We start from the raw sequence: 57,488 nt of genomic DNA on the forward strand, positions 1-57,488 counted from the left end.
ATCAAATGACGAGTCAGTCAGAATTCGCATTATATTCTGTATCTGTTAGATTCATTGGTCTGATCCATTATCAATATTAAGGCGCACACACAGAATCAGACATTTGATCAAATTTAAACAATTTATTGAAAATAAAATTTATTATTTGAATATATTTACTACGATATATAGAAGAGATATTTTAAAAAATAACTAGTTACTTTTCAAAAATGTATGCGATAGTATTATTTTTAACCTGTTGAATAATTGTTAAATTTGAATAATAAAGCATTCTCAAAATTTTTATCATTAAGGCACCCCGTTTATCTACAGACATTTTCAGCCATAATAAACTCTACTTGGCCCTTGGCAGATATTAAATTTAATGAATAACAACTTTATATTGGTGTAATAATTAAACCTGACACCTATTTTAAAAAAAATGTATTCAAAATTTGATGCACATCAAAGCAAATATTAACATTTATATTGTCTGGGGTGCCTAAAATATCGAATATTAAATTATTTGATTTCTTTTCAGATTGGTTAGGAATATTAAATATATAACTAAAAATTATGATATATATTTTTTAATTATATAAATAAATTATAATATCAAATTTACTGTAGGAAAAACTCGATTTTCTTCGCATTATATTTTTAATTTATCCATGATATATCTTATTTTTTCTAAAGTTTAAATTGTAATATATGTATATACACTATTGCCACCTTTTAGGAAAAACTTTTGTGCTTTATATTAATTATTCTCATTTCTTTTTTTAAAATTATAAATAATTTGACTTTTTGATTTCTAATCACATAGTAAATATCTCAGCTATTAAATATTATGAATAATTAGGAAATTTGATTTGATAAATCTTACGATGAATTAACAGATATTATTTAAAATTATACGCAATTTTCCACAAGTATGAATATTGCATTTACCGTTTCGTATAACGGTTTCAACTGTATAATTTTTTTCTTATATTTATACAATTTTTTGTGAAAAATTATAAATTGAAATAATTCAATTTTTTTTAAATATAATTTGGTGTTAATGAGTGATTTGGAATCCTTTCATTTTTACCTTGCACTGACGAAATCTTTTAGGTAGATGACTATTATAAATCTTGGGTAGTTTGAAATGAAAAGTAACAGCTTTCTTTACTCCACGAGGCATGAGAGATAATTTTTTTAGAAAAACATGGATTTGATGGCTAAAAAGATTTTTTTATCTATTTTAAACTACTCCAGAGGAAAACCAAGTCCTTTGGAAAAAATTATACTTATTTCCTGGAGTAAAGAAAATTGGCAATATTAATTTTCATACATCAAAAGGTTTTATAATTCTGGTATCTACTAACTTCTAAGGAGATGATGATCATGAGGAAAAAGGCAAGAACGAGAACATGATATCCGGCCTTAACCCATCTTTTTTTCAATGTTTTACAAATCCTGCGTTAAAATTTTTATAGCCAATTATTATCAATCTGTTTAAAATACAATTTAATTATTTAGAATCTTATATCAACACGATTATCTTAATTATTCATAAAAGCCAAATTATCGCACGTGTATAACAAAAAGAAGCTGCTTCATATCTTAAATGAAGAGAAATTTCAATATTTCCTACATGTAATTTTATGTAATCGAATTTTATTAATGTAAATCATAAAGTAATTCACCCATAGTAACTTTTAAAATAACCCTACTATTAAAATGGAATATGAGCGTCCTAATAAACTATTAAGGAAGTGGATATAAATATAGAAAATAACCCAGTTTATTATGAAAACAAACGGATCATTGATATCATTAGTACATGGGGTTCATGAAATTCGGTGATCATTAACAAATCAAACATGCATTGTAAACGTTAGAGCTTTAACAATATTATAACGTGTGTCTTGATTGACAAAAAAATTAATTTGAATTGAAACCCGATGTTCGAATTTCATAGAATTAAAAACAGCCGAATAGTCAATAACATGCATGTTTAACAAGATATTTAAAATATTTAAAAAATTCAAGGAATGATTACAACAAAATAAAAATTGATAATTAAGATTGCCAAATTATGGATAACGCCAATTAGTTCGCGAGATAAATTTTACAAAAAAAACGATTTAATAAATATAAATTTTTAACATTCATAATGCATAAATATTGTTAATTTTTCAAAAATGTGATAGACCCAACCCCCCTTCCCCTCCAAAGACCCGAAGCGAAGAAGTTCGCTTATGAGAGCCAATTTTGGAAATTAGAAATAATATTTTAATCATTTAAAGTTCCGGCATTTTCCCCCGTTCATTAATTAATGGAAATATGGGTAACACCGGCAGCGGAATTTGAATGTTTATGGTTGATTTTGATCAAAAAAAAATGAGTGCAGTGATTCAAAAGAATCCAAAACGTTTAGCGGAGGAATATTCGTTATTGAACAAAGAATCACTAGGAAGGTTGAATAATATGTTATTTTCGGACACTCTATTCAATATTAATTTTTGATCGGTGCGCAGTTGAAGAATGGTCGAAAGAACAGACACGAGCGTTTTGCGTTGTTGACCATCCGTTTCTGGGCTTAAAAACTTTATTGCATATTTTATTTTAAAATATGTATGACATAAATACATACGAAACAATACAAAATTTTTAATTTTTATTAATATTAGATAATTAAAAAATAATGAAAAAAAACTGCATTTGATATTGAATATAATAAAATATTAAAAGCGCACTTTAACGAGAACGTTCTTCAGGTATTCCAAATTTTGCAGAGGCTCTTTAAAAGTAGTATTTACATTCTCTACACTTTTTCCCTCTAGGAAATCTTCCAACAGATCAGCTTCTCGGCGAAATGGGAGGTGCCTACCCACGCATGCGTTGTCCAACCTCCTTATTTCACGCTTCAAAAGTTCAATTTGTTCTGTCAATCGGCTGGAATGCCATTCGTTTTCGGCTAGGAGTCGGGTCAGGTGGGTTTCACGCGATTCACTACCCGTTTTTGGAATTTTAGTGGCGGATTTGGAGAGGGTGGAGGAGAGGTGGGTCGGAAGTAATAATCGCTCTAGGGTGGACACAGATTGGGGAATGACATTATTGTATTGGTCACCGCGAGAAGAAGTAATGTGAGTTACCTTTGATAAAGTATCATGGTATGATGGGTGAGGAGAGTGAGGCGTGACTTTTTTAAAAAAAGAAGAAAAAATGTTACGGCAGTGATCATATAAAAATGCTAACACCAAAATTGTCGATAGCAAAAAATTAGTGGCAGAAAGAACGGAATTGAAAATGCAATTTAGTGGGCTCAGATAAAATGTGTATATAAAATAAAATGAGCTCTAACATATCAATATAAGAATTCAGTTAAATTTCGCCTAATTGTTCCAAGAAAGAAAGAAAGAAAGAAAGAGAAGAAAGAAAGAAAGAAAGAAAGAAAGAAAGAAAGAAAGAAAGAAAGAAAGAAAGAAAGAAAGAAAGAAAGAAAGAAAGAAAGAAAGAAAGAAAGAAAGAAAGAAAGAAAGAAAGAAAGAAAGAAAGAAAGAAAGAAAGAAAGAAAGAAAGAAAGAAAGAAAGAAAGAAAGAAAGAAAGAAAGAAAGAAAGAAAGAAAGAAAGAAAGAAAGAAAGAAAGAAAGAAAGAAAGAAAGAAAGAAAGAAAGAAAGAAAGAAAGAAAGAAAGAAAGAAAGAAAGAAAGAAAGAAAGAAAGAAAGAAAGAAAGAAAGAAAGAAAGAAAGAAAGAAAGAAAGAAAGAAAGAAAGAAAGAAAGAAAGAAAGAAAGAAAGAAAGAAAGAAAGAAAGAAAGAAAGAAAGAAAGAAAGAAAGAAAGAAAGAAAGAAAGAAAGAAAGAAAGAAAGAAAGAAAGTGTTAATGCGATCAAGTTTTAAGCGAAATTAAATGCGTATTTGCCAAAAGCCAATTTTTAAGGCAAATATGTTTTCTTATTTGTTTACTCTATCTGAAGTGATCTGTTTTTTTAAAATATTTTTTGCTTAAAATTTTGGGCGTACAAATAAAATAATGAATTAATGAGAGGGAGAAGGGGGAATTGCTTCGAGTAATTCCGAAATAACACTGCCTACCTTATATCGTCTTATATTCATTAGCATAGTAGAATCCTAGAAACTAAGAATATCTATCAAGTTATTGTGCTTTGCGGATGAAGCTTAGCCTTTGACACTAGACTATAAATCATCTATCTGGAACCCAACAAATTAATCGAAATAAATGATCAGAAAATTATTTTAACATTTTATCGAAATTTTTAAAAAATTTTCTTCCTTTTTTATGTACTTGAAAATATGGCATCGTCATTTCTAACAAATTCGTTCAACCCATTGAACGGCTTTTAATAATATTTTTGATAGAAAAATTTCATAAAGCAAATAGTTTTGAGAGAATATAACAGCATTTTTAAGAATAATGAACAAATAAAAACAGCATAAAATGGGGGGTGGGGGGGGGGAAGAGCAAAAAAATCAAGCTTAAAATATTATATTAACAAAAATGTTAAGGGATTCAAATTTATAACTTTTTTATTTTTGTATTTTCTTATTCTTATATTTTATTTTGATATAACCTTCGTGTTATTTTATATTTAACTTAGCCATTCAAATTTTATAACATATATAGATCGAAAGATTTTATTTTAATTTTTTTTAGATATTTGTTCTTATTTTGCAAATAAATTTGCCTTATGAAATGAATAAAGTTTAATGACTGCACAAGTATTACAAAAATTATGAGCAGATTAAAAAATAATTGTGATATTTTAAAATTTGGACTGGTAGATTATATTTTACATAGGGATTGTGATAGTAATATAAAAAACAGCTTCCCGAAAAGGGGTTTTTTCCATCCCTTACAAGTATTATTAATTTGGACATTATAATAATTAAATTTCTATTTACAATATACTTATATTTTGGTCACTGTAAAGTAGGTGCTAAAAATAAAAGCAGTATAGTAGAAACAGCTTCTTTAGCCTTTATATTTAACTTAGTATAATTTACAAAACGGGTATTTCAGTTACAAAGATGGGCACATTATAAAGATCATGGCCCTCGAGATTCCCGTTGTCCCTCCTCAAAGACATTTATTACAATTACAAAAGTATCATTTTTTTTCTCTTCAACTTCAATTTTACAGGGCTTAATTGTCCAGGACCAGAATTACCCATAACATCTTATTCTAAATTACCGAAAAAACAATATAATCATGGTCATAAATTTGGTTATAGTTTTAAATGAATCTTAAAGGAGCCAGAGACCCGCCCAGTGCATCTATAAACAACATCTTCCGCTTTATAATATACAGTTTTTACCATCTCGTTTCATGGCCCATCCATATTTAACACGTGTTTTCCTCCCTCCCTCAAAACTATAGGATTTAAAATAATCAATAAACTTGACATAACTTCATTTTTAAGATGACCGCCAAAAAACAACAACTTCTAACTCTTTCTCTCTATGTAGCCTGAGTACTAGTACCGAATCAGAAATTATTAATACAACAAACACTTTTAAAAAAGACGATGCGGGGACTGGGTGGCATTAGCTACATTTTTCTTTAGGCTATTAAATCAAATATTAGGCAGTCAGTCGTTTCTGAACCAACATCCCACTATTCTCTAACAATATCAGGAGAGGGCAGCTTCCTTATGAAATAATTCTTATACTATTCGGCGGGAAACTTATCGCACTTAATAACCCAGATTGGCGCATTGCTAATAGTTATGGGTTCAATTTTGCGAATCTTAAGGCTCCGAGTAAGCTATCACCGATGTAGCCATATATATTTAAATAAATAAACGTTTTTAAACTAGATTTTAAGAATATATATTCAACAGTTGAAATCGTCAACGTTTTATCAAACTTTTCATTGTACTAGACAGTAGGCACTGGATACTATTATTTACAATAATCAACAGTTATCCCTCTTTTCTACAATATGGCTAGCATACATTAAAATCCTCTCAGGGAATTCAAAAAGGAGACCTTCCCCAGGACCCGTTCTTTTGTCTAGGTATATAGGATATTATAAAAAGTATTAATTTTATCGAAACATTTTTTGGGTCTATTATTTAGATTATAGATTCCTGGTAAGTCCTCCTACTGAAATATCCAGACTTCCAAAAATAATCAAAACTCTCTATTTTTCTTGACCCTATGCGAAATGCCGTTGGTCCATGAATTAATCCTGTTCTTTCTCCATTACCGATGAGGTGTAGCCAATACAACTTTCTTTGGCCGATACCAAGGCGAAGTATTAGCAGGAAAGTAAACTTATTTTTAATCAAGCCTCAAATTATTTAGCACCACCTGGTAACGGTTTAAAAAATAAAATCCAACCCAGCGGAAAATTTTCGTATATTGTAAACTTATTTCTTCAAAATGATAATTATGTAATTTCAAGGAGGATAATATGATCAACAAAGTGGTTTAATCATGTATTATAGAGAATAAATTATTTTGAAACTTTCAATTTCCCACACAAAACTTAGTATCGCACAGCTAGTTCTATTTTATTTTTATGTTATTTATATGCTCCAATATCAAAAAAGATCCAAAGTAAAATGTAAAATATTTTGTAATAAATTTTTTTTAAAGAAGCAGATCATTCTTGAAATTTATATTAACAAACTATTCCTGAACTAATTGTCATCTAATTACATTATAAATAGGGCTGTGCCGATATGTAATATCGGATCGGCACCCATATTTAGCGTTTTAAAAAATATCAAATCGGGCCAATCTTTTTAAAAAACTGATCCGATCCGATATTTTTTATTATTTTGGTTATTATATAATCATATAATTTTTTTTATTTTATAAATAATTTCATAATAATAAATTAATGAAAGCAACATATACAATATTTGTTGTAATGTTTAAAAAAAAAGTTTTATAAAAAGAAAAGAATTTTAAAACATCTAACGAGTCAAGTGTTGCTAAACAGCTCGATTTCGCCAATTTTAAAAACAATTAACTCAAAATTTTAGCCAAGAGTAAATTACTTATGCTTATTGATTTCTCCCACAGGTATCAAAAAGGTCTGGATTTCTATTGGCGAAATTTCAAGGCACAGGCAATAATAACCTGGTAAATTTTGATTTAGCCCTTTAAAAATCGACTAAATGGAGTTGTTTAACAACACTACATTCACCCATAAACTTTGCAAATATTTTAAATGAGAATAATAACTTAGGTAAAATAAAAAAAATAAAATACACTTAATCGTTAATGAAAATTAGTTGGTTTTTCAACGAACTTCTTTGGTTGGCCATGTTTCCGAACTATATAGAATGTTGTACTATGGAACTGTAAATTCTTCCCTTTAATTTGTGTGGGATTCTTTTGTCAAATAGCACTCCAGATAAAGATCTCCACTTTAACCACCCTTGATTAATTTTACTCTTTATCTCTTTTTCTATTGTGCCGTTTGTTTGTATAGTGGAGCACAAATATTTGCAACTTTAAATTGCCGATATCTGCCATTCATTTATATCAATACTCTTTGTTTCATCTCCTCCTATCACCATATACTCCGTCTTTTCTCTATTTACTTTTAGTCCGTGCTTTTCTAGGATATTTATCCAACTCACTAATCTTTCTTTCATTTCATCCTTGGATTCGGCAAGTATCACAATATCATCTGCAAATATCATATTCTACGGGACTGTTTGAGGTATAGACTGTGCTAATACATCTATTACTGTAATGAAAAGAAGTGGGCTGAGAGCCGACCCTTGATGAACTCTTTCGGCAATTGTGAAGCCTGCTGAAGTACCTGTTGTGCTACGGACCATTGTTGTATGGCCCATATACATATTCTGTATTTGTTATATATTTTTCGGGAACTTTTTTGTGGCGTAGCGCCCACCAGATAAGTTTTTTTGGGATTCTATAGAAGGCCTTTTCTAGATCGAGAAAGATCATGTGTAGCTTTTTGTTCTTTTCCCGGTATTTTCCACTCATTTGCCTAATTGCGTGGATAGCATCAGTTCTTGATCTTCCAGGCAAAAAGCCAAACTGAGTCTCTCCTATTTCGATTATGTCTCTTAATCTTTTTTCTATTATTTTTTTGTATAGTTTTAGACAGTGTGATATTAGTTTTATGTCCCTGCAATTTTGACAATTGTGTGGATCCCCTTTATTTTTGAAGATAGGGACTAGATAGCTCTGCCTCCATTTTTAGGGAACCTCTTCATTTCCAAGTATTTTATTGTACAGAATTGTGAGGAAATGTATTCCATCATCTAGTGCTTTAAGGCTTTCTATTGGAATATCGTCTGGACCCCTAGATTTGTTGTTTTTCATATGCTTGAGGCATGTGATTATTTCTTGTTGTTATAGGTTGTACAAGGTTTTGACATGGGGAGTGTTCGTCTAGATGTAGTATGTGGGGATTAAAGTTGAGAAGCTCCTGAAAATATTCTTTCCATCTATTCATTATTTCTTTTTCCTTTATTATCAATTTCCTATCTTTATTTTTTCGAAGCTCCATTTATATCCCTAGAGTTCTTTTCTCGCTGTTTGGCTAATCTGTATATTTTATTTTGCTCTTCTTTGGTATGTAGTTCTTCATACAGGTCATTGTATGCCATAGATTTGGCTCTTTCCACCGCCTTTGTAGCTATTCTCTTAGATTTTTTGTAATTTGTCTTGTCATCTGAGTTTTTGGATTTGAACCATATTTTATATAGGCCTTTTTTCTCCTTTATAGTGGTTTGTACCTCTTCATTCCACCACCATAGTTCTTTGTATGATTTGTTGCCTCCCATTGTCAATCCTAGTGTCGATTTGGCAGTGTCTGTTAATCTGGATGATAGGTCTGTCCATATTTTTTCACTGACTTGTGAGGAATCTATAATTTCAATGTTTGCATTGATTGCAAAGGCATCTGTCATTGTTTTTAATTTGCCCCATTTGATGCATGGTTCCAGCTTTATCTTGTTTTAAGTGGATTTATTTGAGATGTGTAAATCCATGACTAGTAGCTTGTGTTGTGCGGCGATATCTTCTCCTAGGATGACTTTGCAGTCTATTACATCTTTTAATCTTCTGCGAGAGATTAGCATGTAATCTATCTGTGTTTTCCTTGTACCACTTTCTTATGTTATTAAATGACTGTCTTTTTTCCTATAGTAGGTGTTGGTTAAGGCAAGGTCGAAGGCTTGCGCAAATTTCAGTACATGCTCTCCTTCATCATTTCTTTCTCCATATCCAAAACCACCATGATGCCTTTTGTAGCTATCTCTTGTTTTCCCATATGCGCATTTAAGTCACCACCTTTATGACTAGGTCATCCTTAGGGATTTCCATTATAGCTTCATCAAGGATAGCTCTAAATTCATCTTTCTCTTCTTCCTTGCAACCCGTTTGAGGAGTATATACTGATAGGATGTGTAGTATTGATTGACCAATACAGAGTTTTATCTTCATTGGTCTATCAGAGATCCTGTTGACTTCCATTACTGAGGAGGTTAGATCTTGACTGAGGATAATACCGACACCGTTCCTATTGCTAACAATTCCATTATAGTACAATTTATACCCATCTCCAATCATTAAAGTCTTCTTACCTTTCCATTTCGTCTCTTGTATGCACGCTATATCAACTTTTCTCTTGTTCAACATTGATGCCAATTCTCTCGAACTTTTCTCTTGTTCAACATTGAAGCCAATTCTCTCGTCTTACCTTTAAGCGTCCCAATATTCAAACTGGCTAATCTTGTCTTCTTTGCTTTGACCTTTACTTTACTTTTCACTGGATGGAGGTCTACACCCTGCGCGTCGTTTGGACGGAACGCCCTAGCTTTCATATTCATATTTCCATTTGTTTCCTTCATTTTGTTTATTGGACAGGTATCCTTAGCACCCGGCTGTCCAGGCCTGTCGGTGACCGGGGTTTTATCTCTAAGCTCCGAAATTCATCTTACCATATGTCTTTATACATCAGTCATCGAAGAAAAACTTGAAAGTTTTTATGCTCCTTACCAGGATTGAACCTGCGTCCTTCTGTTTCCAAGCATACATCTAACCCATTAGGCCACCCCGGCAATTACATAGGTAAAAAAAAGGTGATGGCAAAAAATTAGTACAAATAATTTAACAGGCCGGAGCAGACTTTTCGCAAAATTTAACGTGCCAGGCTTTACAGACCTTTAGTTTATAAATTTCATGCTCATTGACAAAAAAAAAGATCCCTTTAAAATATATAGTGTCAATGGAGCGGGAGTGGGAACAATTTGCCTACATATTATTTTCAGGGGTTGCCTCCAAATAATCTTCTCTCATTAAAACTCTGAATACATATAAAAGATCACTTGTTCATTGCTATTAAAAGAATCATCGAGGTTCGTGTCCCGCCGAGATCCAGAATTAGCGCCTTGATAAACAGGTGAACTTTTGTTGTAGTTGGCATTAACGTCTACATTCGAGTCATCCAATATTCTATCACGTGACAAGTAACTTTGTAAGCGTTTTTGGCATTGATCAAATTTTTCGGCGTTTTGGTCTTGACATCTCGCGATCTGTGTTAATATGAGTGTGAATCTTGATTCCGATTATGATACATATAATTTTAGGAAGAAATGAAAAATGTTTTAAAGTTTATAGTTTTAAATTAACTTACCATCTCATAGTAAATAATTTATTTTTCTTAATTGAATTCAGTTTAAAACAGGTTTTGGGACACAAATCTAGGTACCGAAATTAAAACTAATCTACTTTTAAAATTTTCAGAAAACGGTTCTAACAAAAGTGCAAAATTTATATATAACGCCACCCACTTCATATATATTCGTCTAATGGCAATTTTTTATTTTATTTATAATTACATATATATATAAAAGAATATGAAATTTTATTAATTTATATTTAAAAAAATGTTAAAAATATAGTGCTGATTTCTAAAAAAATCAAACGCGTAACGTTCACTTTCAAAGAAAAGGAACGCGTTCACGTTCGTTCAAAATTTTATGATAAATTTTTTTTTAAATTTAATTTAATATAAATAAATGTCTTATATTTTTTAACACAATATATTAGCTATGTTAAAAAAATATATAGTTTTATTTTGATAATATAAATATAAATACAAAATAATATAGCGAATAAAAAGATATTTTTATTTACAAAAAATTTTTCTTATTAATTTTTAATAACAATTGTTTTCCAAAATTTTCATCTGATAGACAGGAACACTTGAATACGGCATTAGCCATACTAAAAACGCTCTCTACAGGGGCAGATGAGGAGATTGCGGTATTATGCTTAATAAACAACTCTTTTAACGTGGGGAATATATTAAAAACATTTATTGTTTTGTCCTTTGCTTCAAAAAATTGAGATAATTATCCTCCTCCAATCCATCCTCTACTTCCTCGTCAAAAAAAAGGATATCTCGAAATTAACAGTTCTTGCATTATCATTTCTAGGGTTTTCAATGCATTTTTTCAATAACGCTATAAGTTTATTTTTTATAGGTTCGTTCTGTAGAAGTTTTATCCATGGCCATTGAAGCTTAAAAGCTGGATAGTATAATTGCAGAAAGAATATATTGATCTTCATATATATGTTCAAATCTTTAAAAAAAATAAAATATATGCAATTAATTATATAGTGATAAGTTATTAATCCCATTTAATAATGCGACTATCAATAGTTGACCATAATTTAGACCACTAATTTTTTTTAATTTTAAAATAACTATCGTTATTGTTGGGGTCAAATAACCTAAATGCATTTTTTCTTCAAATTTAATGATTTTACTTAGTTGTATTATATAAAATAAAATAATTAATATTACAATCAAATGTCGTTTTAAATTGGAACTTGAAGATTTTGAAACTGATATAATACTTTTTGGGCACATTTTACATTTGGTAAGTATTGAATTAGTTCCTTCAATATAGGATGTTGCTGTAAAATATTTATCATATTTGGGCTATGGTAATATTAATTAATCTGATTTTGAATTTTCAGAATCAGATAATGATGATGAAATAATAATATCCATGCTTATGCTAATCTATTAAATTAAAATATAAACAATATTCAAATTAATAAACTATAATAATGGTGTGTTAAAAAAAATTGAAATGTGTAAAGGAAAAACAGTTGATTATAAAATATTTTTCTTAAAAAATTAGGATTAATATTAAATTTTTCAAATTAATAAAAATAAAATAACAAAAAAGTCCTTTAACTTACTCTCAGAAATAATAAATTTAATTTCTTAATCTAACACTGATATCACAGCCTTAACCTTGGATTAATAATATGCTTTTTATATTTTATTTCTTTATTAATTTTATTTCTTTATTAATTTTATTTAAAAATTATAAAGTTAAGAATTTTATAAAACAATAATACTTCGCTTGTTTGCGTAAAAAACATTAGTCCACAGAAATTGTTTTTCATAAAAATAAAGAAAGAAAAAAAGTTTAATTTTTTGCAAAGTATAATTTTAAAAGGTATAATTTCCAAAAAGTGTGATTTTTTTAAAATGTATAATTCCAAAAAAACGAAAGTTTTATTTTAAAAAAAATATAATTTTTAAAAGTGAATCCTAGAAATTAATAATTTTTTGTAATGATGATTATTCATAAAAATCAAAAATCAAATATTGGCGTTTAATTTCTTAATAATAATATTTTCTTTCTTTTCCACCAATCAACAATATATAATATTAAAAATGTATATAATTATTTATATAATAGGCACAGCGATGACAAAAAGGGTTTTTAAAATTGAACAAACATTAAATTCGAACGCGTTCTTCATAAAAAAGGAACGCGTTCACGTTCAAAGTTCGTTAAAAAATAAAAGGAACGCCGTTCATCATTTTTTCCTAAAAAACGAACCTCGCTCCGAAAGCGTTCAAAATGAACGCGTACTATAAAAATACATAATAAAATATAAAAGCGCTCCATAAATTACGTCAAATTTTATTATCTATCTTAAATAATGGTCCATTTGAATTTAACATTTGATTGTATCCCAAAGAAAGAAAGAAAGAAAGAAAGAAAGAAAGAAAGAAAGAAAGAAAGAAAGAAAGAAAGAAAGAAAGAAAGAAAGAAGAGAAAGAAAGAAAGAAAGAAAGAAAGAAAGAAAGAAAGAAAGAAAGAAAGAAAGAAAGAAAAGATATTAATATTTATGAGATCCCCCATGATTCCCGTGTAATCGATATTGGATGAAGATGTTAATCTAATGTCTTAATATTTTAAAGCGTTTATTTTATGAAGGCCAGAATTCCATCATTTTTGGAACTCATAAATTCCCATATCATAACGGTTCCTTTTTAACAATCAGTAAGAGATGCTTTATTCTACTTTCTTAATGCATGATCCCTAATACTACCATAGTTCATTACAAAACGGGATTCATTTATATGGAAGTTATTCCATTGTTCAGGGTCCAATTATTGTATTTAAAGACCCCATATATTTTTTAAAAATTGTTGTTTTTTTTATATAGCCTAAATTAAAGAATAAGTTAGGCACAATACTGTTAAGATAAATAAATACTTTATAAAGCGAATATTTCTTTTATAAATTCTTCTTTGTCCATTTTATTGCGAAAATCGGTTTTCCTATAATAGAATTCCACTCATAAATCAAATCCTAAATGTTTGCATAACGTTTTTTAAGACAAGATCTTCTCTAGAATATGTTTTATAAGGCCTGCTAACTAACAAAGATTGGTGTCTAGATGATCTATCGCTTATTTCCTGAAGCTTAAATTTTAGTTCAAGAAAGACCTTATAAGATTACATATATTTTTATCTAAGGATTTTATCGAATCACATATATTTTTATTTAAGGATTATCCACGGACCATAAAAATATTATTTACTAAGGATTAATTATATATTTTTTATATGAAGTTTGGTAGTATACATTGTTTAAAATTTTGGGTGATTCATTTTTGGGAGTTTCTTTAACAGAGTTTGAGCCGGAACCAAAACCTGTAGAACGGTTGATGCTAAACGTGGTCAACTCAACATTATTGAAATTTTCTAAACAAACACCAATATTAAAATGCAATAAGACCCATTTTTTTTAATACGTATACTATTAATCTGCATCGGACCTAATTTTTCAAGCCCAGCCAGGCCCGAATTTATTTAAATATAGAAAATAATTTTTATAATTGTTCAAAATAAACAATATATGTTATATGGCGTCTAGTTTCTATAAATAAAATAAAATATTTTTATTTTACATTAAAAATACAACATAAAATTGATAAATTTAGATATATTTTTAAAAAATTCCAAAGCCCGACATTAAGCCCTGCCTAGCCCGAACCCGATTTTAAAAATAGGCCGTCGGGCCTACTTTTGCAGATCTCTAACATGTACTAAAGCCGCCCTCTCTTCCGATCTGTTATATATCATACCCCGATGCATAAAACCGTCAAGGTCAGCTATAAACCTGGTTTCAACAATCACCGTTTAGCTACAGATGTTATTCGAAAAGCAACGAAATCATTTTTATATATTATAACCATGTGGCAATGACGCTCCAAACCAAAAAAAAAGAGAGTTAAATACAGATTTGTTAAACGGTACATTCGGCACCGTCTAATATAAACACTCAAACCGCGCTAAATTTAAGAACTGAAACCAAATCCCGCTTTTCTTAAAAAATATTCGGAAGAACCGTAATCCTTATTAGTCCAGGTTCAAAATTCTCATAAAATTTCGTTTGTATAAGAAACTTTTCAAGTATTACTCCTTCGGAAAATATTTTGTCGTCAACTTTTTAAAGTTAGTAAGAATTAGGGTAAACAATCATGTTCAGTTTATCAAGGTGCGATCACAATATAATATTGCAAATGGGAACAAACTTGTTCTCCCATTCCGCAAAGATTTGAGACAACATAAGATTCTTAATACGAATATCGACCGCATCGTTTATAACGGTTCGATTTGACGGACTAGTCTGAACGAATTTAAAAGATTTCGTTATCACGGGAGGTGTGGCTTGAATGGACCGGTCAGTTTTAGCGGAGATCAGTGATTCATTGAGAACGACTTGCACTTTAGCCTTAATGATAAGGTCGGATTAATAATTGTTCTAAAAAATTAGAAAGGCACATTGTTATAAAACAAAATATAAACAAATGTTTTCCTTCATACTATATTAATGAATATTCAAATATATATGCCGCATGGGAATTCGAAATCTCTCAATTTGAAAAATCTGATTTGACCGGATATGCATTCCGTCATAAAAATTAATATAAAATAAGAATAAACGTTCAGAATTGTCTGAAATTGAAACAAAAACAAATTTCCTATCAAATCAAAATTTTCTAGATTCAAAAAAAATAAGCTCTCAGTAAAATGTTTAAAAAGTAATTAAAGAATATTAACTTTTATAATATAATTATTTAATATAGGTGCAAAAAAATAACAAAATTCAAATTTTATAGATAAAGATTATTATTTTTTTAAAAAAAGAAGTGACTTAAGGGACCTATTTAAAGGAATAGCAGGAGCTATAAAACTGGGCAAACTTTCCTGAAGCGTTTCGACGTATATGTTACTCTAAAAAAAATTTAATCATAAAAATCTGAGATTGTTCTAAGTTACCAAGGACACTCTGAGTAGGATATTCACATTTCCCTTCAGTTAAAAGTTAACCGTGCCCATTTAGTGTTTAAAAATAATAAAAATAATCATCTACCCATATTTTTCTTGATTGGGGCTTCAGATATAGAGACATTATTTATGGCCCATTGGAAAGAGTTCTGAGAACGATGCTCAACTCCTGCCCAAACAATCATATATTTAAAAACGAGTCGAATACTTTATAAGAGTTGTGTTCGGCTTTGCAACGACCGAGTTCCCTTTGAAGATCCGCAAGCTTATGCCCGAAGAGGGTCTCCTTGAAGGAAGTTTCGTTTTGGGCTGATAATCTAACCCTATCAATTTCTTCCAACAGATTTTGGTGTCGAGTCATTGTTTCATTTTCCTATTTTTTATGGTTATTTATAAATTTAAAAAAAATTGTTAAAATTAAGATGAATGATTTACGTAGCGAATTTAGGCTAAGACCATACCAAAGCGTTCGAGATATTGCGCGTTTGGTAGTCGTTATAAAAAAAAATATAAATAAAATTATAAATTATAAAGATTAGTCTTAAATGTATTCTATTTAAACCTAAGCCTAATTACTTTAAGATATAAATTATTTGAAATTAATACGACTAGTAAAAACAGACGATAACAGTTTTTATGTATAAATGGTCGAAATATCAAAATTTTTGTAAAACGATAATCAGAGACGCTCAATTATTAGCTTTCTATCTTTTAAAATTATACGCCCGAACGCTCTGGTGTGCAGCCTTAGACCTCATTTATAGTGAAGGCGATATGTGCACGTGTTGCGTTATTCAACGCATATTAACAAAACCCAATAAATAAGTATAATATTTATAAATATGGAGCGTTATGATGATAACACAATAAGATTTGAATATGTTGCGATGTATATTTCAAAAAATTATCACCTCTACGAAGAATCGACTGTGCTTTTGATAGCGTTAACTAACGCAACGCTTGAACATAACACGTTTACTATAAATTAGACCTTAGAAATAAACTGAATATTTAAAAAAAGGTAAAATTTGTCGTGATGGTTAACAAATTTATTCCTATAAATGGATAGATGATAAGATAATATCGGCAATAGGGTGTGATTATACCAAAATTTTGAACCTTTTCCGTAAAATCTTCGATTCGAATATCAAGTAATGCGATTTTCTCATTCAATTCCTGGATACGATTTTCCTTCTCATCTTCCAAACTTTTCAACCGACCTGAAGAAAGTTAAATTCGATTTGAATTATACATCGTCTAAAAATAAGGTAAAAATAAATTATCGAATCAGCTTTCTCACCCCTTTCCTACCTGTCCCGAATAGGAATTAAAACTAAAAGTGGGGATGGGCGGTGAAATTATGCGCGACATGATGGGTCACGGAGTGAGTTTGGTTAAATTTGAAATTATTAGGCGTGACGGGGCTTCCCAATTTTTGCCGGGGTGATTGGGCGTGAACATGAATTTCCCATGAATCAAAGAAATTGTAATTTTTAAAATTGGTTTTATGAATATAAATTTGCAATTTTAAAATGATAAATTATAATATATATTTGCTAATTTAATTTAACTCTTTTTTAAAAAGAAATAATTTTTTAAAAAAAATAGGCATTTTATAACATCATTTTTTTTTCTCGTCATAAAATTTTAATTGAATGAAAAATAATTTAAAGTTTCACTCCCATGCAATGAAAATTAAGTAATAAATTTAATTTAATTATGTTTTATTTTCATTTATCTTTACTGTATACTAATCATTTGCACTCAAATTATAATCAGTCAAAATTAAAGGAATGTTTAAATTTTCTTATATTTACCTATAAATTGATGCAGTTTAAAATTTAATGAATATAACTGGATTCAAAGATGATGAAAGATACCATGTTCATGCCATATATTAAATAACATAATACATTATGTTTTTGATAATTGCTTACCTGAAATAGCATAACTTTAAGTATAGTGCAATATTTTAAGCAATCTGTAGCAAACAAAGACTTTCAATTAAGATATAATAGATGGAATTATGTATATATCATGATACAAAGTTACTTAAAATCATATGATGAAGTATATGTTTACCTGCTTAATAAACAAGAATTAAATAGCGACCATTGATTTAAATATCACGCGTTAGTTAGATAATTTTTATCAATATTCGAAGAATGCTCAGATAATCTGAGAGCAGATTCTCATCCCACTATAAATGAAGTTTATTTATGGAAACAAAAATTAATAAAATTTTATCAAATATTGGATTGGATTTTTGGTAATATCGGATTGGATCGTTGAAAAATTTGAATACAATATAGCACTATAAAGAATTTGAAAGAAAAAGTTAGAAGTTAATAACCTTTTAAAATAGCGATTATAATTCAAAATTTTTATAAAAAAAACCCAGAAATATTTTTATAAAAAATCTAACATAGCCAAAGGCCTACAGTAAGTTGACCCAAAGACCTCCAATAAAATTCATGGGGAAAACCCTAACTATCCCACCCCCCCCCACCTGGTTACGCTTATGATATTATCCATATACATTAATCTTCCAGGGTCAAAATGTATTAAAAGATTAAATATTCCGAATCTCACGAATAAAAGATTGGCTGTAATCACAAAGACGATCTATTCCATTGATGCTTTATTAGAAAAAAAATGATATAAATATGAAGGAAAATCAACTGTATGCTTTTTTTGTATCATAAATAATACCATAAACATATTTGATAACTTCTTTGATTTTATGCACTTTTAAACTAGAATGGGCACATTCCTACCCTCACCTTAGAGTGCTGATCTAGAGCTAGCTTAGCTAAGCTAAACTTAAATTTAGTAATGGCTGCTCAAGGCTCGGGGGCGAAAATGATTTTGTTATTAAAATGTAATAATATAATAAATAAAACGTTTAATTTTTTCCTAGTCTATACAAGGCGCTATTCAATTTATAATAAACGGATTTTAAAAATATTAACAATTTTTTATGTCATAAAGTAGTGTTAATTAGCGACAGCTAGTTTTTACTTTGAAAATTAGGGATAGTAGTAGCGCGCTATTTTTGAAACTAGCTTTTAACAACATTGTAAAAAAAAATTAAATGATAGTAGTATATAACGTTAACGTTTTAAGCGACATTTTAATGTTTTTTTTAAATAAAAATAAATGTTGGTCATTATATTAGATATGTAAATTTCGATATCGATTCAAAAATCATTGATTCGATCAGGTATTAAAAATATTGGTATACCACTATTTAAATCTGGCAATTTTACTTTTTTTTGAAATGTTTAAAATCAGATATTTGGAACCGGAAATAGAACCCCGAAACGAAAATCCAGGAACCGGAAACCTTCTTTTTTTTAATTTACAAACCGGTTTAAATAAAAGTGCAACAAATTTATAAAACGCATCAAATAGGCAATATTATAACATATCGATAATTTATTTAAAAATCTAACTTTCATTCTTTGTTTCTTTCTTACTATGAAGAAATAATTTTCTTAAATTAAGTTTTATTCACTTCTAATTATAAATAAATATTTTTAAAATAAAATTGAAATCATAATTATACAGATATCCTGCTCATTGTTCGTTATTACATCTTCCAAAGTTTCTAACTGTTTCTTAAGCGCCAAGGTCTCTACATCCTTATCGCCCATTGATTCTTTCAAGTTATTAATGCATTTTTCGTAGCTTTCAATTTCAAGGTCCTTGACCCTAACAGGTACAACAATGAAAAAATATTTGTGCGAATTAAATTTAAACATATAAAATAATAGATTTTTTTAAAATATACTATTTTTTTAGCCTATACCGATACCACGGATACTAAAAAAATTATGGCCGCCGACATTAAATATCGGATAGGATATGTGCCGATATAATTTAAAAAATCGATCCAATATTATCGTGATTATATGATTATATATATTATAATTATTTTATAAATAATTTGTAGTAATGATCTGCATCGGGATTAATTTTTCAAGCTCGGCTCAGCCCGAAATTTTTTTTTAAAAATTTGTCAAACGTGTTATGCAGATCTCTAATTTCTAGCGTTGTCTAAATAATAGTTAGAAGTTGGTTGCATTTTTGCAAGAAAATTAGAATGTAACGTCAAAATAACTAGTTACTTTATATGTTTATATGATGATTTCCCAAATTTAAAAAAAACAAATATAAATGTCTCACTTGTATCAAGCTCCTGTAACACGTAGTCCAGGGAAGCTTATTTTTTGAGAAAAATTAGCGCACCAATTATGGGCCAGGCCAAAAAATCCAATTAAAAGAACGCTAGGTGAGGAAGAGGGGAGGGAGTAAATAGGCAGGCGAATTTAAAATATTTTACAGGTGGAATGAGAATGGGATTATATTTATTTAAAATAGGGCTGTACCAATATTAAATGTTGGTATTGGATCAATGCCGATATTGAACTTTTAGAAAAAATATTGGATTGGCCGATGTAAAAAATTTAACCGATACCAATCTACATATTTTTATACACATTTTTGAACTAATTTCCCTTTCTTGTAATAAATCTTCAATAAAAGAAATAATATTAACTATTTAAAATTTTGTATTTTTATTTGTCTATTGTTAATTCCATTGTTTTTATTAGAAAGAAAGTACAATAAAATTAAAATTATAATTAACAAAGGTATCAACATTTAATCTCCAATCAATCCTCTTGATTATTGGAGTATTATTGCTCAAAGATTTCCAACTTTAGCAAACCTAACACATAAGTATTTCAGCTGGTGATATAGATACCCCTCTCATAGAAGAAATATTAACACATAAACTAGAGGCTCTTATCTTTACAAAGGAAAATATAATTATTATTAATAATTTTATATTTCAATATTATATTATTTTATTAATTGATATCAGAGACCAGCAGAGGTGCCATTTGCATGTCCCGAGTTTAATATGTTCAGGCCTGGCCCAGATTTTTTTTAAATATATTTTATTTATTTTAAATTTATAGCTAATAAAGGCTATTAGTTTTAAAATTTACCAGCCTGGGTATTTAAAAAAAAAATTTTTAGGCCTGGCCCAAGTATATTTTAAAAAATTAAAATAAAGCTGGGCCCATGTACACAGGCCAGGCCTAGGATTGGGCTGGTAGGTCTCTAATTGATATTTAACCTTTCAATAATACTGTGAAAGATATGAAACAAATGCTGTAGTGGGGTCTAATAGACGCAATAAAGAAAGAAATATAAATTTTTTTTTAATTTATCATGATTAGAATACAAAATATACCCTTCTTCAAAATTTGGAAAGGTTCACAAAGATCAAAATAAAAATAGAGGGGTGGGCTTAGCCCTTCATAATCACCTTCACAATTTATTCCTGATTATTTAGATAAATACCTAAATTTACTCATTGTTAATAAGAGCCCTGCATTGGGCCTATCTATTTCTCAGGTCAGAATCCAAGAAAAATGTTGCCTCAATATTTTACAAAAATTTATCTGAATCGGATCCAAAGTTTTATCTTAAAATTAGGATTGTGTGTATTTTTTATTGAAATGTTTAAAAAAAGTATCTGAAAATGTAAAACAATATTCAATAATACATCATTAAAACAAAGTAATTTAAAAAAGGTCAAATTCAGTCCAAAATAAATTTATTAAGATCTAAATCCAACCAAATCTAAGAAAATCTATACCTAAGTCAAGTTTTGTGATTGGACTTGTTAGATCCTAACTTAAATCAGTCCTAATAAGCTCATAAATAGAAATAGCAAAAAACATATGTTAGTTAGATAGGTTAGTGTTTATCCCCCAATTATATGAGAGGTCTAAATATTATTAATTTAAATAAAATTGCTACCTGTGAAAAATATATCATAATTTATCCTAATTTTACCTAATCATTTCTTGGTTATCTTCTACCTGACCAAACTGTATGTGTAGTCTGATAACTTGCCCATTTAGGAATTCATTTTCTAACTTTAATTTATCAATTTGTTTTGATAATTTTTGACTCTCTTCTATATTATGTTTCTTTTCTTTGTTTAATAGAATGTTATTTTCTTTGAGGCTTATAATCTCTTCATTCTTTACTATCAACTTTTGCTTTGTATTTTATTATAATGTAATTAAAAATTTATTCACAAGAGTTTAAATGCAATATCCTTATTCAAATTGTTCATAAAAAACAAATTTAAATATTTTTAATTTATGTTTCTACTTTATAGTTTTCAATTTCAGATTCATTCAAAAATAGATTCTCTTTTTTAGGATCTCTCACATCATGCAACATATCATTGATAATTAGGCTATTATTCTGATAATCAGTGTTACTTTTTGCCTCGTTACTTTGGTAATACAATTGTTTTTCAAGTGCCACACACTTAAAAAATAAGGAAAAATTATTAACTTATACATAAAAAAAACTTTATTTTTGTAATCGTTTAGCGATTTTTTAAGTTGAATCGCCAAGCTTTTTAGCTTTTGATTTTCCAAAATTTCCTTGCTCTCGGCCGATTCCATATAACTATATTTTTTTTAAGGTATCATTTCATCACATGATAGGTAAAGGGGGTTAATGATGCTTACTACCAAAGGCAGTACCGAGCAAATAGCTATTTTACTATTTTTATTTTGATGGGTACTACCAATTGTGTATTTTTAATTATTTAATTTTTTAACGAAACAATCAAAAACGAAACTGTTATATATCCGATACGAAACTAGCATATAATTTTTTTAAACAACAATATGGAAAGCCATTTTGATTTAGGATTAAATGATAGTAAGGTAATATTAATATTTAGAAAAATAAATAAGATAATATAATTCTGTTATATATTATATCTTATATTTGATAATAATTTTAGATTGTAGGTGATGAGTCCACTAATATGTTTGAGTCAGTAACAGGGTTGCCATGTCTTCCCCCATCAGTAGGAGTCTTCCACAATTTTTTAGTTTACCCACATACATCTCACTCCCACAAAACTCCCACAATTAGAAATCTCCCACAATTTTTTAATTTCTCCCACAATTTTTTTCTTAGCATTTTAATGTTTTTAATATATAAATAATAATTTTGAGAGACAGTATTTGATTATTTTTATATTTTTAAAATAAATTTTAAATATTTATTCGAAAAATATGTCTAGTTCTTTTATTTTATTTTTCCGCTCTAAAATAAATTTTTTATAAAATTCTTTAATTCTCCACTCGACATTTTTAAAATTTGTGTTAGAAAGAATAGAAGTTAGAACAGTATGTATAATTATTATAAATATATTTTAAATTACTTAATATATTTTATATCGTTATCTAGAATTGCAGTGCTCCACTCGACATTTTCAAAATTTTTGTGTTAGAAGAATAGAACTTTTAGAAGTGGATATTATTCTAATCTCTAATTCTTTTAAATAAAGTTAGTGGATGAATAATATTGATTAAATAATATTTTTCACTACTTACTTTTATACTATTCCATAAAGTATATGTCAAGCAAAAGATTATAAATATAATTGATATATTATTCAACAATAGCTCAGTTATAACAAACGACAATCTACTAAATATTATCATTTTAAAAATATGCTTACCATTATGCAAAATGCATATGCTATCTGCACAATGTGGGTCGAATCTTTTTCCCATAATATTTAACGAATCCAAAATAAGTGCTAACTTTACTTGTGGTAGGACATAAATGAGCAGGCTATCACAAATGTGTTAGGACCTGAATCCAAGAGGTCAATTCTAGACGATTTGAAAGAAGGACATCCATATGCTATTTTAACAGACGCATCAAATAAGGGAAATATTAAAACATTTCCCCTGATCCTTCGCTATTTCAACAAGAATAAGGGCATTTCTATAAAACTATTGAAATTTTTTTCATCCAATAGTAAAAAATCCAACGATATAGCTAACCACATAATGGTAAATATAGCTGATTCAGGGTTATCAATGAGTTGCATGTCAGCTTTCTGCGCTGATAATGCCTCTGTTAATTTTGGCAAAAATCAAAGTGTATTTACCTAATTGAGGCAACACAATAATGAATTAATACCAACTGGCTGTATATGCCATATACTGCATAATTCTTGCAACAAGGCAATGAATGTACTATCTGTAGATGTCGAAGTAATTGTGATGAAATGTTTAAACGAATTTAGTTCATCAACTAAAAGAGTCACTGAATTAAAAGGTGGAGTGGTCTGATTTGGAATGGTGTGAGTGTTGCGATATGTACCTATCAGGTGGTTATCATTAATACCTGCTATCGAGAGAATTTTAAAATTTTACGAACCCATAAAGAAATACTTCTTAAATAAAAATTTTAAAAGCTGTCCTAAAATATTGAAAAATTTTTTCGAGGATGAAATGTCAGAAGCATATTTGGGATTAGTTTCACATGTAGGAAATCTACTTCATGTAGTTAATATTCAGTTGCAATCAGAAGATTCTTTATTGATAAAGATTCACAAAATCATGCTACAGCTCTGTTCATCTCTACAGTTAAAAATAGATAATAAATTTTATGGCGCTATTGCTAAAAATATTATATTAAAATGTTCAAATAATACTCTAATTAATACATTTTTAAATGAAGCAGATATTTTTATTAAGACAATTTTAGAATATTTACAATCAAAATTTGATTTTTATAACTCTATTTACAAATGTTTAAATATTATGACCTTGGAACAGAAACCATCATTTGATGGTTTTTGTAATTTAATAAATATATTAAAATTACCGATAGACATTGAAGCCTTGTTTGAAGAGATTGTAATTTTTTCCATTTTTTATGATTCGCCAGAATACTTAAAGTTAGATGGTCTAAAAGCAGAGGAGAAATGGGTGGAATTTTTTCGTAATAACGATAAATCCCTATGCTTGGAAAAAATTTGCGAGTATGTTTTCTCCTTACCTCATTCTAATGCCTCATCGGAGCGCATTTTTAGCCTGATGAGGACTGCCTGGAGAAAGGAGAGAAATCCAATTGCTTTAACAACATTAGAGGCCGAGTTAATGGTTATACAAAATTATAAAATGTCATGCCAGGAATTTTATAAATATCTTACTAACGACGGTAAACGTTTAGTTCCATTATTTAAATCTCAAATAAAATATAATTAACTATAACTATTTGACTTTCTATATTTTATAAAATCTTATTTATACATTTGCATAAAATCAAATAAATTTATTTTTTACATTGTAAAATTAATATTTTGAATATTTTGGCAAATCATAAAAATAAAGAAGCATTACAATCTCCTCAAACATGACATCATATTAAATCTTATTAATAATTACGATTGGTAATAATATTCTTACTTTGGTATTTCTGCAGCATAATTTAGTGAACCTTTATTAAATTAAATTCTTCTGATTGCAACTGCATATTAACAGCATATAGTAGATTTCCTATATGTAAAATTCCTAAATATTTATTTTTGAAAATTTTTTTTAAAATATTAGGACAGCTTTTATAATCTATTTATTTTTTAAAGGTTTGTAAAATTTTAAAATTCTACGATGGCGCGTATTAGGAGGAACCTGTCAACCAACATTATGCTGACTCAATTCTGTAAATACACTCTGGTTTTTGCCAAATTTACTGTGGAATTATCAGATCAGAAAGGTGCCATGCAATTCATTGGTAATGCCAAATCTGCCTTATTTACCATTATATATGGTTTACTATGTGTTTGGATATTTCATATCTGGAGAAAATTTTTTTGATAGTTTTATTGAAATGACATTAATTTTGTTGGAATAGGGGAGGATCAAGGGAAATGTTTTGATATCTCCTTATTAGATACATCTGTTAGAATTGCATATGTTTGTACATCTTTCAAATCGTCAAGAATTGACTTTCTGGATTTATATCCTAAAACATTGATGATAGCCTTGCTCATTAGTGTTCTACAAGTATACTTTTTATTTATATTAGTCGTTAAATATTATGGGGAAAGATTCTACCAACATTGTGATGTTAAGTAGCTCTTTTAATATTATACTGCATGATAAGTATTTACCATTTCCGCAACTGTAGATGCATCTGTATTATTTCTTATTTTTAAAGAATATTTTTGTTTTGCAATAGATGTTGATAGACTGCCCTGTACTGATTTAGGCTTTGAAGATTTTTGATGCCTCAAAATATCATATTTCTTTCCCCCATTGTATTAACTAAATACCGTAGAACAACTTCCCCGCACTGATTATAAATATTTTTTACATTGTAAATATGAAATTGTTTGTTATTTATAAAATCTTATTTATACATTAGCATAAAATATATTTTTTTACATTGTAAAATTACAATTTTTTTATAAAATTTTATCTTGTTATTCTTTTGTATTTAAAAAAGATCGTTGGTTATTATTTTTAAACAAAATTAATATATTATAATAAATCAATATGTTATTTTAATAATAAAGATAGTATTTAAGAAATTTTGTGCCGTACTATAATTACCTATTTTGAAAAATAGTTGCGTATTTTATTTTGGAAAATAGTTACCTATTATATTTTGAAAAATAGTTGGCTATTTTATTTTGAAAAATAGTTGGCTATTTTATTTTGAAAAAGAGTCTATTTTATTTTGAAAAAGAGTTGGATATTTTATTTTGAAAAATAGTTGGCTATTTTATTTTGAAGTCAATTCTAAATCCCGGCCGCAGACCGTGCCCGCAAAATTTTTTTTTTGGCAATTTTCATATTTCTCCCACAATTTTTCTATTACTCCCACAAAATACCGAATTTCTCCCACAATTTGAAAATTTTGACCTGGCAACTAGTGTTGTTAATTTGCTTGGTCATAAAATTTACGACAAAATTTTGTGCTCAGGCCCACCCGGGGTTCAGACCCGGGGTCCAGACCCGGGGTCCAGACCCGGGGTTCAGACCTACACCTGGGGCTCGGATAAATGAAAAGTAAAAAAAAAATTTCATTTTCTAATCTTAAATTAAATCTTATTATTCTTATCTTATTCATTCTAAATTAATAAAGCTTTTATTTATTCTCATTTTCTTACCATTTTCTTTCTTTTGATAAAAAATTTTTATGAAAATAAAAATATATGTAATAAATATTCAAAAAGAGTAGCCCATGCATGACGGAAAAAAATAAAAATTTTATTTTAACACATATTGATATTGTAATTAAATGTGGAGGACCAATATAAAAATTCAACATCATTCATGCATGTATAAATAATAAAAAGAAATAATTTATAATTTGTGATAAAATAATGGCCAATAAAAAGTTTTTCTTTATTATATTAAAGTTATATTCCCAATATTATATATGTCATAATTTTTAAAGGGATGTCAACTATCCAGGATCACCATGGGTTTTAAAGGTATAACTAATAAATTTGGGTTTTAAGTAGGTTGGAGGCCTATCCGATCCGATATTCCCGATATTAAATTGATATCGACCGATTACCGATCCGATATCATATCTAATTTTTATGTCATTTATTTAAATATATTATAATGATCAGTTATAGTTAATATTCAATTCTATTGCAATTCTAAAAGTATATAATATATTTTTATTGTTAAATAACTTTTATATAAATAAGTAACATTAATCTGTATATAATAAAAAATAAACAAATATATTATGAAATTTCAATAAATATTTTAAACAATATTTAACATTAATAAATCGAAGATTTCTTATTAGAAATACCAAAATTTACTTATTTTTCAGAAATCAGTTTACGGCTATGTTAACTGTCAAGTTAATATCACCAAATTCACTAAAAACAGATGAAGAGATTATCGCACACTTTTATAAACAGAATGTGCAAAAAAAATAACAATATGGCAGAATGATTAATTAATTATTAATATTAAAAAAATATGGTTTTCGATTTTATTTATATAAATAAATGACTATTAAAAACTTAAAAGAAATTGTTGAGAAAATTTTTGTTATTTTTTAAAAACTTCCTGTAATTTAACTTAAATAATTATTTTTCAAATGGAAACCAAATAACAAAACAAGATCCATATAATTGAGGTAATTACTAGTTTTTTGATTTAATATATTTCACGCACAGCCTCTTTAACTCACATACGATATGATATTCGCAAAGGAAATTCGATCTATATCATAGTGTTGTTAATTTGCTTGGTCGTAAAATTTACGACCAAATTTTGTGCTCAGGCCGACCCGTCAGACCCGTGGTCCAGACCCGAGGTTCATATTATTTTTATATGTTAAATTTTTTATTCCGGAATCAAGACACGGGGTTCAGATATATGTAAAGTAAGATAAAATAAATCTCATATCTAATCTTAAATTAAATTAATATTATTTTCTAAATTAATAATTTAAAGCTTTATTTTATTCTCATTTTTCTTTTTTGTTTGTAAAATTAATTATAACAAATAACACATTTATTTAAAAAGTTATTTAACTTTAATTAAATAAACTATATAAATTGATTTAATTTTATTTGCAAATGTTTTATTTTATTTATTTTTCATTTCTTAGTTACAAATATCGTCAAATATCTCTTGAACATATTTTTAAACTTTGCCATAATTATTATCAACAATCAGCATGCTTTAGCTAAATTTAATATTTTGACAGAGTTGAAAGGCCGAGCGTAGAAAAAAATTGTTCTTAGAAATATACCATTACCCCTCCATTGATATAATAGTTTTTCTTTTTTATTAATTTTAATGACAGCTTATTAAGCTTGGTTTTAAAAAAATATTTTATTTTGATTTCGCGGCTTTGTCCACTCCACGTGAAAGAAACGTATGCATATATTTATATATATATATATATATACTAAATGGGGTGAAGTACTAGTAGAAATAAATTTATTTTTAAAATTTGATTTAAATAAAAATATATACAATAGAATATAAAATACAATATTATATTTATATAATTTTTTCATTTTTCGCAATATCATAAACACGAATCGAATGCATCTCATCTTGCTTGTGGATATAGACTTGAATTGATCATACATACAACAATCCAGCCTAAAAAATATTTAAAATATAACATTATTATTAAATATATTTAGAAAAATATAATTATTTATTAAAAAATAAATTATTACTATGCCTAACAAATTATTGCCATATATCGTCATGAAGGCCCATTATATTCATATCCCAAGATGATAGCGATATGCATTGTTTTAGGGTGGAAGGAGCCATCCTGTTCCTCAATTTAGTAATAGTATTTCCAGCAAGAGAAAAAGTTCTTTCCGATGCCACGGAAGTTGTTTGTTGGCATAGAAAGTCTCGCGCCATCTTAGCTAAATGAGGAAATCGATTTTCATTCCCTCTCCACCAATCTAGCACGTTAGTTGTCTCGGGCGCTACCGGCTCAAGAAGATAGATGTTTATTTGATTGTCACTATCGCCATTTGATGATACTTTTCTAAAGAGATAAATTTAAAATAAATAAAAATCATAAAATATATCATTTAAATTAATTCTATCAAAATGTATTATATTACAAATATACCTTCTTTTCAATCCCTGCATTATTGAATGAGTACTCATCAAATGGCTCCGTCGTATATTTTGAATAAATACCTTTAAATTTAGCCATATTTTTAATTGCTGCATCTTCCTTTAAATTAGTGATTAATGTATTTTTAATCCTAGGGTCCAGTATTGATGCAGCATAGTTGTTTGGTGTTAATATATGCTGCTATATTCGTCGTATTTTTTTATCATAGATGTTGCTGCTTCTCGTATTGAAGCATCAGAATTACCTATTTCTTGATTTTTTAAATTCTCCAGAATATCGTTGAAAAACAATATCGCCATCCCTATTGTTGGAAGCTGCGAGCTTATTTCAACCGTTATTTGATAAAAAGGCTTTAGAAATTCTTCTAAATTTGAGAAGAATTCTATATTCTCAGGAGCCAAATCGATTTCAATTAATCCAAGCTCACTGAGATGATGTATTGCCTTGATATTCTATAAATAGATATAAAAAGAAATAATTTTATAAATATACAAAAATATTTTTATTTTATACTTTATTAATGGCTGCTATCATAAGATATACGCTATTCCATCTTGTTTTTACTGAAAGAGGTATTTTTGTAGCCCCATTAAAGTATTGATATGTTTGCAATAACTTAGGCGACACATGTAACCTGGAAACGAAAGCCATTATATTTTTCAATTTATCGTCCAAAAATATGAAGCCCTCATTAACGATTAGGTTAAGGATATGTGCCATACAACGATGACTATATAAAACAGTCTCATAATTTAAATGATAATACTTTTTAATAATTATTTCTACGGCTTTTACCACGTTAGCGCCATTATCATGCGTTATAGATATTATATTATTTTTAAATTCGAAATCATTCATGGAGGTTATCAAAAGCGATGATATATCATCCCCCGTGTGTGGGTGGGGGAACGATAATAAATCTAGGGCAATGTTTATAATATTCCAGTCATCGTTGATGTAGTGAAGTGTTAATGAACAGTAAGCTGAACCATTATGGGAAGTCCATATATCACTAGTTAAGGCAAATTTATTTTTAACATTATTAAATTTTTTTATTAGTTGAATTTTGGCAATATTATAAATTTTGTCTAAATTTTTGGATACGGTCTGCCTACACCAAACTTTCAGATTACTATTTGCATAATAGATCATCTTTTTAAAAGATTAAATATCCACTAAACTTAGTGGACTATTTGTTTTTATTAAAAAGTTTAATATAAGTTTATTCATATTTAAATTCTCATGTATTAGAGGCTTTCTAATCCCGGGCATCGTATCTTTTGTTGTTATTTGTGATAACTCAGTGAATATAGTTGAGTGCACGGACTTTAGATGTTTCTTAAGATTAGCTTGACAAAAAATAAAAATATTATTATGTAAATATTTTATTTAATATTTTTGAATTTATGTAGAATGTTTCTTTTATTATTCTGTGCAATTTCATACACAAAAATAAGATTTTTATGATAAATACTATAAAATTTAATTTCTGGCTAAATTATTTCTAATAAATGTTAACGATAATACCAAAATATATGTCAAAAATACTACAAATATGATATGCAAAATATTTTTTGATAAAATGTAACAAAATGTTTTTTGAGAAAATAAAGGTAATCCAAAAATTAATAAAAAGCAATATACTTTGTGAAGTAGTATGGCTGTATATTGCAGTGTAATAGAGGCACCTCTTCCTCGACTTCTTGGGAGTCACAGAATTGGATGATGTAGAATCCCCAGAAAATGAAACAACTAATTCTTGTCCAATAGACTGTGATAATGAAAAATCCTCGCTTGGAATGTTTACAGGTGAAATCGGTGTTAAGGTTGATTGTCCACCATTAAAATAATCAGAATCAGACCAATACTCATCTTCTAAAATTTTACACATTACTTTATTATAAAAAATTATTTAGTTTTGTAAAAAACGATTAAAGCTTGAAAAATTTTAGAAGAAAACTTTAATATTTAAAATAAATTATTTTTTTAATTCTACTATTTTTATTCTTCTATATATAGTTTTTAAAAATAAAACTTCCGTTTGTTTTTTTGAAGTTAAAATTAATTATTATTGTTTAAATAGAAAAATAATTTTATCATTCAATTTCAAATTTTTTTAATATTTTTGAAGTGGGGGTTATTAAGTTATGATTATGAATATGGTTTAATGAAATATGTTGACGATTTTATCAAAAATAAAACCCCTTATATAAAAATTTTTATTGCAAAAATAAAATAAAATTTACTATTAAAAACTTGAAAGAAATTGTTGAGAAAATTTTTGTTATTTTTTAAAAACTTCCTGTAATTTAACTTAAATAATTATTTTTCAAATGGTTCTTCAAACCAAATAACAAAACAAGATCCATATAATTGAGGTAATTATTACTACTTTTTTGATTTAATATATTTCACAGCCTCTTTAACTCACATACGATATGATATATCGAAAAGGAAATTCGATCTATATATAATACATACCTTTGAAGTTTGAAAATAGTGATTACAAATTATGTGATTTTATTTTTATATTTTATTTTCTGTTTCAGTTTTAATATGCTTATTATAATTATATTATACATAATAAGAAAAGCTATGACGATGATGATGATATTTACGAATACGAATTTAGAAATTTTTTTGAAAAACTTCCTTTTCTTCCGAAATCTAAAAAAATGGAAATTAATTTTTATTAAATTTATAATTATAAATGTTTCCATCGAGAATGTTGACGGAAATATTTTTAAATAGATCTAAATTAATTATATTTATGTTGAATTTTTTATGCAAAATAAAAATTTTTATTATATTTATAGAAACTAGAGACGCAGCCACTCGTTAATATCATACACATCTTTATTTTAGATTTTAAAAACATGTAGAAATATATAATTTACTTTTTTTATCACATCAGAAAATAGGGGATTTTATTAAAAAAATTAGCTACATAGTTTATTAAATTAAATAAATCCGGTCAGAAAGTTCGTATCTAATTCTGAACTAAGATCAGGATGGTATAGAAATAATCTATAAGCAAACCTACATAATAATTCATTTTAATTATTTCCAAGCCCTAAGTGTCCCCGATTAAAAATTTTTTAGTCATAAGCTGAGTTGCTTGCAGGATTTTCCTATTTAAGTTGGATATTATTGATAAATAATTTCTAATTAAAATATTTGAAACAACATTATTTATGGGGTTCGAGTTAATGCTGGCTTATTTCTTATATAAATATTGCTAATGTAGATCGCAGTGATTTTATTAGACCCACCTCGGGTTTGGGATTTACACAACCAACCAATTAAACAACACCCTTATCGATATTTTGTGTTAATAAAAATATACCTGACCCCCCCCCCCTCCCCAAGACCTATACCCGCCCTGTATGAGTGATCATTATCATTATCATTATCATTATCATTATCATTATCATTATCATTATCATTATCATTATCATTATCATTATCATTATCATTATCATTATCATTATCATTATCATTATCATTATCATTATCATTATCATTATCATTATCATTATCATTATCATTATCATTATCATTATCATTATCATTATCATTATCATTATCATTATCATTATCATTATCATTATCATTATCATTATCATTATCATTATCATTATCATTATCATTATCATTATCATTATCATTATCATTATCATTATCATTATCATTATCATTATCATTATCATTATCATTATCATTATCATTATCATTATCATTATCATTATCATTATCATTATCATTATCATTATCATTATCATTATCATTATCATTATCATTATCATTATCATTATCATTATCATTATCATTATCATTATCATTATCATTATCATTATCATTATCATTATCATTATCATTATCATTATCATTATCATTATCATTATCATTATTATTATTATTATTACAAAAAAATATTTTTATTTCCATATCAAAAAATATTATTTTTCACCCCCCCCCCCCACTTTTACCCCCTCCCCCCTACCCCACCAACCTCCAAAACCAAGTCATACACATCAAGATAAAAAATGAATACTTTCAATCTAAAGATATTTAGTTTAGATTATATTTTACCCATATATCGATATTTTGTTTTGATAAATTATTCCTGACCCCCCAAGACCTAGACCCGCCCTGCCCTGCCCTCTATCAGTCATTATTATTATTGCAATAAAAAAATATTTAATTATTAACTTGTTTATTAAATCGTTACACGACACGACCCAGGGTCTGAACCCCGGGTCTGTGCTCAGAGCTGGTTTGGTCGATTTTTTAGACCCAAACCCCGGGTCTGGTTTTATACAACCAACCAATTAACAACACTAGGCAACCCTGGTCAGTAAATACAAATATGGAGGTAATATTTCCAATTATTTCAATATAATAAGCTATTTCTCTTTAAAATTTTTTGCAATATTTATATTTTTTGCATTATAGATTATGCTTATAATCAGGAATATGATATACTATATTTTATAATTCTAGATGGTAGGTTATGAGTCCACTAATATGTTTGGGTCAGTAAATACAAATATGGGGGTAATATTTTCAATTATTTCAATATAATGAGCTATGTCTCTTAAATTTTTTGCAATATAGATTATGCATAATCAGGAATATGATATTATATATTTTATAATTCTAGATGGTAGGTTATGAGGCCACTAATATGTTTGGGTCAGTAAATACAAATATTTTATATTTCCAATTATTTCAATATAATGAGCTATGTCTCTTTTAAATTTGTTGCAATATAGATTATGCTTATAATCAGGAATATGATATTTTATATTTTATAATAATTCTAGATGGTAGGTGATGAATCCACTAATATGTCTGGGTCAGTAAATACAAATATGGAGGTAATATATTCAATTATTTCAATATAATGAGCTATTTCTCTTTTAAATTTTTTGCTATATAAATTATACTCATTTAATTTTTTACAATATAGATTATAACTATAATTAGGTAATATTGTATTTTATATTTAATAATTAATTTAGATGTTAGATTTTGGGGCAAGTTTTAATTCATGACTGCTATCTCTAACTGTGAAAGAAAGGTGAATGCTAATTATAATATACATCAGTCAGATGCTCTAAAAAATTGTACAGAGCAAATGAAAAATCAACATATTTATAAAAGAATAAGTTATATCTGTAAACAAGGTGGTATTTTTAAGAGTAAAGGAAAAAGTCTAAGAAATACAAAAAGCTTCAGACAAAATTGCACCAGTAATTTTGTTGTCAAGTTGATTAAAAGAGGTACAAATCAATTGGTGGTTACTCGTTTTCATGATACACATAACCATGAATTAGGTGATTATATATTTTGTTATTTTGCCAACAAATATCAATATTATATAAGTTTTTTCTCATCAACATAAATTTAAATATTTTAGATAGCAACTTATATAAAAGATTATTCAAACAACGTAAATTAAATGATAAAGAAAAAGAGTATATAATAGCTGGACATGATGGCAATATTTCAAAAATCCAATCAGATATTCAAAAATTAGATAAATTAACAACAAAAAGAGACCTGTATAATTTAAAATACAAGATTCCAATTAATAATTCCAATGAATTATCCACCCTTATTGCCACAATAAAAAAAGATAATCCAACTAATATTATACAAGTATTGATGGAAAATGACAATTTTAAAGCTTTTTATTTCCAAACTCCTAAAATGAGGGAATACTTTGATTTCTTCCCAGAAATATTATTAATTGATGCCACCTATTCCCTAAATAAATATATATTGCCTGTAATTACTTTGTTTGTTGTAGATGGGTTTGTTTGCATATGGGTTGATAAATCAGAAAGTTATTCTATAGTAAAAATGATGTGTGACAATTACAATTCAAAACATGATAAAATACGATGCATTATATCGGATAAGGACTTTGCAGACAGGCATGCCTACAAAGATGCCTTTCCAGAGGAATCATTAGAGATATGCTTATTCCATGTTTTTTGGGCATTCAACCAAGAAATTACAGTTAACAAAAGGAATATTTCAAAAGAACAAGTAAAAATAGTTAAAAAGGTCTATGGTTTATGCCAAGTCTACTGCAAAATATTTTATACAATATCAAAATTTATTGCAATTAAATATTGTATCAATTACCAATTATTATAATAATAACTGGCACTCAATAAAAGAAGAATTTTGTATGGCGACAGGTCAAACAACAAATTTTTTAATTTATACAAATAACACTGACAAATTTCGACTTGATTTTTTGGGAGAAAATAAAATAAACATGTTTTAAGAGTTTTTTAATCCGCTGTCAGTTTATTTCTAGCACGTCAGGTTTTTTATTTATTTCAGGTTAAAGTGGCCAAAAAGGTCATTTTTAGCACTTTTTGAAGGTTTATAACTTCGGTTCTAATGATCCCTACAACTAAAAAATATCTTAATTTTTGCAGCAAACCTTCCTTATTATTATTATACATTTTTTTTTATAAAATCCTTACTCAATTTTTAAACAACCTATATTTTTTAAATTTACCTTTATTTATAAAATCTTTTTTAATATAGCTTACATTTAATATATTTATTTATTGTGGCTTTCGTTCTCTTCGCTACACTGCACACGGTACGATTTCCTCCCATTCAAATACTATATAATGTTTTAGAGTTTCTCTCGAATTCCAGAGACAAAGAAAACACGAATGCTTGGTGTAGCCTAACTGAAGGCCAGTCAGGATTGCGATCATTTTGAGATCGCAGCATATCTTAAATTCGTAATTTGAATAATTTATTTTTGACAATAAATATTTCATATGATTCATTTAACTGGTTGGAATAGGCGATGGGAATTGATGGCTTAGAATTTCCGTTATAAAGCAAAAACATAAAGCAAAACTGCTTTCAAGCTGTTTTTGCTTGAATCGATGAACAAGCGCCATTCATCGGGTACCAATTCATATTAAGTTGTAAAAAAAAGTTGACCTAGATTGTTGGAATTAGTGTTGTACGGCTCGTTTTGAGTCGATTTTTAAAAACGGCTAACTCAATATTTCATCCAGAAAAATATTACGCAAGCCTGAAGATTTTGCTCAGAGAAGGAACAAAGGTCTCGACATATATTAACGAAATCTCGAGGCTTAGATAATATTTTTCTGGCTAAAATATTGAGTTAGCCGTTTTAAAAAATCGGCTCAAAATGAGCCGTTTAACAACACTAGTTTGAATAGTATAAAAAATTTTCTTAAGAGAATAAATTTTTAAACGATGCTCCACAAAATCGGTATGAAGTTCGAACTCCATTTTTTAAAATTTTAAAATCATTAAGCCTTGAGGCTAAAAATTCGGACTTTCTTTTTGAAAGTTGTAAATTTTTGGTAATGTCATTTATTGCTCTTGTGACATAAATGGCGAATCCTCTTCGGGATGATACTCAAGATCAATATTGTCATTGTCCTGGCAACGTAATTTTTCCAGCTGCGAACTATTAAAAAAAGGAACTGTTGTATGCATATTATATTTTACCGGATAAACAACTGACGAAATTTCCCGATAACGAATTTTCTTCTTATTTTTTTATTAAACCCAAATGTACTAATCGAGCAAAAATAACAATCCCACGAATGATTTCTTGCTACGTGCCAAAATTCAGGTTTCGAATAAGACAAATATGACCGTTTTCCATTTACCCATGAATTAAAAGAATTATAACATATTTTACACATGTAATTAGGGGCAAATGGTTTATCCAAATCGTAGAGTGGAATATTGTAATAAATTTCATAAATCCTTTGAATGATTGGAGAAATTGGACATTTTTGTGCGGGCAATATATAGCCCGCACAGATGTAACAAAATTTAGAGACACACTTTAAACAAGGGGACCTCGGCATTAATTTTTTGTAAAATATTATATAAGGAGGGAATTTGAATAATATTTAAAATCCAATTTAAAAAAAAATTAATGAAAGAAATTAAATGTTTATGAAAAATTAAGCGCGATAAAAAATAATTCTTCTCCTTTCTTCCTACTCGTTATTTGGCATTATTATTTATTGCCCATACTACTGGTTCAAGGTACTCCATTGGAAAATCATATATTTTGATATAAAAACAAATATTCTTAAATACATCTAAAAAAATTAATATTAATAAAAAATATGAAAAAATTAGCAATTATTGCATTTTAAATGAATTTTGCTTCAAAAATGCTCAATTCAAAAAGAGTACAAATTAAAAAAGTGGGTACAGATATCTGATTTTGGTATAAATTGATCATAAATGCATAAAATATTACTAAATACAACTAAAAAAAATAAATATTACCTTAATTTTGCTTTAAAAATGCTTTATGCAGAGAAAATTCAGTAAAAGTGTACAAATTAAAAAGTTCGAAAATATCTGTACCGACTTTTTTAATTTATAGATTTGGGTTGAATTTTCATGGCATAGAGTACTTTTGAAACATAATTAGAATTAATATATAATCTTGAGCATATTTGAAGCAAAATTATATAAAATTTATCTTCTAAAGTTAATAATTTTGATAGTAATTTAAATTGAAAACTTAAAACCCCCAAAACAAAATTCTTTACCACTTTTCTCAAAAACCAATCGATAAAAAATTTGTAAATTTATAAAGAAATATAAGTTTAACACTATCACCAATTTTCAGGGATTTTTATTCAATACTTTTTAAAATATATCCGTATAAAGACTTAAATTTTACCATTTTTGAGATTTCGAAAAGTTGTCTTTATACGGTAATATTTTTAAAACTTGAAGTGTAGGGAAAATTTAAAAAACGGATTCAAACTCAGCGTCAAATTCTGCACCAAAACTTGTTTTTATTTTCTTGTCAGTGTTATTAAAAAATATTCCTCGCTTCTAAATTTCTATAACAATTTAATTATTTGCATTAATATGAATGAATAGGAAAATGATCACTATAATAAGTTTAAATAGACCATCAAATTTTAAATTGGATTTGAATGAAAGGAAATTTAATTCCTTACTAACTAATTTTGCATTTAAAATTGTGTATAATAAGCTGAAATTATCAAATATATTAATTAAGAATCATATAGATGATGATTCTACTAATTTGTTTTATATAGAGGGACAACAAATAGTTGTAGACCAAAATCAATGTAACTGTGGACTCACAAAATCGTTATTGCTTCCTTGTATGCATATATTTTTTTATAGAAAGAAAAATGATATCAACATTTTTACCCCAAATCTTGTAATGAAAGATGGTATCGAAATTATTTCACCCTTACTGGAGAAATTAGTAGTGATAATTATATTAACAATATCATAGAAAACTGTAATAATGATATTAATAGTGAAATTAGTCATTGATTCACAAAGAAATATAAAAATACACGAATTACCTAAGAAAATCATAACAACCAAAACTCAAAAGTTCAAACATTTTCATGAACTGGCCCTTCTAATATAAACATTTGCATCCGAATTGTCAAAAGATCAATATAATAAATATTATGATTTTTTTCACAAATATATGAGGCAAGGGGAAATATTCCTGAAATATTTAAAGAAAAAAATTAAGATAGTAACCAAAATTCTGAAGGAGCCATACTTGATAATTTATCTCTTTTAAATTCAATAAAGATGCCACCCTTAAAAATGGGCTATTTGAAACAAATGGACATAAAAAAAGGAAAAAGTTTATAATTATTATTTAATATCTAAAAAATTAATTTTTTAAGCATGTGGAAATGTTAAAATTACCATTCATATAAGCAATGGCATATCTGAGCCTGACCATAACTCAAATTATCTTTTATCTTTTGAATATTTTTATTTAGGCAAGGAAAATAAAGTGAACAAAAATCCTTTCAGTAAATATATATTTATTACACACCATCATATTTTTTTTTATAGCTTCACTACCAAAGAATAATAGAATAGCAGTATCTTAGTTGCAATCTGTTTTTGCAAATTTAACCAATCACATTCAAAATATGGGACCCCCCAAAGCTATAGATGTTATTCAATACTCTGGTAACTAAAGTATTTTATCCTTTAAGTGAATATGAATATACATTTATTATAGCTTATTTTTATTTATAGGTGTAGGAAATAAAACAAATTTACCAACTTATTATACAATTTCTTTATTTAATATGTATATGTGTCTTGTCTTGTCGTTCACTGGGGAAACACACAATTAAGTGGTCTCTACCACCCAGCAGAGGGCGTATCCAGTGCAGAGAATTTGCATTCACTGTATGGCAGTAATTTACCCTACTGACAGGTCCCATTTAATTAAAGAGGGATTCATGGTACCACTCGTGGATAAGCCAGGATCCACTAAGTTTGGTAGTAATTTACCCTACTACCAGGGCCCGTTTAATTAAAGAGGAATGACGGTACCTCTCGTGGATAAGCCAGGATTAGGGCTGGGAACCAATATTAAAAACCCAATATAAACAAAATATTGTATTGGTATTGGTATTGGGTCTAAAATATTGGTATTGGTTTAAACAATATTTTCTATTTCTTGTATTGGTATTGCTATTGGTATTGGTTTATATTGGTAACTATTGGTTTATATTGGTATTGGTTTATATTCAAATTACTAATTAAAAGAATAGAAATAGTGATTATAAAACCCTTAATTTCTAATTTTAGATAAACATGGGGAAAAAAATCATGATACCATAAAATCAGGGCTAAGAACCAACTCTCAAAATTTTACTGAATTCAAATTCTTTTATTAAACTAGGAATTTATTAGGTGATGTGAATATAAAAAATTTTGATTTAATCATGTATTTTTTGTATCAACAATAATAAACGTATTGATTTTGAACCATTTTATTTATCACAAAGAACATAGCAAAATAAGTAAACTAAAAATGTAACATAACTCTATTTATACAAAATATAATGCAAAAGAATGATATAATTTTAATATAAGAGGAAATAATTTTATGTATTTAAGAAGAATCTTGCATGCGCATCCAACTTTTTAGGCACAGGCAAGGTTGTATAGTATGCTCATCTAGTGAACAACGTTGGTCTGTTATAACACGGTCCTTCTGAAAAAGCCCTTTCAGAGCTAGATGAGGTGGCCTGAATTGCTAGATAATCTCTGGCAATATTTGATAATACTGGATATCTATTTTTATTTAATTTCCACCAATCTAATGGATTTGTATCATTGGAAATTGTGGCTTCATCTACGTATTTACTTATTTCTAAGTTATTATTATGATGTTTCACCTGATAAATTTTGTCATAAAAGGACAATTTTTTGTTATTTTGTGCTTCATTTGTAAGTTCCACTGAATTGTTATTATTTATTTTATAAATATTGTATTCATTAGTAAGATATCCAATAAGAGTTTCCATATTATTATGCTTTAATAAATGACTTGATAGTTTAAATCTTGGGTCAATCATTGTTGAAATAATAAAGAGGTGTTTATTAAAATTATAGTATTTATTAAGTTTTGTTAAGGCAGCTAAAGAAGCTGTCTTTAAAATAGCATTAGGATTATTATTATAACTCTCCACATGCTCAAAAATACTGGAATATAAAGGAATAATTGTTGAAATTGTTGGAGTATTAGCACATGAGGCCATCTCTGTAGCAAAATTAAATGGTTCCAGAAATTCTCGGAATATTTCTATATTATTCCAGGCTAAGGCACTAATATAATTTTCTTGATTGGTATTTTGTAAATGATTGGTATATGTTGTCAAATAGGGTTTGAGCAATATTGTTCTTTCAAGCATTTGGTATGTTGAATTCCAACGTGTTGGTACTTGGTATATCCAAAATTGTGAGGAAATTTTAAATGTGGATTTTTTTCAAGATATATTTTTTCGAGTTTAAAAGAAAGTTTAAAAATTTTTTAAAAATTTCTTATTTTTTTTAAAGTTGTATTTAAGGGTTCCAATGCAGCCATGACAGCCAAATGTATAATATGGCAAAAGCATTTGCACACATTATCAAAATTATCTTTTTGTTTTAAAATTTTTAGAAATGCTAAATTATTACTTGCATTGTCTGATGTAATGCAAAAAAAATTTCAAATTTTACTTTTAATACAGAATTAAAAATATTAATAGAATTATGTGCTGATTTAAAAGGAATAAAATCTAATAAATGATTATTTAATTTAAAATCATTATCAATATAATGAATTGTTATGCCCATAAAGGGTATTTTATTTGGAGAGGACCAAATGTCCATTGTTAAAGAAAATTTAGATGTAATGTTAGAAAGTACAGATTTTAAATTGATTAAAGAACTATGATAATGTTTCATAATTTCTATTTTTAGCGTTTTTCTAGAAACTAATGTTAGTATGCTATTAAATTTTTAAAAGTGATATCCTCAACTATTGAAAAGGCTAAATTATTTTGAATGAAAAAGTTTATAATTAAATTAGCTTTATTATTTATATTATTAAGTAAAAATGATTTTATTGTCTTGATTTTTTTACTGCCAATATTTATTTGCTCACATTTCTTATATAATGTTGGGTGGATGGATTTAAGATGTGTCCATAATCCTGAGGTTCCAAAATTAGGAAGTGATATTTTTTTTTACATTTATTACAAATTGCCTTTTTTTATTATCACAAGTAGTATAAAATTCCCAGATTTTTGCTGAATTTCGTCTTTTATTAGATATTGATAATTCTTCTTGTTCATTATCGCTATTATTATTAGTACCAACAGCATCTATATTTATTAACTCTATTTGGTCTTCATTTATTATAATATCCTAAATAAATAAATAAAATTGATAGATATCATGTAAAAAATTTACTTCCATAATAAAAATAAACTATAATTATAAATAACAGAAATATTGATATCACAGTAGTATTTGGAAGAAATAACAGATGTAATCAGTTTTTGCAATGAAAGTAAAAAAAATACCACGATATAATTATTCACGATAAACCCAAATTATTATGTTATTTTTAATATTGGTATTGGATTGGTTAAAATTGTATTTAAACAATATATCAAAACCAATATATTTAGGTAATTGGTATTGGTATTGGTTGTAAAAGCAATACCAATATTTATATATATATTGGTTTATATTGGTATTGGTATTGTAAACCAATATTATATTGGTATTGGTCCCACCCCTACTTTTCACCCATTTCAAAGTTTTAATATCTGTTAATATATTTTTTTTTGTTTTCTCCCTTTCAAAGCCATCTCATGGTAAACTCTTGTTGCCAAGTATGCTTAAAAATAATTTCGCTTAATTCTAATGGGGTTAAATATCGTTCACCCGCTTGCCCCAATTCTGGAAAATTTCCCCACTCCTCTTGAGCTCTTTACTCGTATGACTCCAGTCTGATTTGTTGTACCTCAAGCCCTGTTGATTTTTCTTAATTCGCATAAGCCCCCAGTTTTTTTAGGATCCCTATATCTGCCCGAGAGTCTATCTCAAGGTTCCTTACGTCTCTTATGAATAATTTAAACTCAGATTTCTCCTCAATACCCTTATAAAGAGCAAAAATTTTAATAATAATTTTATAATTAATTTTAAAATCATCTTTTTACTTTCAATTTACATGTAAAAATGTGCATTGCAAATATATTTTTCAAAAAAAAAAATTTTTTAAATGTAGACGAAAATAAGTTTGGTATAATCTAAATAGAGGGCGAGAAATTATGGGTTGAAACTAATTTGGGAAAAAGTAATTCGCCATTTTTAAAAACGAACGTTCATAAATCAATAAAATTTACCAATTTTACCATTCCTAATAAGAAAATCTCCATAATAATAGCATCAAGAAGTGCCTCTTCTTATGGTATTTGTAAATCAATTTGCAATTGCCAAAAAAGTTGCAACAATAAGAGATGCCAATGTTTTAAAAATGGCATTAATTGTTCCACAAAATGTCACTTAAATATTTGTAAATAATAAATAATTGTTCAAAATTATATTTTAAATTAATTATCAAAATTAATAAAATATGTTGTTGATTATATGGCTTGAAAAAAATATAAGAAAAATTTATAATGTCATTTTAAAATTTGTGAATCGATACATAGTTTCAAATATAACTGAAATTTTGACATTTAAAAATATTACAAATTAGATTAAGTTGCTAGCAAATAATTTTATCATTAGGCTGCAATGAGTTTTTAAAAAGCCATGAGTATATTTAACCCCTGATTATAATTGTATTTAATAATGAAGTGTAAATGTATTTAATTTTTATTTAATACCCATGTTGATGTTTTGCGTTAATATTAATAATATTCATTAGGCCCGCTTAAACTGATAAAATTAATGTAATCAAAAGATTTTTTAATTACTATTTATTAGATACCCATAAAAATTCACTATCTTATAGCCAGTTGAAATATTTAGACAAGAAGGCCAGATTTATTTTTCAAGTATATGAACAATCTAAATTAGGGGAGGGGTTGTAAAATTTAAAAATAATAATAAAATAAGATTAGATTTAGAAACAATTATAACAAGAAAAATGGGGGAGAAAAAAGTTCAAAATTTAAAAAAAAAGAAAAAGGAGCTATAAGAAAAGAAGTATTATGAACAATCGAAATTAGGGGAGTTGAAAAATTAAAAAATAAAATTAGATAAGATTAGATTTAGATACAATTATAACAAGAAAAAGGGGGGAAAAAGTTCAAAATTTAAAAAAAAAGAAAAAGGAGCTATAAGAAAAGAAGTATAATTATGAACAATCGAAATTAGGGGGGTTGGTAAATTTAAAAAAATAATAATATAGAACAAGAAAACAAGAGAAATTAGGGTGGGGTGGGGAGGGTTGGAAAATTTAAGACAAATAATACTTACCAAAAATTTTTATTCTTTAAATTTTAAATTTAGCCTTCATTTTATTTTTTACTTTATCAAAAATTTTTTATTTCCATATTTTTTTAAAATAAACAAACAAAAAACTTTTTCTTTTTCCTAAAATTATGGATTATGATTATGATGACGATATTCTTTTGGATGATGAAGATGATTCTTTGGCTACATCGTCAAATAACGATTCGTTATTTTTGTCTCAATCAACTATATGACAGGAATTGGGAGATTCATTTTCTGAAGAAGCGTCATCATCTATGCTGATGGATATAAAAAATCATTCACTATGACCCCAAACAAAACAAGAAAAAAATGTAATCTTTGTAGTACCGTATACAAATTCTCAACTTCCCAAAGTACCAATATTTTTTAATTTTTAAAGAGCTAATTTTTATCTTAAAACATTTGTCAATTTTTATATTTTTTAAAAATCAATGTACATATATTAATTAATCATCACACATTTAACAATATATTAGAATTGTTCTTATCTGTTTTGGATAACGGTTACTATTAGGGGAGAGTGGGCTTAGTTAGACCCCGGGGATTTGCCCACTTAATCTCATTTTATAACTACACCAGAAGGTTAAAAATTTCATCTTATTATAATTTTATAGTTACATCTATAGAAAGAATATTTTTTTAAATAATTATTAATTTTGAAATGATTTTTAAACGACTGAATTTTTATAAAAATTAAAATATATAATCATTTAGATTTAAATTAAATTTACAGCAAAGTTTTAACAGTATTCTATAATTTGGGTAAGTTTCAGGGATCCAAACCGAAACGAATACAGGTTCGGTTTAGGTTCGTATAAAAATAATGGTTCAGTTTCGGTTCGTAATAAATAAAAATATCGGTTCGATTTGAACCTCTATAAACCGGTTTGAACACTTTTGTATTTAAACATATAATATAATTATATGTTTTATCTGTTGTGATATTTTGATTATATTGAGTTCTAGAGGGTGCTTTCTTTTCTAGTGAGGCTCATCAGAGTAATTTTAGCGGTTCGGTTTAAGTTCAGCTATAATTTTTTAGCGGTTTAGGTTCAGTAAAGGTTCGATAAATAATACCGGTTTTTAGCCGCTAATGGTTCGGTTCAGGTTCGGTTTGGATCTAGGTAAGTTTTATGAGTATTTATTATGTCTAGATATCATTTCAATCATGATTTATCAATTTAGAGCTAACGGGGCTTTCTAAACCATATATGTAAATTATGGCAGTTAATGAAAAAATTTTCAAATAATTTCCTAGCTGTTTATGATTTGTATTAAGATTTATGCTAAGATTTTCCCTAAAGATCCTTATTTTTTATATCACAAATGTTTATTAAATTAACCAAAATTAATTATCGATTTTTATTTATATTTAGCATCAATTAATAATTATTGATATTCTCAACATTACAACAATAAAATTATTCTATTCGTATCAATATAAATAAAAATATATTTCAATTTATGATGGTCTAAAAAAACAAATGGTTTAGGAAGCCCCTTGAAGTGGTTTGCCTCATCCCGCTATTGGGGCTTTTTGGACAAAATTTTTACTTTTACAATATAAAATTTAAAAAAATATTTTATTTTTAATCTAGATATCTGCTTGTAGGCCCGGAGCGAACGGGCTTCGGACTTGGCCAGACCTGTTAATATTTTTGTAAAAAAATTCGGGCTCGGGCCGGCTGGCAAAACTTTTATTACTTTTACAAATCTATCTACACAATTTGAATTAATCATGCACAATTAACAATACATTTAGATACAATTAATCATATTATTAATTGTCTTTTAGTTGATTCTATTATAATTTCTAGCTAAACAAAATTTTCATAAGAGGGCTCCTAGATTCTAAATAGATGTATTATATTTTAAAACATAAATTTAACCTGATCTTTATTTTTTATTTGGTCTTAGTACCCAATTTTGTCTGGCCCTCTGAACACGAACCCGCAGCACAGACTGGGCGATTTTATTTAATGAAAATAAACAATATTTAAATATATTTAGGCAATCGTTTTGTTTACAATACTGAAATTTATTATTTGGAAAAGAGGCAATATTTTTTTTAAATTAGCAATTGTTTTAAATATTCTAAATTTAATAATTGTAAGCCAAAGCTTATTAAAAAAGTTTTAAAAACTTAGGACAGCTAGATAATATGATATTAGGCCCTCTGGGTTGCTTGCCAGCCCATGAAGGTCTCTGGTTTAGACCGAAAAACATTACTTTTTAAAAACTTCCGGCACTAATTTCATAGACCTGCAGAAGTGCCATTTGCACGACCCGGCCTGGATTTTTTCTCAAAATTTTTTTCGACCAGGCCCGTCTTAGCTTTTTTAAAATAAATTTTCAGGCCTGGCCCTACTTTAAAAAAAAAATTTCAGGCCAGGCCCAGATTTTTTTAAAAATATACTTATTTTTGATTTATATAGCTAATAATGGCGATTTAATGGTTTAAAATATACGGTCCGCCCCGGATTATTTTTAAAATAAATTTTCAGGCCCGGCCTGGGTTAATTTAAAAAAATTAAAATAGGTCCGGCCAGTGTACCAGGTCGGGCTAGGCCGGACCTGCAGGTCTCTGACTAATTTATTAAGACCAATAATGGAGGATTATAAAATATATGGAATTATTTTTTTTTATATTTAGCGAATATGAAAAAACATATGAAATCAGTGCATCCAAATATATTTAATGAGATGGCTCAGGGATCCTCCATTTATGACACGATGCTTGGGATGCGGAAGCCCTTACCCCATGAAAATTTGATGATTAATAAACTAATCCTAATATTCCTAATAAAGACAAATATATCTTTTAGCACCATTGATAATTCAGCCTTTAAAAGAATATTCAATTATGCAAATAAAAATATTAAGTTATGGTGTAGACAGACCATTAAAAAAAATCTTGATAATGTATATAATTTGGCCAAAAATAACTTAATTGAAAAATTAAATAATCATACAAATTTGTTTTCTATTACTACTGATATCTGGACTGCTAATAATATTATGTCCTTCTGTGCCCTTACCTTTCATTATATAAATAAAAATTGGGTAAATATCAATCTGGTATTGCATATGATTGCGTTTCCTCATCCACACACAGGAGATGAAATTTGCAAAATTGTCTTATTTTTATTAGAAGAATTCAAATTAAAAGATAGAATACTGTCAATAACACATGTTAATGGATCTAATGAGGTCAAGGCAGTCCAATTGCTGCAAAAATATTATCAATCCCATTACTCAAAAATTTTATATGGATATCGCTGCTTGGCCCACATCATTAATTTAATAGTAAAGGTTGGCCTTAATTGTTTTGAGGAGAAATTGAAAAATATAGAACAGATAGTGGCTAAATTACATAGCTCGTCAAAATTCATGCAATCATACAAAGCAGTAAGTGGGGCAACTAAGATACTTCTTGCTGTTAAAACGCGATGGAACAGCAAATACCTAATGATATCCTCTATTAATAAGGTAATTATTATTGTATATTTATTATATTCTTTTTCTTAATATTTATCTTTTTAGAATATGAATGCTATACAAGACCTGGTCAAACAAGGTATAATAGGGACAGATATTACTCCAACTCCTGATGATTGCGCGTTCTTCATAAAGTTGGGAGAATTTCTATTACCATTTTATCAAATAACCGTAAAAATATTCACCCAATCTCCCACAATTGGGATGGCCCTATTATCTTTTAATGATATAATTCAGAATTTGAAAAATTATACTGTGATTATTTCTGATTTATCAATAAAAGAGGCTGCAACTCTTATGTTAAAAAAAGCTAACGAATATAGTGAATATATATTCACCCCATACAATTATGCAGCGACATTACTTGATCCTAGGATCAAAAATTCGATGATTACAAATCAAAAGAAAGACCTCGCAAATAAATATTTTGATATTTTTAAAAAAAATTTTGAGAAATATATGTCCGAGCCATTTGATGCGTACAAATTTGATAATAATAACAATCCCTGTATATTTGTTCAATCTTAATATATAATCTTTAATATTTTATATTTATCCATATTTAGAAAAAGCGCATCAAATGGAACTAATGATAATAGTTAATTAATGACATATCTCGATGAGCCACTCGCTCCCGAAATTACACATATATTAGATTGGTGGAGAGGAAATGCTGAACGTTTTCCTCATTTAGCAATGATGGCTAGGGATTATCTATGCCAACAGACAACCTCAGTGGCATCGGAAAGAGCTTTTTCCTTGGCCGGAAATATTATGACTAAACTGAGGAACAAGATGGCCCCATCGACGCTGAAGCAATTATGGCACTATCCTCCTGGGTAGGCCTACAAAAAAACTCGAATCGAATAATTGCGCTATTCGTATTCGAACGAATAATAAAATTATTCGTTTCGATTCGTCGAATATTCGATTCGAAAATTTTTCTAAAGCTTATAAAATATTTTGCAAAAAAAATTTTACAGATGTTTAAAGATGACACTTTTAAGGATTCTCTAAACTAATTGTCATTACAATATAAAAATTTATAGAAAATAAACGAAATAAAACCCAATGATTTCATATAACATTGACCAAAATATCCGATTTTTAGAATTAGAATTGCTTATAAAAAAATATTTAAACTATTTCTTCAATCTAATATTCAAATTTTATTAAAATTTTCTAAAAATATACTATAATCTCATTTTATAAAAATAGAAAATAATACACAAAAATATAAAATTATAGTAAATCCGAATTTGATAATATCCAATTTTTTAAGCATAAAGTCTTTCTAATAGTTTCCTTTTCAAAGACATTCTATTTTTCATTATCATATTTGTTCCTATTGAGAACAACCGCTCACATGAAGCCGAAGATCCCTGAATTGACAATATATCAGTTGCCATTTTCGACAACACAGGAAAACGATCCCTATGCAATCTCCACCATTCTAAGGGACTCTTATTTAAACTGATTCTTATTTCGTTAAGATATGTTACCACCTCACATACTGATGCGATGTTATTTTGTTTAAAAATTCTATCCATGTTCGATACTATTGAATTAACTGATGTTGATTTGATATTATATTTTATTTTGTAATCATTATATACATCTTTAAATTTTTCTAATAGATTTGTCGTGTCTATGTTATATGTAGTTGGTAGTTGCTCAAAAAATTCCATTTTTACTCTAGGATCCAGTATTGTTGATATTATAGTGTGAATATTTGTTAAGTTATAATAAGTTTCTATTTTCTCAATCGCACTGATAGATTTTATAAAATCGAGATCAAATGAATTTAAATGTTCGATTAAAGAAACATAGAAAGGGATGACAAGATTTAGGGTAGGATATGTGTCACCAATATATCTTCGGTAAAATCAAAAAAAGTCTTTAATTTGTTTTGTATGTTTATTAAAGTAGTCCAATCATCCTGATAAAAAATAATAATTAGTAAATAAAATTAAATTACTTCGCTCAGTTTTCTTTCTTCGATATCAGATATATCATCATATATCTGAGTCACAACTTCATCAATAGCCCTTCTCATTTTAATAGCTCTTTCGACTATTAAGTAAGAGCTATTCCATCTGATGGATGTGTCTAATTTTAATTTTAAATATTTCATAGGGGGAAGTAGTGAGGAGCACACATTTTGCATAATATTTGTCTTTGTAAAAGAATTGCGAATAATCTTTATGATTGTTCTTACTTTTGATACTTTGCCTGTCTACTTTCTTAAGTATTTCCTGTACTACTAAATTGAGTACATGTGCAAAACATCGCACATGTAAAATTTCACAATTTGGGTGTTTAATACGAACAATTTTTATGAAAGCAGAATTAGAGCTAGCATTATCGCAAGTAATTGCTATCTTACTTATGTCGATATTATAATTTTTTATAATTTGAGAAAACTCTCTGTAAATATCTTCACCAGAATGCGAATCAGTAAATGGAACTATATCCAATAACAATGATTTCATCTCCCATTTTTCATCAATAAAGTGGCAGGTCAACCCTAAAAATGGTACATTAGTAGGGCTTGACCATATATCAGTTGTAAAGTTAATTTGGCATTTTAAATTATTTATAATTATTTTAACTTTATTGAATTCTTTAATAAAAATTTCATTCATATATAGTTTAATTGACGGTATTGAGCATATTTTTATTTCAGGATTTAAAGCTCTAACGAAGGACTTAAATTCCTGAGTGGCGAGAATTTTAAAAGGTATATTTGACTTTAGCAAAAATTTTAATAAATAATGCTTAACATCATCAGCATTTGTTTTGGGTATATCATTTAAATAGTTTCTAATAGTATTATTTTGTTTATCTTTTGTTATGATTAATTAGTGCTGACGTAGTTTTTTTCTTGCACATTATCTCCACATTGCATATTTTACATTTAGCTGTTTCTTTTTTATCATCATGGAGATAATGATTCCATATTAAAGAATTTTTCCGCCTAGTATTAAAAGGTTCAGTTTGATCAGAGATTGATGTAGATCTTGAACTATTTGCGGATTGGCTATGTCCTTCACCATATCTTCTTCCATCAAGATTTTCTAATTGATCTTTGAATACATTTTAACATTATATCATATAAAATCCAAGTTTACCATCCTTACTGAAATTCCAGATTAATGACACATTAGAAGCTGAAAGAAAAAAACAGTAAATTAATTAAACAGTGGCATAGGCATGGGGGGGGGTCTTTTTTTAAAAAATAAAATTATTTTAATTTACTATTTTTATTCCTATTATGAATTAGCAAAACCTTAGAGAAAATTAGACCTTTATAAATTCAAATCAAAAATAGCAATATGATAATATTAGTTTTAAATAATATTTATTTTTGTAAAATAAATTCTTAGTTATAATATTTATATAATTTTTGTATTAATTCTTAAAATTTATGGAAATACTATTTTAATCAAAGTACAGTGTATTATTTATATATTTTTTTAAATTTATATTTATGTAATTTTTAAATTACATTTTTTTAAATATAAAAATTTTAAATCTATTTAAAATATCTACATTTTAAATATTATTTTAAATATTTGCATAATATATAACAAATTTTAGAGAGTATTTCATTATAGATTTTATTTATTATATAAAAATACTTTAGTAGCATAAATTTCTTTTATTTAATCATGTATTTATTTTTATTATTAATATCATTTTATTAGAGGTGAAGGTGATTATGACAAAATAAAATTTTTAAAATTATAATCTATATAAAATTTATACATTTTAAAATTTATTTTAAATATTTACATATAAAATTTAACAAAATTTTAGAAAATATTTCATTATAGATTTTATTTATTAAAAATACTTTAGTATAGCATAAATTTCCTTTATTTAATAATGTATTGATTTTTATTATTAATATCATTTTATTAGAGGTGAAGGGATTATATGACAAAATAAAATTTTTAAAATGATAATCTATATAAAATATCTACATTTTAAATATTTGCATATAAAATATAACAAAATTTTAGAAAGTATTTCATTATAGATTTTATTTATTAAAAATACTTTAGTAGCATAAATTTCCTTTATTTAATCATGTATTTATTTTTATTATTAATATCATTTTATTAGAGGTGAAGGTGATTATGACAAAATAAAATTTTTAAAATTATAATCTATTTAAAATATCTACATTTTAAATATTTGCATATAAAATATAACAAAATTTTAGAAAGTATTTCATTATAGATTTTATTTAATATATAAAAATACTTTAGTAGCATAAATTTCCTTTATTTAATTATTAATATAATTTTTAGAGGTGATTATGACAATGTAATAGAGGATGAAGATATTATAATGCACTACCTGAATTAGATTGTCATTAAAATTTGCCAAAAATAAGGTTACTAAATGGGAAAAGGATTTTCCTAATTAAATAATAATAACTAGTCAAAAAAATGTAGTTATTTATCTGCTAGGAGCTCGAGAATATCACTATAAAAATGTTTTGACTTGTTCATAACATTAAAAATGATTAAAGAGAAACAATCAAAATAAAATAATTATATTTTACTTTGAAGCTTTTCCTTTTCTTCCATTAATCTTTTTCAGCAAATATAACTTGTTATGATTTGATATTTGATAATAGGAAATAAAATAAAACGAAATGATACCCACTAGGAAAATTTAATTACTTCTTTTTATTTTACTTGCAATAAAATATTTGCGAATAATTACGAATATTTATATATAAATAATTTCGAATAATACGAATAATTTTCCTCATTACATATTCGATTCGAAATTTCGAATCGAATATCAAATAACAAATAATTCGTTTTAGGCCTACTCCTGGGACATAGATATAATGTCTCTTCGTGATGAAATATGGCAATAATTTCTCAGGTGTAACAATATATGCAATCATATTTTTAATAAACATACATCAATTAGAGAGGTAAAAATAATAATATAAAATATCACTTATTTAGAAATTGATTTAAGTAAAATATCTATAAATTTAAATATTTTTGTTAATAGGTTAATTTTAGCTTAATTTATTATTCGTAAAAGTCTAAAATGCAGTCAATTTTAAAACATAAATTAAAATTTCAGATAACTGCAGGCACGTGAATATTAATTTAGAAAATTCAAGCCGTTTAAAAACATTAAGTATCATGCATGTTATATAATATTATTTATCTCAATAAAATTAGTAATATTTATATATTTGTTTAAATATTATTTAAAGCGGGACTTGCAGTATGTTCTCTCTACCGATCGGAATATATAATGGAATGGGAATTTTAACATAATATTATATTTTAAATGTATATTATATTATTTTTTTTTCATTATATTTATAATAATACTATAATTATATTTATTAATTTATTTGTTTAAATATAAATTATAATAAAATATCATCATATTTTGCGATTTTTAAGATGTTTATATCAATCACGAATAAAAAATATATATTAAAATTTCGAATATCTTGCCAACCATAGAATTTTTAAATTTGACAATAGTCACCTAGATACTTGGCGGTTCCTTTGGCAAAATGTATATGCTTTATTTTGACTAATGGCCAGTATATCATTAAAAATAAATTACTTAATTAATTTTTTCCAAAGGCAACATCCTAAGCCAGCTATCGGTAAAGTCTCATGGAGGACATTTTTTTAATCTTTACTTAAATGATTATAAACAAAAAATTTTAACATATACCTTTTAAACAATAATAATTTTTAAGAATAGTATATAAAATATAAAAAATTTTAAAAATAATTAGTTTTTGTAAGACATGACTCTAAATCTAAAATAATGTGTTAAATACTATTTTTGAGGCTATTATGTTTAGAATTACGAAAATTAATAATGATACAATACTCATATTTTAAGAAATGCAGTTAAAATCATTGATATCTTCTAGTTATATTAGCATCAATAGTTCTTTTTAAAAGTAAATAAAAAAAATTACTACAATTTATAGTAGGCTGATCTATTTTATATTTAGTTAAGTAAAATGATAGAATCGTTCGTATGTCGTAATCATAATCAGTTTTGTCAGTCAATATTTTGCTTTGGTAATCCTGACTGAGACTCATCAGGACTATCTAATTATTTTGGATAAAAATTTTCCTGCCCCTTCTAAGCCCTATATTAGCTTAAAGAGTCGAGACTCGAGAGGGAAAGCTAAATCATATACATTATATTCTTTCCTAGTAGATTCAAAATAAAATTAAAAATAAATGGGTTTTTGTCCCGCTTCTGGACTAAACATAATTTATTTCAGAGATTTTATTACTTACAACAATATGATAGATTATATATTTTTTTGCTATATAAATTTTTGAGATATAAGCATTTTAAAAATCTTAAAGATTCCAATGTGGCACTTTTTTGTACATTTGAGCCCCTATATATGGAAAACCAAGTGTGCTAGCTAGCTAAAATAAAACGACTTTCTCATTATTTTACCTATCCCAGAAATTTTTAACAATTTAAAAAGAAGCTGATTCGTAGCCGCGACTTGAGTCGAGTTTTTAGTCGTAAAAAAAGACTCAGCCTCGAGCGGCTTAATGAGCCGTTTGAGTCGACTCTTGAGATACAATTTTTTCATAGTTAAATAATATACAGAGTCAGCTGTTGTTTTCGAACATAATCTCTTATTTTACAAATTCTCTTAAAACTAGCATTTATTTAAAAAAAAAATTTTGAGATTAAAATACAGATACCTCTAAAATTATATCTAGATACAATATCTTTTTTATAATAGTGTACCTAGTAGATAAAGATACGATATTTTTATATTTAGGTGCTTTATCAATTCTGATAATCATCAATCCAATAAATTTCTATATCATATTTATTCAATCTTATAGTAATCCTATTAGGTTGTTAATTCATCCAATCCACTCATATATTAAAAATATTTTTTTATTTTCCATATAAGTAACTAAAAAAATAATAATTTAAATTTAACTTAAAAAAAAACAACACTATTGGGAATGGGATTAATGTAGAATGAAATAATAAAGCTTAAAATTAATAAATAAGGTTTATAAATTTTTTTAGTTTTCCTTATAATCATTTCATTTTAGTATCTACAAAATCACCACAGTAACTGATTAAAAAAACATGATTACTCTACCCTACCCAAGGTAGAGCTCTGCAAATTCAATTTTTTTTTGCCTAAGCCCATTGCAACTTATTCTAAAACCCTATCTCAGTTATATATACCTATTGATTTTTAGGCACTACTAGAACCCTTTTCCTTTCCTTAACTCCGAGTCTGAAAATATTTAAATAAAAAGAATTTTAATTTTTATATTAAATTTAATAATATTTAATAAAAAGAATTTTAATTTTTATATTAAATTTAATAATATTTAATAAAAAGAATTTTAATTTTTATATTAAATTTAATACTATTTGTCCTCTTTGTTTTATTCTTAGCAACAATTTTGGGAATTTTTAAATTAAACGACCCGATATAAATTTTTTTATCCCGAAGCTAACTTGCTTTTGCAGGGCTATATAATAATTAAAAACAACCCCGGGTCTGAAACCCGGGTTTGTGCTCATAGCAAGTATTAGCACAAAATTGGGTCGTATATTTCGACCAAGCAAATTAACAACACTAGCCTGACCAGACCTGTTAATATTATTATAAAAAAATTCGGGTTCGGGCCACCTGGAAAAGCTTTTTATACTTTTATAAATCAATCTACATTTCTAGTATAATTTCTAACTAAACAAAATTTTTATAAGAGGGATCCTATATTCTAAATCAGTGGCTTAGAGAAGGGGTTGAGGAGGTGGGGGGGTTGGACCCTCCTTACCCCCCCCCCCCCCCCCCCCAATAATCTCCGAAAATTTTTTTTTTTTAATTTAAAAAAAAATTTGTAAAAAATATTTTAGAAATTTTTTTTTTTTTTAATTTTTTTCTTATGGTAAATAATTTTATAAAATGGTTTCAATATACGATATGAAAATAATATATTAAAAATTATATGTAAAATATTTGATAACAATAAAAATATTGAAAATCTTTTCTCGCATAGTTAAATTAGATATTTATAAATTTTATAATAAAAATTATATTGTTAAACTAATTAGATAGTTTTAAAAATTTTAATTAATTTTTTTATAGTTTTTAAATAAAACAAAAATCATTTAATTTGGGAAATATAATGAGAAAGTAAAGGTGTTCGCTAATATGTTTGGGATTAAAAATTATTTAACCTAGAGTAGTTTCTAGATACTCCAATCTAAATATTGATGCATCTACGATTGAGGATTTTTATAAAATAAATAATTTCACTTCCCTTATTGGTACATTTTAATTTTAATTAAAGGTAAGATTTATTAGTCATAATTTTATTTTAAACAGCTTTTATTTTCTATTGCCGGTTGAGTCTAAATCCACTTGAAACGCGAGAGGATATTAAGAAAATCTCAGAGTATTATTCTGATGAATTATCAGGATCGTTTGATGAATTACTTTGTGATGTCGAATTTTGGTATAAATTTTGACAGAATAGAGTACTCTTTGAGACCAAAATATACTTTGAGGCCCTTTCCATATATAATTGCACTTTAGATTATCTGCCTAATATCAAAACATTACTTTTTATCTTAGCTACCTTACCGATTAGCACCTAATGAAAGGTCTTTTTCAACTTTGAAAAGGTTAAAAACCTATTTAAGATATAGCACCGGTGAAAGCCGTTTAAATGGATTCGCAATATTAAATATTTATAAGGAGATTATTCTAGATAAAATTTGATTCTAGATGAATTACTCTAATCTCGTGAAAAATAGACCTCTCTCTAAAAATTCAAATTATAAAATTGCTATATTATTGATCTTAGTCATAAAATTTTTATATTCAAAACGTAATTATAATGAATTCTTAGTCATAATACTTATATATTATACCATTTTTAATAAAAATATTGCATTCGCACTAAGAATTAGTTATCTGTATCGGGCTTGATTTTCAAGTCCGGCCCTGCCCGAAATTATTTTTTAAAAAGTTCGGCCTGGCCCAAATTTATTTAAATATAGAAATTCATTTTATAATTACTCAAAATAAAAGTCATAACAAATGGGAGGTTTTGGGGGGGGGGCATTTTTTTCTACTTTCTACACCTAATGGATTAAATTAATTTACAATTGACTAAACATTGATAAAATTTTCAGAACAATGCTTTCAGTCGCGTATTAATCATAAATTTGGCCAAAATTATATTACTAATTTTTTTCATTTATACTGGCTACTATAGTGGTTTGACACCAATAAAGCATAAAATTTGCAAATTCCAAAGCCCCCTCCCCCTCCCCCATGGATAAATCCTGGCTACGCCACTGTTCTAAATAGAGTTTTATATTTTAAAACATAAATTTAACCTGATCTTTTCTTTTTATTTAAAATTTACTACCCAATTTTGTCTGGCCTGCTCTGAACAAGAACCCGCAGCAGAGACCCGGCGTTTAGACCATAGACCATTTGCTTAAATTTTTTGACCAACTCGGACCCGAGCCAATATCCAAAAATTTAATTTTTTTAATTTAATAAACAATATTTTAATATATTTCGGCATTCGTTTTGTTTACAATACTGCTATTTATTTTAGAAGAAAAAAAGGCAATATTTTTTTTAAAATTAGCAATTTATTTAAATATTCTAAATTTAATAATTTTGGGCCCAAGTCTATTAAAAAAGTTTTAAAAACCTAAGCCCGCTAGAAAATATGATAATAGGCCTTGTGGGTCACTAGCCGGCCCATAAAGGTCTCTGATTTAGACCTAAAAATATAAAGTTTTAAAAATTTCCGGTACTAATTTATTAAGATTAATAATGGAGGATTATGAAATATATAGAATTATTTTTTTTTATTTAGCGAATTTGAAAAAACATTTAAAATCAGTACATCTAAACATATTTAAGGAGATGTCACAGGGTTCCATTTATGACACGATGCCTGGGATGCGGAAGCCTTTATTCCATGAAAATTTGATGATAAATAAACTCATCCT

At 27.1% G+C, this 57,488-nt stretch overlaps 2 protein-coding genes across 10 annotated transcripts; one reads left to right on the forward strand and one right to left on the reverse strand.

Annotated features, from left to right (window-relative positions):
• Positions 1–1,684: 1,684 nt before the first annotated feature.
• LOC135931168 (GRIP and coiled-coil domain-containing protein 2-like) lies at positions 1,685–22,135 on the reverse strand. Of its 2 annotated transcripts, XM_065468079.1 has the most exons (11): positions 21,998–22,135; positions 21,792–21,953; positions 21,468–21,676; positions 19,165–19,310; positions 16,716–16,816; positions 15,805–15,969; positions 14,840–15,039; positions 10,312–10,540; positions 4,278–4,329; positions 2,724–3,169; positions 1,688–2,573 (listed from the first exon to the last, which is right to left on the reverse strand). In XM_065468079.1, the coding sequence occupies exons 1-11, from the start codon at positions 22,091–22,093 to the stop codon at positions 2,382–2,384; spliced, it is 1,998 nt and encodes a 665-aa protein (XP_065324151.1). In that variant the 5' UTR covers positions 22,094–22,135; the 3' UTR covers positions 1,688–2,381. The 2 variants fall into 2 exon arrangements, with proteins under 2 accessions (XP_065324153.1, XP_065324151.1); XM_065468081.1 differs by lacking the exon at positions 14,840–15,039 and having other exon boundaries at positions 1,685–2,573; positions 10,312–10,518.
• An 11,144-nt stretch (positions 22,136–33,279) lies between these two features.
• LOC135931889 (uncharacterized) lies at positions 33,280–52,896 on the forward strand. 8 transcript variants are annotated; one of them, XM_065469199.1, is made up of 14 exons: positions 33,280–33,468; positions 33,597–33,650; positions 33,757–33,788; positions 33,920–33,973; positions 34,118–34,432; positions 34,516–35,305; positions 38,210–38,784; positions 38,828–38,959; positions 39,003–39,122; positions 44,094–44,296; positions 46,597–47,432; positions 47,487–47,575; positions 48,008–48,280; positions 52,693–52,896. In XM_065469199.1, exons 5-6 carry the CDS (start codon positions 34,147–34,149, stop codon positions 35,259–35,261), a joined length of 1,032 nt encoding a protein of 343 aa, XP_065325271.1. In that variant the 5' UTR covers positions 33,280–33,468; positions 33,597–33,650; positions 33,757–33,788; positions 33,920–33,973; positions 34,118–34,146; the 3' UTR covers positions 35,262–35,305; positions 38,210–38,784; positions 38,828–38,959; positions 39,003–39,122; positions 44,094–44,296; positions 46,597–47,432; positions 47,487–47,575; positions 48,008–48,280; positions 52,693–52,896. The 8 variants fall into 8 exon arrangements, 7 of the variants coding, with proteins under 7 accessions (XP_065325271.1, XP_065325267.1, XP_065325268.1 ...); XR_010573197.1 differs by lacking the exon at positions 33,757–33,788 and adding an exon at positions 44,420–44,525 and having other exon boundaries at positions 33,288–33,468; XM_065469194.1 differs by lacking the exon at positions 33,757–33,788 and having other exon boundaries at positions 33,290–33,468.
• The last annotated feature ends 4,592 nt before the right edge of the window (positions 52,897–57,488 follow it).

This window comes from Gordionus sp. m RMFG-2023, chromosome 1 (assembly GCF_954871325.1).
Source record: "Gordionus sp. m RMFG-2023 chromosome 1, tfGorSpeb1-WG-v2, whole genome shotgun sequence".
Classification (NCBI taxonomy): domain Eukaryota; kingdom Metazoa; phylum Nematomorpha; class Gordioida; order Chordodea; family Parachordodidae; genus Gordionus; species Gordionus sp. m RMFG-2023.

What these genes read in the sequence shown, in the direction of transcription:
- LOC135931168 (XM_065468079.1), bottom strand. Translation starts at nt 22,093, where the DNA reads ATGGAATCGGCCGAGAGCAAGGAAATTTTGGAAAATCAAAAGCTAAAA. An exon ending in TCGAAGATTTTACGGAAAAG is followed by an intron (nt 15,970 to 16,715) that starts GTTCAAAATTTT and finishes CATAAAAAATAG; the next exon opens with GAAAATGAAACAATGACTCG. An exon ending in CTTTTAATAGCAATGAACAA is followed by an intron (nt 4,330 to 10,311) that starts GTGATCTTTTAT and finishes TATTATTAAAAG; the next exon opens with CCGTTCAATGGGTTGAACGA.
- LOC135931889 (XM_065469199.1), top strand. Translation starts at nt 34,147, where the DNA reads ATGACTGCTATCTCTAACTGTGAAAGAAAGGTGAATGCTAATTATAAT. An exon ending in TACACATAACCATGAATTAG is followed by an intron (nt 34,433 to 34,515) that starts GTGATTATATAT and finishes TAAATATTTTAG; the next exon opens with ATAGCAACTTATATAAAAGA.